We start from the raw sequence: 72089 nt of genomic DNA, 5'->3' as shown, positions 1-72089 counted from the left end.
GTTAGACAATAAAAAAGCAATAATAAACAAGTGAGAAAAAAATATGATTAAGAGGGTTAAAATTTCAGAGATACCGAACATCCGGAATTATGCTTTTCACTCCCCACCTTGATCATGCAAGATGTATCGATGGCAAATCATTAGTAATCAAACCCCAATCCCTTGGTAATTCAATTTCTCTTTAACCTAATTAATCGCTAATTTTTTAGTCAATTACTTAAGAATAGAGTTCAAGCACATTCACTGATTTAGAAGCCACACAATGCATAAGAATCTATCCTAGTTGATTCGATGTCACTTATTGTTCATACCCTGACCCGAGCTTTAGGGTCGGGACGGCAAAGGATAAAGGGGCTGACCTCAGGGGAGGCTCTCTCACCTCCGCCAACCTCTTTTTAAAGAGCTCAGAAGATCACCAGAAGGCCCAAGGAGGCCCAAACCAGCAAGGCCACCGCCCACTAGAAGGCGGTTGCCAAAAGATACGATCTTACCCACAAGATATAAGATAAGATAAGGATCTTCCCCCTAAAGAAGATCACCAAACACCACTATAAATATACTGGAGCCCCCATGTATAACTTATACTCCAATTCTACTAAAAATTTGCCTAAAGCCCTTGCTAACTTAAGCATCGGAGTCTCTTGCAGGTACCACCTCCCACCTCCCTGCAGAAGACCAGAGTAGGCCACACCTCGACGCAGTCAACTCAGATGCTGCCAACCGGACTGGACCTGAACATCCCATCTGAGACTGACCTCAACATTTCAGGTAACCCTCAGAATATTGGTGCCATTGCCGGGGACCTGGAAGCCATCCTATGATCATGGCGAACAACACACCTCAGAACGGACACACGACGTCTGGACTGGAGGACGAAACATAGACGGAAGACCAAGACGACACACTCCCCCCTCCACCATCACCTAAGGGGATACACCATTCTGAAGGAGAAAAACACCCTCCAACCACGGAGATACTAAGTGTGGTCTGCGAACAGCAGCACCACCTCAAACAGCTCGAGCGAGAAACCGAACGTTAGCGGGAGGCCGAGCGAGACCTTAGAAGGGAAGTAAGACGATGCCGAGAGCTGGAGGAAAAGCTCCAAAAGCTCGAAACTGACCTCCGAACCCATGCTACACGAACTGACTGCGAGACTAGCCTCCCCAAAGAACAAGACCCGTTCACAGAAGAAGTTATGAAAGCGAAAGTCCCCAAGGATTTTAAGCCTCCCGACATTGATCCCTACGACGGGACGACAGATCGAAGCCACCACCTCAGCAATTTTAGGAGTCGGATGTACCTTACCGAGGCCTTCGATGCAACTCGCTGCAAGGCTTTCTCAACCACCCTCACCAAGACAGCAATAAAGTGGTTCGACAGCCTGCCCCCAAGGTTGATTACCAGCTTCGACGACCTCGCAAAGAAATTCTTGGCCAGGTTCTCTATTCAAAAGGATAAAACCAAGCACGCCCCAAGTCTAATAAGAATCAAGTAAAGAGATCGGGAATGTCTACCAGAATACATGGAGAGATTCAATAAAGCGTGTCTGGAAATACAAAATCTCCCCACCGAAGTAGCCATCATGGGACTGATCAATGGCCTAAAAGAAGGGCCATTCAGCTAGTCTATATCCAAAAGACACCCTACTTCCTTGAACGAAGTACAGGAGCGAGCCGAGAAATACATTAACATGGAAGAGAACTCACGATTGGGAGAGACCTCCAAAGCTAATTTCTCCTACTTCTCCTGAGATAAGGACAAAGAGGCAAAAAGAAAGGAAGAACCAAATACAGAGAAACCCAGAAAATACCATAACTACACCCCTTCTGGGTATCCCTAGTAGACGTCTTCAGGGAAATATGCTACACAGAGAATATCCCACCACCCCGCCCAATCAAACACAAAAGGGGAAAAAGTCAGACAGAGTGCTGCGAATACCACAAACTATACGGACACCCCACCAACGAATGCTATGACCTGAAAAATGTCATAGAGAAGTTGGCCTGGGAAGGACGATTGGACCAATACCTAGCCAATAGAATGGATGATCCAAGAAAGAGAAGAAGGAATGAAGAGGGAGGTCGGACAGAATGCCCCCCTCACACCCCGGAGAGGCACATCCACATGATTAGTGGGGAATTTGCAGGAGGCGAGATCTCAAAGTCATCCCGCAAAAGGCACTTTAAGGAGGTATACCACGTCGGGAAGGAGATTCAGCCATCCGACCTCCCCACGATCTCTTTTACCAAAGAAGATGCCATGGGTATAGCCCCAGGGCACGACGACCCAGTGATAATCACCATCATATTGCCCAACCCCAATCTCCATCGGACCTTGGTTGACCAGGGGAGCTCAGCCGACATCCTATTCAGGCCCGCGGCTCGAAGAAAAAGAGCTAAAGGCATACCCCAATAGCTTATTCAGGTTAGGAGACACTCCGATCCAGCCCCTAGGTTACATCTCGCTACACACTACCTTCAGGAAGGGAATCCGATCAAGGACGCTAAGCATCGATTATATCGTAGTTGACGTGAGCTCGGCATATAACGCCCTCATAGGGCGAACTACTTTAAATCGACTCGCTACAGTAGTCTCTACTCCGTACTTATGCATGAAATTCCCGATCACAAAGGGCATAGCCACCATAAAAGGGGATCAGAAGCTAGTGAGACGATGCTACAATGAAAGTCTAAACCGGAAAGGTGGCCCAGGAGGAAAAGAGATTAACACCATCGAGCTCGGCGGAACCCGCATTCATGAAGAGTTACGTCCTCAACCCGAAGGCGAAACAGAGGAAGTACAAGTCGGGGATACGCATGAGAAGACAACAAGCATAGGAGCAAACCTGAAGGAGGACCTAAAAGAACAACTCGTTAAACTCCTACAGGAAAACTCCGACCTCTTTGCTTGGAAAGCCGTTGACATGCCCGGCATAGATCCCAACCTGATGTGTCACAAACTGGCCATATACCCCAGATCTTGACCAATACAACAAAGGTACAGGAAGCTCGGCCCAGAAAGGTCACAAGTCGTGGAGGAGCAAGTACAAGCCTTGCTGGAGGCAGGATTCATAAGAGAGGTCAAGTCCCCATTTTGGCTAGACAACGTCGTCCTAGTAAAAAAGTCAAATAGAAAGTGGAGAATGTGTGTAGACTACACCGACCTCAATAAAGCCTGCCCAAAAGACCCCTACCCTCTCCCAAGCATCAACGCCCTAGTCGACGCTTCCTCAGGGTACAAATACCTCTCCTTCATGGACGCCTACTTGGGGTACAATCAAATACCTATGCATAAACCCGACCAAGAGAAAACCTCATTCCAGACCCCGAAGGTAAACTACTGCTATATAGTAATGCCATTCGGGTTGAAGAATGCAGGGGCCACATATCAGAGGTTAATGAACAAAATATTCTCCAACCATATCGGACAACTAATGGATGTTTACGTGGACGATATGTTGGTCAAAACCCAAAAGGAAGAGACCTTACTATCCAACCTTGCCAAGGTATTTGGCACCATAAGGAGGCATGAGATGAGGCTAAATCCTACAAAGTGCACTTTCGCAGTAGAAGCTGGTAAATTCTTAGGATTTATGCTAACCCAAAGAGGCATCGAAGTAAATTCGGAAAAATGCCGAGCTATACTCAATATGAAAAGCCCGACCTGTGTAAAGGAGGTATAATAGCTAAATAGAAGGCTGGGAGCCTTGTCTAGATTTCTGGCCGGATCAGCCCCAAGGTCCTTCCCCTTCTACCCAATACTTAGAAAAGGGAAGAAGTTCGAATGGACCCTAGAATGCGAGAAGGCCTTCTAGGACTTCAAATCGTTCTTGGGACAACCACCCACCCTGGGATTATTCCACCAATATTATCTATATATTGTTACTCAATAATAATAATAATAATAATAATAATAATAATAATAATAATAATAATAATAATAATAATAATAATATTGTTTAATAAAATTATTAGAGGTTATTGTATAAAAAACTCAAAGTTAAAACTATTTGACATTTTTGTATTCAATATAATTTAGTTTGGTGTGATAGCTAGAAATTAAGTATAAACAAAGTTATTATTCTATTTTCACATTTTCACTTGAATCTCAACTTGATCACCAAATTATCAATTAACTTAAAAAATTAACTGAATTTCTACTTCATAATTAGACTAACTTAACATACATATCAATGTGCCATATACATATTATTTTTCTTTGATTTATAATGTGTGTAACAATCATGTTAACAAAAAAAAAATTGTCAAATTTACAACTTAATTCCATATGCATAATGTCAAATTGTCAACAGAGTCTGACAATATCCTATTTTAAAAAATACATTTATATTAAAAAAATATTTTAATTTAAATTTCAAAACATCTTTATTCACCTTTTATTTTTGCAATGATATTGGTAATTTTATTAAATAAAAGACCATTACAATTGTCCTCCTAATGAGAGTTAAACAGTAACATTTATATTGCTAAAGAAGAAAAAAAAAAGTAAAGTTCCCTTCAAGTTGGTGATGAAAGATGGTTTCTTCGGTGCTTTGTGAACTTTTCTACGAACTACATAGATTGAGCTAGAATTTTTCCAATTACTTTTTCTTCCCTTTAAAGACCATAGAATTTCTATCAAGCCACACTCCTCATAACAGATAAGTCACTCAAGCAAGATTGAGCTTAAAATTTGGCTTCTTCAACAGTGATTTAAATACTTCAGTCCACCATTGTCAAGGTTCAAGTTGTGGGTTTTGTGGAATAGAGCTCACCAATGAAGAGGCATTCCAAACATTTTCAATTTCTGGGCAAAAGACTAAAGAGTGCAATACCGTTTCTGGCCCTGGATCAAATTTTGGACAAGTTTCATCCACTCGAGCAACACATTCATGAATCTTCAATTTCACCGTCAAGCCATTATGATTTGTCTTCCAAATGAAAGCTCTAAATTTTGGTTGATAATGTAATCCCCAAACAGATTTGATTTTATAGTTTATCTTGTATTGAAATAAGTAAATTTTATCAACTTATCTTGTACTTATTCACTAAAATAGTATGATTTCGTGATATCTTTTTAAATTGTGCTTAAGAATAAAACATGCTTTTTAGGCTCTTAAAATGCTAAATTTAATTTACTTCAATTCTATTTGATGGCTTGATGTGTTTGTTGAGTGATTTCAGGCTTATAAGGCAAGTATGGATTGAAGAAGTGAGGAAAAAGCATACAAAAATGGAGAATTCATGAAGAAATGAAGTTTGGAGCATTTCATGGTCATGCGTATGCATGCCTTACGCGAACGCATGCTTCATGTGTACGTATGACTCCCAGCACGTGATTTCACTTAAGTGAACATGTGGATAGCGATTTCAGACCACTTTTGGCCCAATCCAACTCATTTATGAAGTCTTTTAAGCCAAATTCAAGAAAGATCAAAGGGGAATAATTAAGGTAGCTAGAAACATGTTGCAGGATAATTTCTAGAGAGATAAGCTCCCTCTTCTTGTAATAACCTAGTTTTTGGGTACACGAGATCTTTTCTGAAGATACGAAGTTTTCTGGAAGATCAGTGAAGGGAAAATATTTGATATATCATCAAGCACCTCAATCTATATCATCATTATGTCATCAATAAGCAATAACCTTTTTTGAGATAATTTTGATGATACAATCGCGAAGAACCTAGTTTTTGACCCGTATCGGTTAGGAGTTTTTTGTTCTGGTTTCCGTAATTAGTCTCAGTTTGAAGAACCAGACTCGAAACCAATGTTAATATGTTGGATATTGTTGCTGCAAGAATTTGATTTAGAAATCAAAGATAAGAGTGGTTCCCAAAATTTAGTGGCGGACCACTTGAGTCGCCTAGAGCACATTAAGAATAACTCCACTCCTATCAATGATGCTTTTCCATTTGATAGCTTGCATGCAATATCTGAGGTAGTCCCTTGGTACGCACCTATAGCTAATTATCTGGTTAGTCGTACCTTCTCTCTTAATTTTACTAAGCATCAAAGGGACAAGCTGAAAAGCGAGTCCAAATATTATATATGGGATGACCCATATTTATGGAGGTATGGTGCTGACCAGATAATTAGAAGATGTGTGCCACAATCAGAATTCCAGTCAATTTTAGAGGCCTGCCACTCTTCAGAGAGTGGTGGACATTTTGGCCCTCAAAGAACAGCTAGAAAAATTTTAGATTGTGGATTTTGGTGGCCCACTCTTTTTAAGGATGCTACTGCCTTCTGTAAGTCTTGCTCTCCATGCCAAAGGTTTAAGAATATATCCAAGAAGGATGAGATGCCCCAACAACTTATGTTATTATGTGAAATTTTTGACGTTTGGGGCATTGACTTCATGGGTCCATTTCCAAACTCTAGTGGTTTCTTATATATATTGTTAGCATTTGATTATGTTTCTAAATGGGTGGAAACAATTTCTACCCGCTGATAAATCCCATTTTTAGGGTTTATCTTGTATTGAATTTAGAGTATTTTGATGACCTTTTCTCGCATTTAACCTATGAATTAGCATGGTTTTGTTATCTCTCCCGTATTTGTGCTTAAGTGTAAAAACATGCTTTTTAGGCCTTATTTTGATGAATTTTGATTTCTCCTTGATTCCATAAGATGTCTTGATGTGTTTGCTAGTAATTCCAGGATTGAAATAGGCCAGGCATGGATCAAAAGAAGCAAGGAAGGAAGCATGCAAGTGGAGAGAAGCACAAAAAGCCAAAGAATTGATCACGGCCATGCACGCGCACGCGCACAAGGCGCTCGCGCGCACATTGCGGAATCAGCCATCGACGCGCACGCGTACCGTGCGCGCACGCGTCGATGTCTGCACATGATTTCATTAAGGCAACACGTGCCTGGCGATTTTGAGGGGTTTCTGAACCCATTTTTTGGCGCCAATTACTGGTAGAAAGGAATAAAAGGATCAAGGATTAAAGGAAAAAAAAAGGAAGGGGAGTGATAGCTTTAGTTGAGAGTAGTTTTAGAGAGAGAAGCTCTTACTTCTCTCTAGGATTAGGATTAGGTTAGGGTTAATCTCTCTTCTTAGATCTAGGTTTAATTCATGCCTTAATTCAATTCTCCTTTGCCAATTCTTAATCTTCTCCTCTTCTTCTCTCTAGTTATGTACTTTGATTCTTGTGATTCTTCACTTTGTTTTGGATAGATTGTTGTTTCTTTTATTCCCTTTCAATAATGCAATTTGAGATAATCCATGATAATTGTGATTTCCTTGATTGTTGTTGTTAATTCTTTGTATTCAATTGTAGTTAGAATTCATTCTTGTTGTGATTTGCTATACTTTTCTTTTGTGCCTTCCGAGTGTTTGAAGAAATACGTGGTTGGATTTTTGTATAGATTTTGTTCCTCTTGGCCTAGGTAGAGTGATTAGTGACTCTTGAGTTATCTAATTCCTTTGTTGATTGATAATTAGAGATTGCTAATTGATTTGAATGTCTCTAAAGCTAGTCTTTCCTTTAGGAGTTGATTAGGTCTTGAGGAATCAAATTGATTCATCCACTTGACTTTCCTCCATGGTTAGAGGTTAACTAAGTGGGAGAAATAAATAATTCTCATCACAATTGAGGAAGATAACTAGGATAGGATTTCTAGCTCTCATATCTTGCCAAGAGCCTTGTCAGTTGTTAGTTTATTTCCTTTGCCATTTATATTTCTTGTACAAAATCTTAAACCCCAAAAAATAACTCACAACCAATAACAAGACACTTTATTGTAATTCCTAGGGAGAACGACCCGAGGTTTGAATACTTCGGTTTATAAATTTAGGGGTTTGTTTTAGTGACAAACAACTTTTTGTATGAAAGGATTATTGCTTGGTTTAGAAACTATACTTCGACGAGATTTTATTTGAGATATTCTAAACCGTCAAGAACCCTCTCATCAAAATGGCGCCGTTACCGGAGAGTTGCAATGGTGTTGTTTTATTGGTTATTGTATATATGTGAATAGTGTGAATATCTTGCTTTTTTTCTTTATTTGCTAGTTTTTGTTAGTTTTATTTTGCTTTTCCACTATGAATTCTCACTTTGGCTTTGAGTATGGTTCTAAGTGTGTTGTAGGAAGTGTGGACTTTAATGGCAACATGTACCATGGATGGAACCAATAAAGATGGGAAGAGCCTTAAGGAATTGATCACTCCTATTGGCAACAACCTCCGGATACTTATAGGTATAATTTCCATCCTAACGGCTATGATGATTCTTTTTGTGATACTCAACAACCACCATCATATGCCTATGAATCTCATCCTCAATATGAACCTCAACCACTCTCACAAGCCTTTCATCACCAAACACCACCCTATGATCCATATCCATCATATAACCAATCATCCATACCATATTTTTATGGCCATTATAAGCAAGAACTGCTAGAATCACCACAACCATATCAAGATGACTCCCAAGAACCACCTCAATACTCACCATCTCCATACCTTTACCAAGAAGAACCACCTTCCTACCATGAACCCTCTCTCCAAAATGATGAACCTTCTTACCCACCCCAAGCCCCAATAGACGATCCTCTCACTTTGTTACTTCAAGGACAAGAAGCTATGAAGCAGGACACACTTGAGTTTGTGACCAATTTGACCAAGGTGGTGCACACTTTAGCCCACCAATGTTTGAATATTCGAGGTGCTTCCATAGCCACATGTGGAACCGCGAAAGAAGAGCAAAGCATGAAGGAGAGATTGGAAACTCCGGTGGGGGATGAGAAATGCCATTTTGTATTGGAGCAACTAGAGGAAGCTATAATCATTGAAGAAAAGGAAGAAGTGGTTGAAGATTTAGGAGATGTTAAAAGTCCAAGGGAATGTAGCACCATGGAGCACCCTTCCAAGAAGCTTGATATTGATGTTGAAGAGGGTGCGCAACCTCTAAGGCATACCGTCGTTGGAGACCTGGAAGAGGTTTATCAAGAGATGGATTCAATCATGGATGAATTTCTCTCTACAATGGAATCCTCTCCCATTGGACATGGAGTTGAAATTATAGAAGAGTGTGCACAACCTCCCATACCCTTGGTGAGCAATGAGAAAGAGAGCTACCAAGAGGAAAACGTTGGCACGATGTATATTGAGATTGAAGACTATGAAGAGGTTGATCAAGAGATGGATTTAGTCATCAATGAATTTCTATCCAAAATTGAATCACCTCCCATTGGGCAAGAAACCGAGGTTCTTGAAGACAACACCAAGCCAAGTAAAAGGGAAATGGTTGAAATTAAAGAAATTTGTCAAGAGGTGAAAATACACAAAGAAGAGTACAAGGAAGTAGACCTTGCATTGTCTAAGTATGGGGAGGTATCCCTTCCCAACTTACCATCCAATACAACATTTAAGTGGGTAAAATCTCTATCTCTAGACTTTAATTTCCCACTTGAATATGGTTTGATTGAGAATAATGGACAACTTAGAGCTCTTTGTGGACTTAAAGGAAAAAGAGAATTGTGTAATGGTTGCAAGTTAGGAATTAGGCTCATTAAGGTCAAGGTTTCAAGGCATAGGAACGATGATTGGAAGAATACCACCTTGCATGGGTCTCAAAGGAAGGCTTGGTATATTAAAGAGAATTCTATATGTCTACCACCCGGAAGAAAAAAGTATGAAGATCAAATTGAAGACGGGTGCGAAGATAAGATATGGGACCCCGGCTTGCTAGGTGAAGACCAACTATGGGGACTCATATCTTGGGTAGAACTTTACCCAAGCTTGACGAAAATGGTTGGAAATTCTATCAACCAATTGAGAAGCAAGGATCCTTGGAGATTCAAGGACGAGTACAAACATAAGCCACCATGACAATAAGCTCCTCAAAATGTCCAACTTAAGGACTTAAACTAAAAGTGCTAGGTGGGAGACACCCCACCATGGTAAACTCTTTCCATTCTCTTTTAAATTTGCCTAATAAGTGATTTGAGTTGCCATTGTACGTAGATGTTTCACATAATTGGTTTGTACAACTTAATTGTTAGCTTAGTCACGTGTATGTTGTGTTTAGTAGTAGATGAATAATATCAAATTGCATCTTTGTGAATTGTACGATGGTTGATTGAATAAAGAGTTGTGAGCAGTCTAGGGAGCACCTGAGCATAATTTTTCTGCTTGAAAAAAAAAGAAAGAAAAAAAGAAAAAAAAAAGAAGAGAAGAGAAGAAGGGTTGGGAGGACGCGCGCGCACACCGTACGCGCACGCGTCCCCTGAGCGGATGCATCATCACCTATATTCCAGAGAGTTGGGCCTCTCTTAGGCCAGCGTTGTGCCCCAAGCCCAATTCATTCCATGCTAACGCGCACTACGTGCGTGCGCGTCCATACAGCTATAGGGAAACGCACGCGTACGCGCACCTGACGCATACGCGTCGATCTACTGCTGCAACTGCTGGGCCAACATCCAGAGAGTTGCGCTGGATCTGAGCCAACTTTAAGCCCCCAGCTCAACTCAACTCATGCGGACGTGCACTCGCCGCGTGCGCGCCAGTATGTCCAGAGGAGGAACAGATTACCAACGTACGCGGACGCGCGCTTGCCGCGCGCGCCTCCCTTATATGATGCTACCACTCCAGGCCTTTGTCCAGAGAGTTGGACGTGCGTCAAGCCCATTCTAAGCCTCCAGCCCAACTCAATGTGCGCATGCGCGCACTGAACGCGCACGCGCCCTTGTATAGTCTGCCCATCCACGCTTGAGCGTGCTGTACGTTCACGCGTGGGCCCCTAGTTTCATCGATGTACGCGGACGCGCAAGGTGCGCGCTCGCGTCGATTCGAAATGAAGATAACCCTAGTGCGCGAAGAGCACTGTGCAGTCGCGCACCTCTCATCCCTCTTTTTCTCCCTATCACCATCTTCCTCCCCCTCTCTCCTTCCCATAACCTGTCACGGCCGATACCGCCCATCACCGCCGGCAACAATCACCGGTAACCCCTCTCTCTTTCTCCATCAACACTTTCCTCTTCACTCTCTCCATCTCTCAGCTCCCCTGCTCTACCTTCACTCTGCCCTCTACTCCGCCAACCATCTGTTACCACCGCCGTAACCGCCACCAACCGCGGCGGCGCTCTGCCCAGTTCAATCCCTCTGCTTCCATACCTCCCTGCCCTATTTCCACTTTCCATTTTCACTCTGCTCCTAGGTTCCTGCTTCAACTTCTGTTAAAAATTTTGATTACTGTTAGCTTAATGTTAGTTAGTTGGAATTTGAATTTTTGTATGTTAGGTTAGATAGAAATAATTGTTGTTAGGTAGCTAGGTCTGGATAGAGGATTCTAAGCCTGATAAGTGCTCCGTTTGTGCATGTTCGTTGTTTGTTTACTTGGGTGTTGTATGCTGATTTTGGATTGCTGCGTATGCCATTTGTGTTGCTGGGTTGTATTTCACTGCTGCTGTGCTTAATTGATGTTGTCTTCTTGCTGCTTATGCTATGTTGCTATCTGGAAATGTCCAATTTTAAGCCGGGATGCTGCCTACTTTTCAAGAAATCTATTTTCCTTTTAATCTCTATTGTAATTTGGGCTAATTTCCGTTTCCTATTTGACTTCCGGGATTTGCATCAATCATGGTGAACATGATTTCTATGTCTAGCCACAACTCTTCTTTTATTGAGCCTAAATATCATCATACCACTAATCCACTTTTCTAACTCACTAATTTCTTTAACCATTTAACTTCTACTCACATTTAACCCTCTTTAACTATTCTTTCAAAAGTATGATGATTTTATTGCTTAATGAGTAAGAGTTGTTGACTTTAGTGAACATTGCATTCTTGGTTTACTTGTTCACTTATGCTTACTTGTTTACCAATTTTTCTTTCTTTTCAAGAGCAGTTCACGTCATAATTGTTTATTAGCCAATTGATATCCTGAACATGCTTTCCTTGTTTCATGCTAAGTGCTTCATTGCTTATATTCTATCATACTTTTCAGGATGTCGGATAAAGGAAAAGCCATAGCCACTACCTCCAAGAAAAGAAAACGTTCTACCCCCTCTATTCCCTCCACCTACAAGAATCTTGCCAAGAATCCTTTGAATGAAGAAGAAAAGGAAAATCAGTTGCTACCCTCTACCAACCCAACCAAGTTTCCCAATCTCTACTGTGAGCTTCGCCTTTCTAAGTACCGGACGACGAAGCTGAATACAGAGAAGAAGCTTGTCCTTCCCAATGATGTACGACGCTCCATTACTAGTCGGATCCTAGAGTTGGGTATGGATTTTGTTGACAGAGATTTGGGGGATATCAACATCTCTTGGGTGAAGGAATTTTATTGCAACTTCTTCCGTCCCACTTTGGATTCGGTTCAGTTGAGGGGTAGAGAAGTTGTGATTACTGAGACTGCTATAGAGGAGGCATTGTAGTGTCGACATCCTCCTGATGGCACCTGCGCTCATCAACAGGCTGAGTTAGCCATTCACAGCATGACCTTTGACTATGAGGCGCTTAGGCGCGTGATCGGTCTACCAGATGCTACTTGGGTCATGGATGCAAACAACAGTAAGCCTAAAGGGATGCCCTTTGCTCAGCTGACTAGAGAGGCCAAGACTTGGCAGATGATATTTGCCCATTATGTCTTACCCACCACCCACTTCTCTGAGATCCCTATGGAGATGCTCCTTCTGATTGGGTGCATTATGGAGGGGAAGGACGTTTATTTTCCTCGATTGATCCGGCAGAGTATGTGGCGAGCGCATATTCGTGGCCTGCTTCCATTCCTCACCTTGGTTACCAGCATGGCCGCCCTAGCTGAGGTCCCCTGGTTGGATGATGATGTGATACCACCACCCCCAGATGACGTTGACAAGGAGGTCACTATTCCTTGGGGTGGTTGGGTGAACGAGAAGCCCCCATCTAGATGCCGTTCTAGGGCTAGAGCAGTAGTAGGGACGGCTGGACCTTCAGCTTTGACAGCAGCTCCATCTTTTTCGACAGCCCCTCCCTCAGCACCTGAGCCCACTTACCTACTGGTCCAGCGTCTGTTTCGGTTTTTGGAGCGCGAGAGGCTCCATGTCAGACGCCGACTGGATCGGATGGATCAGGCACTCGTCTCCCTTGGCGCTGAGTTACCTCCGCTTCCAGACTCTCCGGCCTCCGATGAGCAGGATCATCAGGAGGAGGATGCGGATGAGCCGATTCAGCAGGATGCACCTCCAGCTGCTCCTGACACTACAGAGATTCCACAGATCCATGAGGAGCCAGTTCCACAGCCTCAGACAGATTCAGCAGCTACTGTTGTACCTTCCACTGATCTTCCGGTTTAGCATCGAGGACGATGCTTGGTCTTAAGTGTGGGGAGGCCACCGGTAGCATCATTTGACGACCGGTGAATATTTTGGCCACTTTCTTAGTTACCTTACTTTGCATATCTCTTGTATATATTTGATGCATCTTGAGTTTATTTTGGATGCTCTTGCTATTTTGGCTCGTTTTGGGATACCTTTACTGCTTACTTTGGATTTTAGATATTTTGATGCTTTTGGATATCTTTAGATGTTTTAGATGATAGATTCCATATTTTTAGTTAGATTTTTCTTTATACATTTTTGCATATCTTCTTTTGTATATCTTTCTTTTTAGTTTGTGGTTGTGATTAGAAATCATGTTTTAAGTGAAAACTTAGTCATCCTTTTTGCATAGGAAATTGGTTTTAAGTGAAAAAGAAAAGGGTAAACTAAGGGAAATTTTTGCATTTTTCAATCACAACAATGCTTAGTCAAATATTGAGATTTTCCAAGAATTTTAATTAAAGGACATAGGGCACCAACCCAATTGATTGAAGGAAACTTTTGGTGCAACTTGCTTGAAATTCATACTTTGTGAAGCATGTATTGAGCTTAGAACACAAGCTTGTGAGACTTGAGCCTATTGATGTGGTTACATTTTATAACCACTTATTTTCCATTCTTGTGTGCAATTGTTCTCTTTCTATGATTGTGATCCTTGATTTGCTTGATTCTATACGTCCATTTATTTCTTGTATTCATGCATCTGTATGACTGAGGCCATTATTTCATTAGCCTACTTACCCAATTAGCCTACCTTTTTACTCTCCATTGTTAGCCAATTTTGAGCCTATGCTTAACCAACTTATTCTCATTTTAGCACATTACAAGCCCAAGGCGGAAAACCAATGAAAAGTCCTTGTTTGGATCTTTGATTAGCCTAGGCTAGTGAGAGTGTTTATTATTCAAAGTTGGTGAGGCTTGGGAACATTGGATGGGATAAAAAGGCGTAGTACACTTCCATATTTAGGAATTGGGAACATACTCATGTATTGATTGAATGTATAAGACCTTATGCAATTGATGTCCTCGTACAAAGTATAAAAAGAAAAAAAAAAGAAAAAAAAAAGAGAAGAAAAAAAATAATAAAAGGGGACAAAATGCCCCAAGGTGAAGTTCAACAAAAGGGAATCAATGCATAAGTTTTATGACTCAAGAAATAAGATGCATGAATATGTAAGGAAAAAAGTGAAGAATGGGTAGTTGGAGTATTTTGAATTTGTATAGGTTATTATATAGTTAGGTGGGAAAGTCTATACTAATCAAAGATCTAAACTCTAGTCCACTTAACCATAAATGATCCTACCTTGACCCTAACCCCATTACAACCTAAATGAAAGACCTCATGATGAATTTATGCATACATTGAATAAGTGTTGATTGTTAGAAGAAAATCAAATTTTGGAAAGCTCGATTAGAAGAGAATTGAGTGAATTAACCCTTAAACACTTGAGTGAATAGAGCGGATGCACATCCGGTGAGGGTTCAAAAGTTCAAGTACATGTGTTCACCCATATTATTTATATTCTTGCAAGTTTGGATTTTTGATATTTCAATACAATTGTGGTTTGGGCTTAATTCCTATTGCCTAGCTATTGTGCTTATACATGTCTCTTGGGAATTGATTTGTTTGAACTAAGCATTCCCATTTGCTTTAGGTATTTGCATATAGATAGGACTCATATAGTTTAATTGCATTTAATAAATGTCATACCCCTTAGTTCCTTCTTATTTTAGCATGAGGACATGCTAAGGTTTAAGTGTGGGGAGGTTGATAAAACCCATTTTTAGGGTTTATCTTGTATTGAATTTAGAGTATTTTGATGACCTTTTCTCGCATTTAACCTATGAATTAGCATGGTTTTGTTATCTCTCCCGTATTTGTGCTTAAGTGTAAAAACATGCTTTTTAGGCCTTATTTTGATGAATTTTGATTTCTCCTTGATTCCATAAGATGTCTTGATGTGTTTGCTAGTAATTCCAGGATTGAAATAGGCCAGGCATGGATCAAAGGAAGCAAGGAAAGAAGCATGCAAGTGGAGAGAAGCACAAAAAGCCAAAGAATTGATCACGGCCATGCACGCGCACGCGCACAAGGCGCTCGCGCGCACATTGCGGAATCAGCCATCGACGCGCACGCGTACCGTGCGCGCACGCGTCGATGTCTGCACATGACTTCATTAAGGCAACACGTGCCTGGCGATTTTGAGGGGTTTCTGAACCCATTTTTTTGGCGCCAATTACTGATAGAAAGGAATAAAAGGATCAAGGATTAAAGGAAAAAAAAGGAAGGGGAGTGATAGCTTTAGTTGAGAGTAGTTTTAGAGAGAGAAGCTCTTACGTCTCTCTAGGATTAGGATTAGGTTAGGGTTAATCTCTCTTCTTAGATCTAGGTTTAATTCATGCCTTAATTCAATTCTCCTTTGCCAATTCTTAATCTTCTCCTCTTCTTCTCTCTAGTTATGTACTTTGATTCTTGTGATTCTTCACTTTGTTTTGGATAGATTGTTGTTTATTTTATTCCCTTTCAATAATGCAATTTGAGGTAATCCATGATAATTGTGATTTCCTTGATTGTTGTTGTTAATTCTTTGTATTCAATTGTAGTTAGAATTCATTCTTGTTGTGATTTGCTATACTTTTCTTTTGTGCCTTCCGAGTGTTTGAAGAAATGCGTGGTTAGATTTTTGTATAGATTTTGTTCCTCTTGGCCTAGGTAGAGTGATTAGTGACTCTTGAGTTATCTAATTCCTTTGTTGATTGATAATTAGAGATTGCTAATTGATTTGAATGTCTCTAAAGCTAGTCTTTCCTTTAGGAGTTGATTAGGTCTTGAGGAATCAAATTGATTCATCCACTTGACTTTCCTCCATGGTTAGAGGTTAACTAAGTGGGAGCAATAAACAATTCTCATCACAATTGAGGAAGATAACTAGGATAGGATTTCTAGCTCTCATATCTTGCCAAGAGCCTTGTCAGTTGTTAGTTTATTTCCTTTGCCATTTATATTTCTTGTACAAAATCTTAAACCCCAAAAAATAACTCACAACCAATAACAAGACACTTTATTGTAATTCCTAGGGAGAACGACCCGAGGTTTGAATACTTCGGTTTATAAATTTAGGGGTTTGTTTTAGTGACAAACAACTTTTTGTATGAAAGGATTATTGCTTGGTTTAGAAACTATACTTCGACGAGATTTTATTTGAGATATTCTAAACCGTCAAGAACCCTCTCATCACCCGCACTGATGATGCTAAAGTTGTTGTCTCTTTTGTTAGAAATCATATTATCTGTCGCTTTGGATCACCACGGGCAATTGTGAGTGATCAAGGCACTCATTTTTGTAACAGGAGATTGACAGGCCTACTGAAGAAACATGGCATTGTTCACAAGGTAGCAACAGCTTACCATCCTCAGACCAATGGACAAGCCGAGGTGTCTAACAAAGAGATAAAGCGCATACTGGAGAAGATTGTCAAGCCTCACAGAAAAGACTTGAGCACCAGGCTTGTAGATGCGCTCTGGGCTTAGCGGACAGCATACAAGACACCCATCAGAATGAGTCCATTCCGCCTAGTCTATGGCAAGGCTTGTCACCTCCCTGTGGAGGTGTGATGAGCGGATAATTTATACGCTTTTTGGCATTGTTTTTACATAATTTTTAGTATGATTTGATTAGTTTTTAGTATATTTTTATTAGTTTTTAAATAAAAATCACATTTCTGGACTTTACTAGGAGTTTGTATATTTTTCTGTGATTTCAGGTATTTTCTGACTAAAATTGAAGGACTTGAACAAAAATCTGATTCAGAGGCTGAAGAAGGACTGCAGATGCTGTTGGATTCTGACCTCCCTGCACTCAAAGTGGATTTTCTGGAGCTACAAAAACCCAAATGGCGCGCTCTTAATTGTGTTAGAAAGTAGACATCTAGAGCTTTCCAGAAATATATAATAGTTCATACTTTTCGCAAGTTTAGATGACGCAAACTGGCGTTTAACGCCAGCTTTCTGCCCTATTCTAGCGTTAAACGCCAGAAACAAATTGCAAAGCAGAGTTAAACGCCAGAAACAAGTTACAAACTGGCGTTTAACTGCAAGGAAGACCTCTACACGTGAAAGCTTCAATGCTCAGCCCAAGCACACACCAAGTGGGCCCAGAAGTGGATTTCTGCATCATTTACTTATCTCTGTAAACCCTAGTAACTAGTTTAGTATAAATAGGACTTTTTACTATTGTATTTACATCTTTGGATCTTTTGAAGATCTTTTGATCATTTTAGATCTCTAGACCTCCATGGGAGGCTGGCCACTCGGCCATGTCTACCCTATTTTCACTTATGTATTTTCAACGGTGAAGTTTCTACACACCATAGATTAAGGTGTGGAGCTCTGCTGTTCCTCATGAATTAATGCAAAGTACTATTGTTTTTCTATTCAACTCAAGCCTATTTCTTCTCTAAGATATTCATTCGCACACAAGAACATGATGAATGTGATGATTATGTGATGCTCATCACCATTATCACTTATGAACGCGTGCCTGACAAACACTTCCGTTCTACATGAAAGCATGCTTGAATGCATATCTCTTAGCCTCCTGATCTACGATCAGAGTCTTCGTGGTATAGGCTAGAATTATTGGCGGCCATTCTTGAGATCCGGAAAGTCTAAACCTTGTCTATGGTATTCTGAGTAGGATCTAGGAAGGGATGGCTGTGACAAGCTTCAAACTCGCGAGTGCTGGGCGTAGTGACAGACGCAAAAGGATTATTGAATCCTATTCTAGCATGATCGAGAACCGACAGATGATTAGCCATGCGGTGACAGCGCATTTGGACCATTTTCACTGAGAGGACGGGATGTAGCCATTGACAACGGTGATGCCCAATATACAGCTTGCCATGGAAAGGAGTATGAATGATTGGATGAAAGTAGTAGGAAAGCAGAGGTTCAGAAGGAATAAAAGCATCTCCATACGCTTATCTGAAATTCTCACCAATGAATTACATAAGTATTTCTATCCTATTTTATATTTTAATTATATTTTAATTATCAAATCTCCATAACCAATTGAATCCGCCTGACTGAGATTTACAAGGTGACCATAGCTTGCTTCAAGCTGACAATCTCCGTGGGATCGACCCTTACTCACGTAAGGTTTATTACTTGGACGACCTAGTGCACTTGCTGGTTAGTTGTGCGAAATTGTGAAAAAGAACTAAGATTATGAACGTGCGTATTAAGTTTTTGGCGCCGTTACCCAGGAATGAACGATCACGATTTCGTGCACCAAGGTGGAGCACAAAGCTTTCTAGGCGATAAGGAAATACAACATGGGATTTGAGCAAGCCGGTGCTGAAAGAAAGCTGCAACTAGCAAAACTAGAGAACCTTCGACTCGAAGCATATGACAACTCCAGGCTATACAAAGAGAAGGTGAAAGTGGTGCATGACAAGCATATCAAAAGAAGAGAGTTCAGACCTGGGGAGCTGGTTCTCCTTTACAACTCCAGGTTGAGGCTCATGCCAGGCAAGCTGCGCTCAAGATGGGAAGGCCCCTACCGGGTGAAAAAGGCAGAGCCATATGGCGGCTTCCACTTGAGTCATCCTTCAAGTTCTAAATTCATCAAGGTTAATGGCCACCGCTTGAAGCTGTATCATGGTGAGAAGATGAAGCACAATAAGGAGCTGGAGATCTTCCTCTTGGAGGATCCACCAACAGAAAAAGACTGAGCTTGTGGACTGTCCAACTTAAGGACGTAAAAGAAAATTGCTAGGTGGGAGACAACCCACCATGGTACGATCTTTCATTTTTATTCTTAGTTTTTTCTTATTTTTATCAAGTGTTACTTTATAAATTCTGCATAAATCATCTGCATTCTGCATAAAAAAAAAAGGGGGGGCATTCGACGCGCAAGCGTCTAGAACGCGCGCATCAGTTGTGGATGCGAAAAGAATAGCAATTGAACAGAGAGTTACGCGGGAGTGGCACTGGAACCATGCTTTACGCGCAAACAAGCCCATGCGTACGCGTACATCACGCGTGCGCGTCGCTTGCACTTTTTGCAACCCACGCATGGCCGTCCCTGACGCGTACACGTGGCCCTGAAAATCGGCGTCAATGAGTGTTTGAACAGTGAGTTGTGATAGTTTGGGGCTGGCACTGTGCTAGAGGCACAATTTTCATCACGCGTACGCGTCCCTGACACGTTCGCGTCCTTTTACTTGATGGCCATCCACGCGTGCGTGTGCCTGACGCGCACGCGTCGTATGCAACTTTGGCCCCCAGCCCAAATTGAACAGAGAGTTGTGCGTGCGCGGGGCTGGTCTCGTGCAATTGGCACAACCAATGTCATGCGTATGCGTCCCAGACGCTTACGCGTCGCTTAAAACTTGCGCGACCCATGCGTACGCGTGCGGTACGCGCGCGCGTCGCATGCGCGGTATGGTTAAACCAGTACGCCGCCCAGACTTCCATGATTCCCTCCCCTAATCCTAATTCTCTTTCAATCCTAATTCTTCCTTTTTTCTTCTTCCTTCTTTCTTCCTTATTACTTCTTACTATCTACTACTTTCTTCTTCCCTTTTTCATATTCTACCTCAGGTTCTTTTCTTCCTCTACTCTACTCTTTCATTCTTCTTTCAATTATTGCATTTAATTATTTTTCTTTCTTCTCAGTTTTATGTTACCTTAGTTATTTATGGTTTATTTTTCATACATTTTCATATTGGTGTTGGAGCTTTGTTTGGGTATTCTTTTATTATATTGGAGCTTGTGGATATAATGAGGAGTAATTTGACAATTGACATTTAATTTTGGATCTCATATACACATGGATTGATTATTTTCATTCCTAATTTAACTTGAAAACCACGTGTTTGTGAAAAAGCCAACATGGCATTCTGAATTCTTTTTTACTCTATCCCTACTACTTTAATGCCTCTTTTTCACAACACTTGTAATCCACATGTATTTGGGATTATCATTCACAATTGTCATCATACAAGTGCTCTTTAATTTGGCATATTTAATAATTGATGCTTGAGTTATGCTTCTCTTGTCTCTTACTTGCATGCTTTTACCTTCTTCTAATTATTATGAATTGCCTTTTTGCTCTTAATTGATGTCTTACCTACATGTTGTAGCTACCATGTATTTAAGCTATTATCTTTTCTTTGGCATTCATTATCACTTGAAATTTTCTCCCTCCGGTTTGTAATTATCTATATTTAACATTCTTCCTCTTTCTTTCTTCCTTAGGAATGGGTACCCAGAAAGGAAAAGAGAAGGCCACTGACAAGACACCGGTAAGGAGAGGAACCAAGAGATAACCAGCTAAGGCGCCACCATCTACCAGCGTCAAGCCGCCAACAAAGCGGGTGAAGAGGATCATTAAAGTTGATGAAGCAGAGAAAGCCTTTCCCGCACGGGACTCCACACGGTTCACTAACCGTTACTACGAGCAAATGTTCCCCATCCTAGCTGAGAGGAACTACAATAATGAACATCTACTCATTGTCCCAACACACTTTGTTGATTTTGTGGAGCCCCGCATCGAGAGGAGACAATGGTGATTTTTAAAAAGGCAGTAGCACGCAGTTAACCTATCATGGGTAGTTGAATTCTACGCCAACTTCCACTCGTCGACTCTGCAGACTGTCTATGTTCATCAAAAGCAAGTCCCTATCTCTGAAGATGCCATTCAGAGAGTACTGGAGCTTCCGCCTAGCCTAGAGGGGTTGGACGCTTATCAAGAGGCCTCTCTTAAGCGCCAGATGTATCAGTTCGACTGGGCCAGCATCCTCGGAGTTATAGCCCAACCTGGCAGCACCTGGATCTATGGGCAGCACCGATCAAAACCTAAGAGCATCTTAGCCCAAGCACTTACATTAGAGGCTCGCGTATGGGCATAGATTATGTCCCACTATATCTTTTTAAGCACTCACGAGTCCACCTTCATAGCGGACATGGCTGTTCTCATCTGGTGCATCCTGACAGAGCAACCTCTCAACCTGCCCCGACACATTCGGCAGGCCATGGGACACGTGCAGATTGCGGGCAACCTACCCTTTCCCGCCTTGGTTTCAGATTTAGTCTCTGCAGCAGGTATTTCCTATAGGGTTAGGGATACCAAGACCATGATCCCAAGGGCCGATCAGTATGTCCCGAATGGGAAGTACATCAGACCCCCAGTTCCTTCTGCAAGCTGACCTCCAGGCCCACTTTGGACACTCCTCCTTCTTCTACTCCACCACCATCCACACCACAAGTACCATCCACCCATCAGATGTTCCTTTAGATCCTTGAGAGGTTCGACCGACAAGACCGGCGGATGGAGCAATTGGAGTGCCGCAACAAGCGTCGATACAACTATCTGAAGGAACTCATTGTTGGTGCCCACCTCCAGAACAGCAGGACACCCCTTCACCTAGTAACACAGGTAGCCATGGCGAGCCAGACAGTGGAGGCGATGCTTCCAGCCCTACCTTGCTCCTTACTGATGGCACGGAGGACCGTGCCAAGCCTTAAGTATGGGGAGGTCAGTCCTTGACTTCTGGAGGTAATCTCTCTCTTTTAACACCAACATTTTAGTTTTTCTCTTGTTAGATAGGATAGATTGCATGATAATAATTGCTTGCATGTATGTTTTGCTTGGTTAAAGTAATGAGTTTCTTTTCAAGACCCTATTTTATAGTAATTCGCTAATTTAAATTGAAAATTTGTGTTAAAGTTGTTTGAAGATTGTAATTTGGAACATGATTTATAGCTAAGAACACACAACCTGTGAGATTTTGAGCTTAATTATATGGTTACATTATTTAACCATGATTTTTATTCTTGTGTATTTTCTTCTCTATAATTGTAATCTATAGTTTGTTCCATTCTATATGTCCATTATTTAGTATATTTACATGCATGCATATGATTGAGGCCATCATTTGTTATTAACTCACTTATCCCAATTAGCCTACCACTTCAATTAACCTTGTTTGCCACTTTGAGCCTTTTAATACCCATTTGTTCTGTATTTTACTACATCAGTAGCCTTAAGTAGAAAAAAATAATTAATTACCCCAATTAAATTTTTGGTTAGCTTAAGATAGAGATTGTGTGTCAACTAAGTGTGGAAAATTGTAGGAACTTGGGTTAATGAGAAAGTGTTGTGTTTTATTGACAAAAATATTAGAAATTTGGGTGCTTACTCATGTGAAACCAAAAAAACCATATGCATTGATATGTTATGTTTGCTTTCATGTTCAAAAAAAAGAAAAACAAACAACAACAACAACAACAACAACAACAACAACAACAATAATAATAATAATAATAGTTGTACATATTACAATATAAATAAATAACTAAATAAATAAATAAATAGGGAATAAAATTACCCCAATGCTAAGTTTAATAAAAGATCAATGCATAGGTGATGAAATTAAAGAAAAATTGATACATGAGTATGTGATGAAAAAGTGAGATTATAGGTAGCTAGGCATGATTTTAGAATTATATAGAGTGTGTGTGTGTGTGTTAGGTGAGAACTTAAGTTAGTCAAAGATTCAATTTACAGCTCACTTGGCCATACATATATCCTCACCCTTACCTTAGCCCCATTACAACCTTGAAAAGACCTCATGATGTTTGCATTTGTACACTAGATATTTGTTGATTGGTTAGATGAAGAACAAAGTTTTAGAAAGCATGACTAGAGGGGATAGAGTGGATTAACCCTAGACACTTGAGCGATTAGAGTGCATATACACTTCTAGTGAGGGTTCAATGCTTGATTCTATGTTCCCTGCTTTCATGAGCTACCTTCTTACAAGTTTATTTGTCTTTTATTGTATGATTTGAGTTAGTGAAATCTGATTTATGTTTGTCTTGGAGAACTTGTTTGCTTTAACCCAATAGGTAGAAACATCTTAGCATATAGTTGCATTCATATACATAGGTTGCATTGCATTGCATGAGTCTTACTTTTCTCCATTCATTCTTTTGGTTTCCTTGAGCTTAGCATGAGGACATGTTAATGTTTAAGTGTGAGGAGATTGATAAACCACTATATTATGGTTTATCTTATGCCAAATTGAGTGATTTTTATCAAGTCTTTACACACTTATTCATACAATTTGCATGATTTTACAAATCCTTCCCAATTTTGTTCTATGATTGAAAACTTACTTCCTAAGCCTTTAAATTGTATATTTTTAATTCTCCTCTATACCATTCGATGCCGTGATCTGTGCGTCAAGTGTTTTCAGGCTTTATAGGGCAGGAATGGCTTAGAGGATGGAAAGGAAGCTTACAAAAATGGAAGAAACACAAGAAACTAAGGAGCTGACCAGCGAGGAACGACGCGTGCACGTACCCGACGTGTGCGCGTGACTTGGCGCATTCCATAGCGACGTGTGCGCGTACATGATGCGTACGCGTGACACGCGAAGAAGACCATCAACGCGTACGCGTGATTGACGCGTACGCGTGACGTGCGCCACGTGCAGAAATCGCAGAAGACGCTGGGGGCAATTTTGGGCTGAGTTTGGACCCAATTTTCGGCCCAGAAATACAGACTAGAGCCAGGAGACAAGCAGAGACTCAACACACATTCACTTTTACACAGTTTTAGTTTTAGTTCTGAATCTTAGAGAGAAAATACTCCTTCCTCTAGGGTTCTTCACATTTATAGATTTATAGTTTTGTACTTTTGGATTGAATATTGAGAAGAGTTACTACCTCCGTTGAAGTTTCTATCATTCTAGTTTGTTCTCTTATTTCCTTACTCTTTTATCTCCCATTTACCCTGTTCAGATGTTACATATGGATATCTTTGATTTTGGAATTTATTAATGTAGAGAACTATTTTTACCTTTAATTAATTTTCAGTTATTATTTTATTTAATTTATCATGTCTTCTTTTTATTTCCTTTATATGTCTGTGAAATTGGTATTCATGTCAATGGAGTAGACTCCTAACTTGACTTAGGAGTTGATTAACAGGAGACCATTGAGTTGGAATACTCAAGTGTCAATTTTAATTGGAAGTTGTTGGCTAACTCTCTAGTCACTAACGCTAATCCTTCCATAGGAGAGGATTAGGACTTGTGAGTCAGAGTCAGCTCAATTACTTGACTTTCCTTTATTCGGTAAAGGTTAACTAAGTAAAAACAACAACCTCTTACTATTACACTTGGGAAAATTCAACAAGGATAGAACTTCCAATTAATCTTCTCCCGGTCAAGGCTTTTTATTTTTATTATATAAATTCTCTTGGTAATTTTCATTGCTTTAATTTACAATCATTTATTTTCTGTTCTCCAACTCTTAAAATTTCTCAGAAAATTCCTGACCAATAAATTGCACTCTTTTGTCAACTCGTTAGGAGACAACCTGGGAACTCTACTCCCAGTATTTTATTCTTAAATTGTGACAACTCTTTTAAATTGATAAGCGGAATTTTCATCAGTTAAGAACTATACTTGCAACGTTATTTCTATATTAAATTTTTAATCGGTAATTTTCCGCCCGTCAATGGTGAAAAAAGTTGATCCAGAAGGAAGAAGCATCTCCGAAGCCTCAAGCATTCTCATACTATTGATTTCACACATATCTAGTAACGTTTTATTTATTTATCTGTTTTATGCATTTTCTCGTGACAACTATATTTTCCATCCGCCTGACTAAGATCTGCAAGGTATCCACTACTTGCTCAAACTAACAATCTTCATGGGATCGACCCTCACTCACCTGAGATATTACTTGGACGACCCAGTATACTTGCTGGTCTATCTGTGTGAAACGTGCGGAGTCAGTTTTGTGCACCAAAAATCATCAAGAGAAAAAGGAGAGAAAGTTCTTGGTTCATAAATTTTCAAAGCTTGATTTTTTCTGAACTAAAACTGAAATCAAAATTCTGATTACACCAAAATGATCCTCTCCTCTTCCTCTAGATAACCATGTAACTTTTCATGGATGGAAGTCAGGTGAGATGGTTGCCTCCCTCCTTCTTCGATTTGGTTTTGAAGAAAACATGCTTAAACATGCAATTTCTTGATGTTCTTCCTTAGGAATCATGCTTAACTTGACTTGAGGGCTAACAAACCTCAAATTCTAGCAAGGTTAAGGTGAGGAATCTCATCTTAACACTCATATGAAGGTTTGGTTAGTTGAGGATTTTTGTGTTTAAAGTTGTTCTTGATGTGATTTATGAGGAAAATAATAGATAATAATTAGGAAGACAAGTTGGTAGCACTCAGTTTTCGGTATGATCTAGACATACTAAAAATTGGGTCATTACAATTTGGTATCAGAGCAGTTCGTTCCAATAGAGCTTGGGGAATGGACTGAGTATGCTTCATTGTGTAAACCCCGATTAAATTAGTAGATAATTAGTCAATAAATTAATTTTTAATAAGGAGGATTAGAAATGTGAATATTATATTAAATTAGGGTAGAGCTCATCGAAACGAGAATTTTGACACTAATTTTGAAGAAAACGGTCCAAGATTGGACCGAAAGTACCGAACCGGTTGAACCGGACCCGAACCGGGCTGTCGGTTCAACCGGACCAACCCTATTAAATGAACCCAGCTTTGTCTTCTCCCTCATTACTGCAGCAACGAAGCTTTCAGCTTCCAGGGAGAAGAGAAACGAGAAACATTCCCGTAACCCTCACGTTAATTTCCGATCCCTGTAACTTCTCCGTCCGAGCTCCAATCGCCGCACCGTTTGCGGCCACGCGTCCACCGCGTCGAGCTCTACATTTCTACCGGAACAATTTCACTGGTAATTTGTTTAATCACTCTCAGCCCTCTTTTCCCCCAATTTTCGAATTTTAAGTGGGAATATTGAATTTCTTTGATTTCTGATGTTTTAGGATCCAATTAGCTTGAGAGAAACGTTCACTCTTGCTTATGTGAAGCTTGGGTAAGGTGAGGATATGATAATTCTATTTTATTTTCATTAAATTCGAGCTTTGAGTATTAAATTGGGTATATATGTATTATGAATGTGTATTAGGTTGAAAATAAATAATTGGAGCTTGAAATTGTGAATACTGGAACTTGGAGGAAGCGGATTAGTTGAGTTTTGAGGGGTTGTCTTGGTTTTGAATAAATAGCTTTGGTCGTTACGTGGAAATCGGCTAAGGTATGGTTTAGGTTTCTTGCATTTAATATATAATGTTCTGTGAAAACTTAGGCTAGATGACCATAGGATAAGTTGGAATGCAGGTGTATATTTAATATTTAGTAATTTGTCGATGAATATAATTGGTTGAAGTTTATTGGATAATTAGTTATTAATTTTGGATGGTGAATGTTGTTATGTTAACTTGGAGAGAATTATAGTTGAATGTTATTGTTGATGAACATGGTTGGTTTGGTGCTTGTTGATTAATTAACGATTCGATGAATTATTGATTTGAGGTATTTTGTGTTAAAGGCCTAGGATTTGTGAACTATGACTCTTAGTTGAATTTTGGTTGTTGGATTTGAATTTTGTATGAGTTTAATTGTTGATCTGAGGTAGATTTTTTGTGGAGATTGTTATGATAATGAGGAAGGAAATGTTGAATTGAAAAGAATACAGGTTTGGACCCGAACAGGGTGGCAAAGTCCGAGTTTTAGAGGAGATGCTGCCGAAATTTTAGAGATTAGAGATTTTGTTATATGATTATTTAGAAAGATTTAGATTCAAAGGTTATATGGTTTGATTTTGAGTTATTAAGAAAATGAGCATGTTTTAACTTTGATTCATTTAGAAAAGAATGACTTATGTTTTGAATTGGAACTATTGATGGACGGAATGGGAGGTGTGATATAATGAAGGATAAGGATTGAATATGTTTAATGTATGATGATGAATGAGATGCAATTGAGAATGATGTGGATGTTGATGAATTATAATTGAATTATTTATATGGCTTATGAATTTGAATAATCTGAGATACGAGATTCTCTGGATTAAGTGTCGTGGCTTGCCACCACGTGTACCAGGTTGAAAACTCGATACTCTGTTGACCCTACGACGTAAGTGTGACCGGGCACTATATAAATTCCCGGGAATGTTACCCCCATTGAGCAATATTGATTATTTGAGAAAAATCTATGCATAGACTCTTGGGGATGCACGTCGGGGGACAGTCTAAGGACAATTCAGACTTGTCGGGTTGGCTGGATAACCGACAGATGAGCCTCATCAGCCATAGGACAGGCATGCATCATATGCATATTACTTGAATTACTTGCTTGTGCTCTAATTGGGTGTGCCTATTTGTATTTGCCATGCTAAATGTGTATTTGTTACCTGCAGTAGTTGTAACGTTCTTGTGTTTGCCTTTATCTGTTTATTTGTTTGTGAAAATGCATGATGGTATTGGAGGTATGGAGGAATGGCAGTATAGGACTTAGATTTAAGGTTAAGTTAAGTTAGGATTAAATATTTTTAGGAAACCACCTTTTATGGCTTCTGTTTAATACTTTAAGCTCTACAATCTGAGTGTCGGCGTTCTAGGATTGCCTCTGGCATTCCCAGGACCTTATATATTATGTGTGTGGCACCTTTACCATACTGAGAACCTCCGGTTCTCATTTCATACTATGTTGTTGATTTTCAGATGCAGGTCGGGAGCCATCTCGTTAGTCGTCTGGACTCTTAAAGCGGAGGGGTTACTGGATAGTGTTGTTGTATAGTTTTGCTGTACAGTGATGTATATATATGTACTTAGCTTTCTCTCCGCATAACTTGTCCTTTTTGATCCTCTTAGAGGTTTATGGAGAGGCAGGATTGTGTGTATGTACTTTTGGGTTTTGGATATGTATGTATATATGTGTAAATATTCTCCGGCCAGTCTTGACTTCGCAGGCTGAGTTAGGAGCTTGTTATTTTGTATCTTTGGCACTCTATTCCTACTTCTGTTATCTTATGTTTGACAGTTACGGTTTTCTTAGCATGCAAGTTAACTCGTTCCTTGAGCGTTGCGCTTTTATCTCGCGATTTTTTTATTTCCCCTATTCTTCAAGGCTCCTAGCATATTATAACTCTTCTGCTATTATATGTACTCATTTTATTTTAGAGGTCGTAATACCACATCACCTCTGTTTTACGACTTAAGCGTAAAGCTTTGTGTGGTAGGGTGTTACACATTGCATACTCTGTTGTGTGTCTCATGCTTATAGGATATCTTAATGATATATGTTGCATGATCGTTTCTGTGCTTTCATTTTGGGAATATTCACACATAACTTAAAGTATTGAGACTGATCACCTTAATAATGATTATTTAGTGTGAACAGGACTACAATGAGACCACGGAGATGGAGTGCATGGGAAGGAACCCCTAGTGATAACCGAGAGAGAGAATAGGAAACTTTTATGGCTATGATGAATACCGTGGCTAAAGCGGTGTGTGAGGCTGCAGTAGCTGCCACTAGGGCTGTTGAGCATCTCAGAGTGAGAAATGGTAATGGAAATAGAAACGAAAATGGAGAGAATAATGAGAACAATGAGGCTGATCCAGCGCATACTGATAAACCCATGACTCTTGATACTTTTCTGAAAGTGAATCCACCTAAGTTCAAAGGTACACTCGTTGTGACTAATGCCGACAACTGGTTCTGAGGTATCGAGCAATTACTGCGAGCACAACATATTCCGGAGGGCCAACATGTGGAGTTTGCTACTTATATGCTCGAGGGAGAGGCTGAGTACTGGTGGCAAGGGATACAACGACTGCTGCAATAGAATGAAGGTGACATTCCTTGGGATACATTTAGAGACGAATTTTATAAGAAGTATTTTCCGAGAGCAGCATGTGATGCTAAGGAGATGGAGCTTATGCAACTGAAGCAAGGGGTTATGACTATTGCTGAATAAGCTCGTAAGTTTGATGACTTGTGCCGTTTCTCCAAGATTTGTCAAGGGAACCCAGCAGACTTTGAGGAATGAAAGTTGATGACAAGTCATCTTAGGCTAGTTTCACAAGCCTTTTTCATTCATTTTTACTTAGTTTTCATGCATTTCTTAGGCAATAAGTAAGTAATTGGATTGGAATTTCATGCATCCCCTAATTCAATTAAACATGGTTATTCATGAGCTTCTTCATAAGATTTTATGCAAATTTTACTGGATGATATGAATGATGCAAAAACCTTATTATTACAGCAAACTTTAATGCAATTGTTTGATTGATATTTGGTGGAAAAGATGCAAGGGAAAGGCAGAGCTTTGATGTATTATTATTTTACTTTGACAGGAGAAAAGAGCACTACGCTCATGTGAAGAGCGCTACGTTACCCTGAAGCACACCCCTTGGCACAACGCTCTCTTTCAAAGAATGCTACGTTCTTCAGTGACGTGTACGTGTATGTGACGCGTACGCGTGGAACAGCATTTTTCGAAAGACCACGCGTACGCGTGCATGATGCGTACGCGTGGGATGGATCAACGTTCTTCAGCCAAAGAGCGCTATGTTCTCCACCAACGAGCGCCTGTGACACTTTAAAAATTTGAATTGAAAACTTGCCACCGACACTTACGCGTGCCTGACGCGTACGCGTGGAAGGGCCTTTTAGAGGAATCATGCGAACGCGTGTACCAAGCAGCAGCGTGGAAGTGGTTTTTTGAAGCCCACGTGTACGCGTGGCTGACGCGTACACGTGGGAGAGCGTTCTTTGCAAGAGCGCTACGCTCAAATAGGGAGCGCTATGAAGACGACGCGTATGCGTAGGAGACGTGTATGCGTGACAAGGTCTACAGAGAGAAACAACGTTAACGCGCACACGTAGGTGACGCATATGCGTCGCTAGTGCCAAAATGAAGAACGACACGCACGCGTGGAAGATGCGTATGCGTCGATGCCTGAGCGCTCCGTTTTCCTGAAAGCGCTACGTTCTCCTGGAGCAGGATCCGGGTACCAACAGAAAAGCCCAATTTTGAAGAGTTTCCAAGTACACTTGAAGAAGCAAGTACACTACTATAAATAGAGGATAACTTGGAATATTTAGGAGGCTTCTGGATCTTCTTTTTGAGTTTATTTTTATTTTTAGATCTCTTTAGTACTTTTGCATTTTTTACTTTCTGCTGAGACTCTACTTTCTGTTTACAGTTTTATTTTCCAGTTTTGAATTCTACTTTTTCAATTTCAATTTTGTTTACAATTTCATTCTCTTTTACTCTTCTATGGTTAGTTTAACTTCCAATTTTAGAATTCTATTTGCACTGAGAGCTATGAGTCACTAAACCCCATTTTCACTAGGGGAGGAGCTCTATTGATTTTCAAATGAGTTAATACTTTTTCTCTTCCTCTCAATTCAAGTTGATTTATCTAAGAGGAAACTCCTGTTCTTGACAGATTCAATTACTATCGAGAGAGGGATTGAATCTCTTTGAATTGTGTGATAAACTTGAGAAAGGAGTTATAGAATTCAGTTTGGGGTTTATCCTCTCATAATTCTCTCGATTGATATATTCTGGGTTAGTATGTGAGATGTAACCACCCTGAATTGAAATCCTAAGAGTTGTATGGTTTTTGGATTAGAAATTGAGCTTCATCTCTTCTCAAGACCAATTAGATCACGAGAGTGGCAATTGATTGTGTTGAGAGAAATTGAATCACCAAGAGATTGGGACTTAATTATTTACGATCTGCCATAAATCTCTTCACATGATTGAAAAGGAATTGATTACCATTAATTCATGAGAAATCAACATCTCTGATCCCTAGTGATCTCACTCATCATTAATCTTTACTTCTGTTCTTTAGAATTTTTCTTTACCCAATACCCGATCTCTTGTTTACATTCCTGCAATTTATAATTTCTGCTATTTACATTTGAGCTTTTATTTCCTTTCAATTTGAGCTTCTGATATTTACATTTCATCTTTTAATTTCTTGCAATTTAAGATTCCAGTCATTTACTTTTCTTGCAATTTAAGATTCAGCCCATTTACAATTTCTTGCAATTTATTTTTCATGCAATTTAAATCTCTTGTCATTTAAGTTTCAAGCAATTTACATTCAGCACTTTAGATTTCCTGCAATTTGCTTTCTGTTGATAAAATCTCACTCAAATCATCACTTGTTAGCTTAACTAGACATATCACCTCACAAAAGTTGCTTGATCCATCAATCCTCGTGGGATCGACCTCACTCTTAATGAGTTTTATTACTTGATGCGACCCGGTATACTTGCCAGTAGTTTATACGTGTGAAATCTAATTTTTGCGTATCAAAAGTGTCTGAAGTTTGAAGGAGGACTCCGAGAAGAACAGATGAATTCTGTTGTTCCACTAGAAATAAGAAATTTTGCTAAACTGGTGAATAAAAGTAAACTAGTAGAAGAATGTTCAAAGAAGGTGGCAATAGCTCGAGCAAATCGTAGGGAGGTCTCATGAAGAGACTTTATTCAGAATTTAGCCCCTCAAGGTTGCAACTTTAAAGCCAATGGTCAGTTTCAGTGCCAAAATGGGAATCAATGGAATGGTGACTTTCTTGCTCGTAACAACCATAACTATAATCTGGGACAGGAACGAATAGGTCAACCTCAGCAAACTCAGGGTATTTTGGTATGCTCACGGTGTGGGAAATATCATGGCAACAGACCATGTCAGTTTGGGACAAACCATTGTTATGCTTGCGGAGAACCTGGACACATAGCTAGGATTTGCCCAAGAAGGTTTGTTCGGGATCCGGCTAGACCACAGCAACAAGGAAGGGTGTTTACCGTGACTGCTGGCAACAACAATGCATCAAGTCCTTCCACTCGAGGTGAGTACCACACTATAATTTGGTTTATGATAGGTATTACTACAACTTCTTATGCGCATGTTAAATTTTGAGGGCAAAATTTTCTTTAAGGAGGGTAGAATGTAACAACCTAGTTTCGGGTACACGAGATCTTTTCTGAAGATGCGAAGTTTTCCGGAAGATCAGTAAAGGGAACATCTTTGATATATCATCAAGCACCTCAATCTATATCATCATTATGTCATCAATAAGCAATAACCTCTTTTGAGATAAGTTTGACGACACAGTCGCAAAGAACCTAGTTTTTGAGCCTTCTCGGTTAGGAGTTCTTTATTTTGGCTTTTGTAATTAGTCTCAGTTTGACGAACCAGACTCGATTCCTGAGAGAAGAGAAATAGTAATATAATATTATTATATTAATATTAGAGATGCTTGAATAATATTATAATATTATTTGATCTGTTTTAGTTAAAAATAGGAGATTGGTTTAACCGGGTTCATAGTCTACTGGTGCAGATTAACACCAGCACTTTCTGATGACTTTAGCAATGCTAATGCCTCATCATATATCTTATATTCTCATGTTAATCATGTTACTAGTTTCATTTATACTAGTAGCTCAGATATTAATCTCTAGAAGTGTTGTTAAGTGTATGTTCTAATAATCTAGTTTTAGTAATTATACACCTCAGATATTTTTCAACCACCTCCCAAACTAGCCAATCATCATCAAGAAGGACTTTTCTCACCCCCCCCCAAGACCTCCAAGGCTGCCTCATTTGCTCATTGTGGCCGAAGATCATCAAGAGAAAAAGGAGAGAAAGTTCTTGGTTCATAAATCTTTAAAGCATGATTTCTTCTGAACTAAAAGTTAAATCAAAACTCTGATTACACCAAAATGATCCTCTCTTCTTCCTCTACATAACCATGTAACTTTTCATGGATGGAATTCAGGTGAGATGGCTGCCTCCCTCCTTTTTCAATTCAGTTTTCTAGCAAACATGCTTAAACATGTATTTTCTTGATGTTCTTCCTTAGGAATCATTCTTAACTTGACTTGAGGGCTAACAAACCTCAAATTCCAGCAAGGTTAAGGAGAGGAATCTCATCCTAACACTCATATGAAGTTTCGGTCAGTTGAAAATTTGTGTGTTTATAGTTGTTCTTGATGTGATTTAGGAGGAAAAAAGTGCTTAAAGAACACTTGAAGCATAACCGAAATTAGGAGCAACAAATCAAGGTAGGATTTGGTGAAATTAATCTTGATTAATTGTGTTTGAGTTGGATGATTGTTGTATACTTTGGTTATGCTTGAAATTGATTGCTTATATGAGCTATTCTTGGTGAAAGTTTGTTAAAATTTTGATAAAAATTTGATGATATTCAAGCTATGAAACATATTCTTGAGTGAAGCTGGAAAAATAAACCCTAGGACTTAAATTGGGGTTGATTTAGTTTTGAAATAAAGTGAAAAAGATGGGGTTTTAGTGGCTACTAATTTATTATGAATTTTGGCAAAAATCGGTTACTGAAAAGATTGAAAAACAGGTGAAAATAAAGAAAGAATCTGAAGAATTTACGAAGAACACTTTAAGTATGGTGAAGAACAATGAAGAACAGGCTTTAGATCTTAAAAAGGGCAAGGAAGTAAATATTTTGGTGTTTGGGGGGTTATTTTGTAATTTTCAAAAGTTAGGGTGGTTAAAGTAAAAATATTAAAAGTTACGGGTGGTAAAAAGTCAATTTGTAAAGTAAAAGTTAAAACGAATTAAAATTTTGAAAATTTAATAATAAAATAATAAATAATAATAAAATATTAAATAATATTATTTAATTAAAAATAATATTTTATTAAAAATAATAAAATAATGCGGAAAAACTAGTTTTTCGTAAAAGTTTTAGAAAGACAATTTTAAACTTAGAATCTCATAATTACCTTCATAAAATACTTAGGGAGTGGTAATAACATATTAGTGAGGCAAAGATAAAGGAAAGATAAAAAGTTGAAGATAAAAATCGAAGAAAAGAGTAATCAGAGCAGAGTAAAGAGATAACGAGAAACCAGAGTAGAACAAAGGGACAAAGAGAAAAGAGTAATCAGAGCAGAGTAAAGAGACAAAGAGAAAAGAGTAGTATAACAAAGAGAATAGAGGAAAAGAGTATAAAAATAAAGAGTTAAGCCTTGTGGCATGATATTCTTTTGTATGTTTATCTGCTGCTTTTCCGTTAGCCCTAGAGGTCCTGTAGGCCAAAGTTCACCTACAGTGAGTTGTTATTCCTGTAGGTCGAAGTTCACCTGCAGTGAATATCAACTGTGTATCTCAGGGTATTGCTCCTGTAGGCCGAAGTTCACCTATAGAGAGTTGTTATTCCTTTAAGCCGAAGTTCACTTAAAGGGGCGCCATTTTTGTAAGCCGAAGTTCACTTACAAAGATGCCATTTCTGTAGGCCAAAGTTCACCTACAGAAAGTTGTTGTGTTGTGTTTAGACTATTCCTGTAAGCCAAAGTTCACTTACAGGAGTGCTATTTCTGTAGGCCGAAGTTCACCTACAGAGATAAAGCCATATCTAGGACTAGTTCCTAGGTAATGTCAGGATGCAGGGTGTAAACCGACACGTGAGCTCATGGCCTGCATAGGACAGACATGCATCATACTTGGTTGTGCATTTCTTCTGTTATGATTATTGTATGAATATATGCTTTCTTTTTTTGTATCCTATTCTTTGTGTCTGTGTTTTATTTTCTTGTTTTCTTCTATATGTGCTCTGCTTTCTGTTTTTTCTATTTTCTCTATTTGTCTATTTTTTCTATCTACTTCTTCTCTGTATTCAGCTATTCGTCTGCTAAATAGCACAAAATTAATGAACTTAACTAATAACCCTGGTCCTACTAAGAACACCCCAGTTCTTACCCCCTTCTCTCCCTTTCCCCTTCAGATGGAAGCAGGAGTACCCTTCCGTAATCTATTGATGACTGTTTCGCAAAGAGGATTCCGCTCTAGGTAGTCTTTTGAGTTTAGGGTGAATCTCGTTCTCTGTTTATATGTATATACTGTGAGACCAGCCAACGTCTGCACCCCGTTCGTATGCAAATTTTAATCTAAATCCTGTATACGAGACTCCTGTTATGTGGCTACATGATGAAGTACCAGTGAGACGTCATATGACAACGTATGATCGTCCAGAGGAGTAGTAAATGATGTTCCACCTTTTGATGACGTTCCACCTGACTCGATTTTTGAAGACCTAGAACGTAATTTCCCTCACTTTAGTAGTTTAGAGGGACTAGGTGAGTATAGAGTCAAGGCTAGTCTAGGCGCCAGCTTAGGGATCTCTTGAATAGGTCAGGGCATGGGATGTTGTTTGTATATATATGTATATAGTTATTATCTAGCTATATCTAGGGGTGTTCTAACTAAAGATCTTTACTCTAATAAAGGCTGGATAACTGAATATTGTTAACTGTTTGAGATGTATATAAGTGTGGTTGTTTATAACTGTTGTATTTGTTATTATTTGCGTATTGATTGTGAATGATTCCGTTTATTAGTCCAAATATTTTCAAAAAAAAAAAGTACCTCACAAAATAACTACGTTTTAACAACGAATCTGGCTCATATACTAAATAATAGATAATAATTAGGAAGACAAGTTGGTAGCACTCAGTTTTCGGTATGATCTAGACATACTGAAAATTGGGTTGTTGCACTTTTCTCTAGAATTTAGGGTTCTTTGGTCAATTTCTCTTTAGTTTTAGTAATTGATCTTGTTCTAGGATAGTGTCCTTTATACCTTCCTTGTTCAATTGAGTTAATTCTCTTAGTTTTATTTGTTAGTTTCTTTATTTTGTCAATTTTGGATTATGCACTCTATTGTCAATCTCAATTTTCTTTAATGTAATTTAGTATTTTCATATTTATTGATGTTTTCTTGAGTTATTATTATTGTTTTCTTACAATTGGTAGCTTTAGATTTTAATAATTCTTGCAATTTAATATACTTTTCTTTTATGCATGCTAAGTGTTTGATAAAATACCTCTTCTAGTTTTAGTGTAGTTTTTTACACTCTTGGCTTGGGATTGGAGACTTAGGTGACATTGAGTCATTGATATCCAATATTGATTGGTAATTTAGAGTTGTTAGTTGATTTGATTTCCACTAACGCTAGTCTTTCACTAAGTTAATTAGTGAGTTGGCTAGGATTTGTAGATTGAATTCAATTACGCCTATTTGACTTATCCTCGATGTAGGGTTGACTTATCATAATTGTCATGTTTGTGGTCAATGATTAGAATAAAAAACCTTGAATCTCAATCCTTTCCAAGATGTCTTTTAGCATTTTGATTTCTTTAGTTGTTTGATTTACTTTCTTACTATTTAAATTTTTGTCAATTGCTATCTCACTCCCGATATTCTCATACACAACTAGAAAATGGCTTAATACAGACAGATTTACAGACAGATTTGGTCTATATTATAGACGAATTTTTGGTTACCGATGAAATTACCGACGGATTTTGTCCCTCTGTAAAAGCCTCGTCGGAAATTATTTACCGACGGATTTTTTTCGTCGAAAAATTACCGACGGATTTTTACCAGTTACCGACGGATTTTCTCTCTGTAAATTCTCCATCCATTTCCCTAAGACGACGAACTTTTCGACGAATTTTCCGTCGGTAATTACAGACGGAAATCCGTCTGTAATTACAGACGGATTTTCTGACGAATTTTTTGTCTGTAATTACAGACAGATTTTTCTACAGATTTTTTGTCTATAATTTGAACCTTGGAAAATCATCTCACACTATGATTACAGACAGAAAATTCGTCTGTAAATCCATCGGTAAAGTAAAATAGAAATTTTTTTTAATTTTTTCATTGCAAAATAAATACTTTAGGTTTATTTTTTAAATTTCCTCCATCAAATACACTGTAAATTGAAAAAAAGAAGCCAAAAATCATATAGATAAACATAATATTTATTACATGATACCTATAAATTTGGATGTTATTTTTCAACATCATTGGCCAATATCTCACTATCTCAATAAAAAGATACCCAAAAAATTAAACCATTGACAGAACTATAACTATTTACATTACTTATTAACACTACTAGTTCCTTCATTTTCAACAATTTAAACAAACAAGATTTTATATTGATCCTATTCCTTTTAGATTGCATGATGGTGACTTACTCAGAGCCATTGACAAATACACCTCCTGGATCTCCTTGTGGTTGTGTGTGGCCACTTCAAGGTAAACTCCACATCAGCATTGCAATATACAAGTTCTTCCCTTTAGTTTTCAAGCTAGCTGAGGAAATTGCAGCCAGTCTTTTGTTGAGTTGCAACCAGGTTCACATTGTTGGAGCTAATGCAGCAAATCATCAACTAGAGAAAACCATTGTTCTCTTAAATTTGGTGCCTCAAGGAGTTAAGTTTGATGATACAACAACATTCTTGATATACAAGAAATTCTGGCACAAAGAAATTCTCACTAATGCTTCCCTTTTTGGCACAAGAAATTCTGGCACAAAGAAAATCTAATGGCTTATTCAACCAGAAAAAGAATATATTTCAAGGTACCTAATTACTTTCATGGCTTATAAGGCAACTCGTGAAATCTTAAAAACCAGATCCTTGTGACATTGATTAATGGAAATATTGAGATAATATTCTATATATTCTATTTATTTTAATCAGCAAAGGGAAAAAAACACAGTTTGTATTGACACAGCTCTCTTCTTTATTTATAGAGTTTGCTGATATAGAAGCTGTCACAAAGCAGAGTTTCAAAAATTCTTCCTTCTAAATGGTCTTCACACACACATCACAACTATACTAATATTTGGCAACTGAATTTGCCTTTCAATTGAAGGGTGCAATATAGATTTACCTCAACAAGGACCTTTGCCTTCTTTGATTTAAGATCAACAGAATCCTTTTAAGAAGGTATATGAACATCAGTAATAAATATTGTTAGGCTATAAGAAAGAAATATTTATGTATAAACAACAGCAATTATAAACCATGACCATTTATTTCTACAGTTCCCTTTTGCAAGTAACAGAGCAAAATGACTAACCTGTCAGTTACAACAAGCTTTCTTCTCATTCTACAATGTGTTCTGTTAAAATCATAGAAGTCAGAACAAAGTCAAGATATTGATAACCTACACCTGAATCCACTTAAGAGAATCCACTTAAGACTATGTAACTTTATTGATAACCTCAAAACGCCTATATTGTAACTTTATCATGGTGTTTGAACTTTTCTTCTTGCTTCTATGCTCATTGATCAGCCCTTGGAACAGAGCATCCATCTTCTCACCAATCATTTGGAGTTTTCTATTATCACCACTGAAATCGAACCACCGAACCACATTAAGTTCTTGAGAAATATATACATCCATGAGCCAAAAGACAAACAGAAGCACCTGGTTTGTTTGTCGTCATCAAAATTAAAATCAAATTAAAACATATTAATGAAATGAAGACTAAATTGGGTTGTCTACTTGGCTAATTACTTGACCATGACTTCCAAATTTCAAATTAATTTGCTAATACTAAACTATTATATTCACAATAAGCACCGTTGTAAAGTTCTCCTGACCTTGATAATTTATCTTGCTTTGATTCAAAGTTTAAGCGAGTTTCTACCAATTTAAATCAATCAGTCTCAGCACAACTAACTAAGTTCACATGTTGGACAAGAGAGGCATTACCTGTAGGTAGTTACAAAGTAATGAAGAAAAAGCACAATCTGGAGCCGAGCTTAGGACAAAGTAATGTAGAAACTTAACAGTAATTTTAAGTGCAACAATTACAATATGAGGCAGCACAAACAATAGTAGATGGAATCATGAGAAAGGGCACCAACATAGCAACCTCAGGTGCTACACAGGCTAAATAAGGATCTTCATTTGACTAATAAATGACAATCCTATTTAAATAATGAGATCACAAAGGAAAAAAAAACCGAAAATAAAGCATTTTCAAATCACCTGACAGAAAGAACAGTTAGACGTACAGAGAATCAAGCATGCATAGGAAGTTCTCTGTGTAAGAAAGTTGATTAGATGGAAGCAAAGTTGGCCATCCTGCCATTCTGAGATAAATTGCTGCATCAATTGTTGTTATCTGCATTGAGAAAGGGAAAATGATAGATAAATTCCAAATAATAAGTATAGAATTACATGAATGCTACACAAGAACTTCGGAGGAAAAAATATATATATTCCAAATTTAGTTCTCAATTCAGGATCAATAAATTGCAGGTGATTCATTAGTAAGACATATGGAATAGAAGAATTGCAGCTAACAGAGCTCTAAGCATATCACTAAGTTCAACCTTTGTAAAGCATAATCCATAATCGTATTCTCTTAGAAGGATCACTATCACACTACAGCAAGAAGCAGCAGCAAAAGAAAAAAGATAGTGCAGTGAAAGGAAACACCAAAAATTGAAAAACCTAATTACTAAAATCAAACTAATTACTCAAATCAGAAAAAAACAAATCTAACTAAACCTAATCTAATCAAAACCTAAAAATCCACTCATCAGAAAACAATGCTAACTAAACTAATTACTAAAATCAAACTAACTAAACAAAATTAATTGAACTCAACAGAAATTAAAAGAATTTTAAAACCAAAACCTGGAAGCATTGACTGGAGGAGATGATGGCTGTGACACTGAGAAGATATGCGAGCCAGAACTGAGTGGGGATAAAAGGAGAGAGAGAGAGGCGCGGCGGTGGTGGGGACAGACGCTGCTACAGGTGGCGCCGGCGTGCTGGAGCTCACCTGAGACGAAGAGAACAGGAGCTTGAGCTTGATTTGTTCTGCGAACTAGAAAGAACGAGAGAGACAGGGGCTATGTTCTACTGGTTCAGTGTTTAAAAGAGAGGAGAAGACGGAGAAGGTAGTTGCGGCGGTTAAGGTGGCCGGCGGTGGTACTGTGGGTGAGGAAAGGAGAAGAAGAAGTAGCGCGTTGATAGAGAAGAAGGGTGAGGAATGCTGTGGGCTGGGTTTATCTCATTTGATTTGTGTGGTGTGAATGGAGCTCGGGTAATGGTAAGTTTAGATTATTATTTTCGACGAAAAATTTTAAATTATAGATGAAAAATCTGTCTGTAATAATTTCATAAAAAGTAACGTTTTTGTCTAATTAATTACAGACGGATTTTCCGTCTGTAATCATTTCTCACGAAAAAAATTAATTTTTCTGACAGAATTATCGACGGATTCTCTTTTCCGTCTGTAATTTATGCTAATTCATTTTTTTGTTTTCCGACAAAAAATCCCTCTAAAATTCTGTCTGTATTTCCGTGGGATAAAATCCGTCGGAAATATCCGTCTATAATAACTAGTTTTCTAGTAGTGTATAGTCGATGACATGCATACATCACTAAAACTCCTTTGAGAGATGACCCGAGATCTAATACTCTCGGTTTTTATTGGTTTGTGTTGTGACAAATAAATTAAACTTTGATACGGGTCATTTGTTAGTTTGGAACTATACTTGTAACGAAGTGATTCTTTCTATTTAGAAAAATTCTGAACCAACGCTTGGCTCACATCAAGATTTCCAAATTCCTTTCTCCTTAAATCTTGCTAGTAGGTGTTCAATTGAGGAGTGATAGAACATATATGCTAGAGTATCCTGAGTTTGCTGTAAAGTTTCCAGACTTGTGATGAACCCAGGTAACTCTATCTTCTTTTTTCTCCAACTCTGTTTGGCAAATTATGTCAGCTATGTCTTGGTTAAACATGCTTCTAATTTATTGTTGGTGTCAATTTCCAGATTCATCTAGTAACTGTCTAACCCAAAGGATGTGTTGGGCTCTATTGTCCACCCGGAGGAGCATGAAAGGTGCCGCTGAACCAAACCAGGGATCATCACAAAGCTTCACTGAGCCTCTCCTTGCCACTCTCCACTTCATTCCTTTTTTTCTAAGACTTTTCTTCCCTGCAGCAGACTTTGTCAAGCCCAAGATGGACGCACTCCAGTCTGAACATTCATGAATGAGGTAAGGAGAAAGTATTTATTTTTAAGGATTTTGTAGGATAGAGAATGTTGTTTGATTAGAAGTCTCCAATCTTGTTTAGCTAGCATTGACAAATTGAAAGCTTTAAGATCTTTGAAACCCATGCCACCAAACTTTTTCTCTTTGCTCATCGTATCCCAATATCATTATTCACCTTACTTGTTTCTAACAAAAAGTGTGTATCAATATACTAGTGTTATCATTCACATGCAAAAAGTTAAACTAATAATAATAAAGGTTGATATATAGTAAAAGTAAAATATATATTTTATTTTATTAAGATATAAGTTTAGAACAATTCTCCTGCAAGTTATAAGTCTCATATATTACAAATGAAATTTTCATTTTAAATAAAGAATGATCATTTTTAGTCTCATCCACTTAACTGTCACGTGTGCGAGTTTGCGTGCCAACTCAGCATTCTCTGCTAGTGAGTTACGTCAGAAAATAGACGGGAGACTGTTATATTTGACAGAAAAAATATTGAAAATTAATCTGTATATTAATTTTTTTTTTTACTAAAATATCCACTTTTAAAATTTTTAGAGACTAATTTGAATAATTACTACGTCAAAAAATAGATTGGAGATTAATTTGTTTGTTAGCGTAAAACTGTGGAGATGTTTTTGTAAATTAATTTTTTTTAAGATTAAAATATCCACTTTAAAAATTTTTGGGGATTGATTTGGGTAATTACTCTTTATTTTTTTCATTTTCAAAGATTAATGTACCATAAATTTTTGAAAATAATAATTAAAGACCATATATTATTTAATCATTAAAGCTAATAAGTAGTGTCTCTTAAATATAAAAAATCTTAAAAATTAGCGTGGACTATTTGTACAATGTGTACAATGGGTTATTGAGTTACAAAATGAACATCTCTCATACTATCTAGAATAACCATCCAAGTATTAGGGATAATAAACATCTTCCCAAAAGATTAAATTGATTTTGGGGTTCACCAAGAATCGAATTCTTGACCTTTCGAACCTAGCACTCTAATACCATATCATGATACCACTCATCCCAAAAACTTCAACTGATAGAAAAATGTAACACTAATGGTTATATCTCTAATATTCCATAAACCTCCATTATTGTACACATTGTACAAATATTTCATTGGCTCCTCATACTTTCTCATTTCAAAAATTATACGAATATTGTTAGTTAGGAGGCATAAGCAGATCAGATCGATCGGATGAATCCGAATATTTAACCAATCTGATACAACTGGTTCGGTTTATTTTAGGTAATCAAGTCAAACGGGTAAAATTTGATTAGAACAGATGAACAATTGGTTCATGTATTGGACTTGACTATCAAAATCCATTACCTACCCGAACCAATGACCCTCTTCTATTTTTCTTAATTTTTATGTTATATTATATGGTATGTATGACTAAGTATACCGAGCTCATTCTCAGAGTTTAAATCTAACCCTAATAATAAGAGACACACATGACATTAGTGTCTAACTCTATGAATACAGAGTAATCATTATACTTTATCTCTCTTTTGGGCACCGCATCACTCAGAAACTCACCAAAGGCAAATCCTACCTCTTCTGCTATTTATTATAAAAATCTTAAACTGTAAAAATCTTAAACTCGCACCAACTTGTTATATCAACCATTTAAACATATAACCTCAAATCCTCAATCAAAATTTTTATTTGTGTTCGATCACACATCCTAGAAAATGTATCACATGTATGTATGTGTCGATTTCATTCTAAATAAAGAAACCATTGCAATTATGACAAAAACAACCATGTCCTTTGGAAATTATTTCTAGCTAGCTACGAGCCATTGTAATTGTAGTGATGTACCCTTAAAATTATTCCTTGATAATTCGTACATGTTTATAAATAAAATTCTATGACAGGTTTATTTATTTCGATTCATTTCTATTAACTCCAACACCAACGCATAAATTTGTGTCATCTCCTATAATTTAGTTCCACTCCGTACTACATCTTCAATATTCAATATTCAAATTTGTTGCCTAAAAGAGCATAACATTTTATAGGCATAACAATCATGGGTGCTAAGAAAACCTCCAATGATGAGAGTATATTCAGTCATAGCCGCATTACAAAATTTTCCGTTGTAATCTATGCCTTGATATTTGTTGTTATTATCCTTTTCAATTCTGATCGAAATATCAGTTCGTCGTCTTCTTCATCAAATTCAACTGATAGTTCCACAAACCAAAATCAAACTTCTAAGTCTAGTGATGAAACAAATGAGACATTGTCATCAAATTCTGCAAAGGGTAATAATGGTGTAAATTCTCATAGTTCCAACATGGAGCCAAATACGCAAGGAGAGGTAGATTATGAAGAAAATGAAGATCTTATGATTCCATTGCCTCAAATGACAAAGCCACAAAGAATTGCATGGTTTAGGTCACAGCTTCCTAAGCTTCAAATGCTAAAATCAAGAAATGACTCTTCATTCCATGCAAGAGTCTCTAATTTCTTCACCCAAAATTGCTCAACGCTCTTTTACGCCATATGGCTTTCGCCGGCGAAATTCTTCGGCCAGAGGGAGTTCATGACTATGGACACCCTTCTTAAAGTCCACCCTCAAGGTTGCTTGCTGATCCTATCAAGCTCAATGGATTCGGTACTCGGGTATCGGATCCTGAAGCCCTTGATAGATCGCGGGCTTAAAGTGCTCGCGATTGCACCTGATTTGCCGGTTCTGGTCTTGAACACCCCTGCCGAATCTTGGCTCGAAGAGCTAAAGAGCGGCAACAAGGACCCTGGAACCGTCCCGTTGTTCAATAACCTCTCCAACTTGATTCGCCTCGCCGTACTTTACAAGTACGGCGGCGTTTACTTGGACATAGATTTGATTTTCTTGAAGGACTTATCATCACTGAGTAATGCAATTGGAGCACAAAATATGGACCCTGTGACAAAAAAATGGTTGAGGTTGAACAACGCAGTTATGGTATTTGACAAGAAACACCCTATTCTTTTGGACTTCATTGAGGAATTTGCACAAACATTTGATGGGAATAGATGGGGGCATAATGGTCCATACATGGTTTCAAGAGTTGTGGGGAGAGTTGGAAACACACCAGGGTATGACATTACTATTTTGCCCCCAAAGGCGTTTTATCCTGTGGATTGGAACAAGATTCCGGAGTATTACAAGAAGCCTGAAGATGAAAATGGGTCAATTTGGGTGGAGAATAAGGTGAGGGAATTAATGTATGGAGTGGGTACATACACACTTCATTTGTGGAACAAGAGGACTAGAAAGCTGGATATTGAAGATGGAAGTGTTATGGCGAGATTGTTCACTGATCACTGCGTTGTTTGCTATGGTGTCACCAGGAATTAAAGAGAGTTCAATATTTTTAGAAGATTTTTATTACTAAATAAAAAAAAAATACATTGTTTCTTGAATTTCTTGATTCATTCTCTATTGCATTAATTTGATATAAAAAGGTTCTTGTATCATCTTTAAAGCATATGTAAATTGTAATGTGTGCTTTAAAAATAATTACTCATTTTCTAATTTTCTGTATAATTATTTATAATTATAAATTTAAATATGTAGTTGTAAACACTCCATGAATATACAAAAGTTTTCCAATGTGATCTCTTATATTGTACCTTTGATAGATGGATGTTTCTCTCTCTGTGTCAATTCATTGTGATTTAATTTGTAGAATATACTCAATTCCAATAACCCTATATTCTATAGCCGCACAGTTCTCAAGAATTGTGTGTGGCAGTGTTGTCAAGATTGATTTTTAGAAATATGAAGATGGAAGTAATTGAAATCTATGACAGAGAATGGGAAAGGATATATGGTGGGCTTCCAAGAGATCTCAAATTTATATATTGAGAAGAAAAACAAGATTCTTTTCTATTATGAAGTTGGACCTTTCTTCAATGGAGAAAGTATAATTTGGACCTTAAAGAATCGACCAATAAATGAAAATATCCAGAAATATAAAGAGCGGCCTACAAATAATAAATTGTATTATTATAACAATTGAGGCAAATATAAATATAGGTTAATCTTATAGTCATACTAATATTATCCTTCTTGCAACCTTTCGCTTTTATACTTTTTTTTTGTCTATTATTATTATTGTTATTATTATTATTATTATCGTCTTAATTTACCAATATTACGATAATAATAATATTATTAGATTATAGGTCTAGCAAAAATAATCCTAAAAATTCAAAATCAAAAACTGTAATTCTAAATCTTAATTCGAAGACGTATATTTAATTTTTTTAATAAATATTTATTAATTTAATTATAACATAATTTTTTTTTTTGTTGTTATATTGTTGTTATATATCTATCTATTTAGTTAATATATTAATTTTCTTTTACAATTAGTATTTTGTTTTGAAATAAAATTAATTAATAATTTATTATTCACTATTACTTATTTTTATTTAATAATCATATTATTATATTTATATATATATTTTAATTTTTTAGCTTTATTATCTCGAGTGTTGTGAACTCTAAATATATACATATAAGTGCATTTAGAATTTCTTTTAAGGTGTTTTATGTCAAATACATAATATTCAACTTCTTACTTATTTATCTTTTATCTTTTGTATCTAAGATGTATAATAGTAGTTTAAAAAGTACATGTTACTCATTTTAATAAATAAAATATTTAAATAATTCAAAATAAAAAAATCTATATTTTTGTTGTCAAACTAATAATATAATATAAATATAAATATCAATTTTAAATTTTAATTTTAATTACAACTAGCAAATGATATATGATATATTTTCGTTGTCAAACTATTACTAATAATTAATAATAGTAGTATATAAGAAAATTAAATAGAGTGGCTAAATTTTTTTATATAGAATAAATTGGTATGTAATGCACAGTTATTAAAAAAGTTGGTATTTTTTTTAATATGGAGTTAATTTTTTTAAAATTGTTATTAAACAAATTGGAGGGTCAAATTTGTTAAGGAGTGAAAAAAAACTAAAAAATTAATTTAGATGAGATACACAAATTTAATAGTCGGATTTATGCATTACAAATTTTTAAAAATTCAGATACATAAATCTGAATGTTAAATTTGTGTATTATAAAAATTTAAAAAATTCAAGTACACAAATATATGAGAATTAGATTTGTATTTTAAACAATAAATCTGTTAGTTAAATTTATATTCTTTATATCTTAGTTATACACATCATACTTTAATAATATTATAAAATATTATTTTTTAATATTAAAATTTAAAAGTGAAATAAAATAGATGATAAAAAGAAAAAAATAAAGAAGAGAAAAGAAAAAGAAAAAGAATTTTAATTTTTTAATTACAATAAAAAGTATCATGTATTTTTGTTAAAAAATTAATAATATATAATAAAATATATAACAGATATTTTGTATTAATAAAAGCTCATTCAAACTCAATAAACCACTCACCATTGACTTCATACAACTGCAATCAAAATCGTGGTTTATTATAAATCAAAAAGAGAACATGGTTTATTTACTTTGTCAAATCAATACCGATTTGCTTTATTTACTAAAATTTTGGGATTGAAGTAGATATAATTATAATACTTATACGGCGTAAATGATAGCCACAAATTTAGAATATTTGTTCATAGATCTTAAAGGATTGGAAGATAAAGAAGGAATTGTCTAAGGTGGTGAAAGTATCTTCCAGTCCTTTAAGGTCTATGAACAAATATTCTAAATTTGTGGCTATCATTTGCGCCGTATAAGCTTTATAATTATATCTACTTCAACCCCAAAATTTTAGTAATAGTAAACCGGTATCGATTTGACAAAATAAATAAACCATGTTCTCTTTTTTATTTATAATAAACCACGATTTTAATTGCGGTTGTATGAAGTCAATGGTAAGTTGTTTATTGGGTTTGAATGGGCTTTTGTTAATACAAAATATATGTTATATATTTTATTATATATTATGAATTTTTTAACAAAAATACATGATACTTTTATTGTAATTAAAAAAATTAAAATTAAAAAAATTCTTTTTTTCTTTTTCTTTTTTTTATTTTTTTCTCTTTATCATCTACTTTATTTCACTTTTTAGTTTTAATATTAAAAAAATATTTTATAATATTATTAAAGTATGATGTGTATAACTAAGATATAAAGGATATAAATTTAACTAACAGATTTATTATTTAAAATACAAATCTAATTCTCATATATTTGTGTACTTGAATTTTTTAAATTTTTATAATACACAAATTTGACATTTAGATTTATGTATCTGAATTTTTAAAAATTTTTAATGCATGAATCTGACTATTAAATTTATGTATCTCATCTAAATCAATTTTTAAAAATTTTTTTTTCTTTCCTTAAAAAATTTGATCCTCTAATTTATTTAATAACAAATTTAAAAAAAATTAACTCCATATTAAAAAAAATACTAACTTTTTTAATAACTGTGCATTACACACTAATTTATTCTATATAAAAAAAATTAGTCATTCTATTTTTCTTATATATTATTATTAATTATTAGTTTGACAACCAAAGTATATCACATATTATTTGTTAATGGTAATTAAAATTAAAATTTAAAATTAATATTTATATTTATATTATATTATTAGTTTGACAACAAAAATATAATTTTTTTATTTTAAATTATTTAAATATTTTATTTATTAAAATGAGCAGCATGTACTTTTTAAACTACCATTATACATCTCAAATACAAAAAGTAAAAGATAAATAAGTACAGAAGTCGAATATTATGTATTCGACATAAAACACCTTAAAAAAATTCTAAATATACTTATATGTATATATTTAGAGTGCACAACACTTGAGATAAAGCCAAAAAATTAAAATATATATATAGGTATAATAATATGATTATTAAATAAAAATAAATAATAATGAATAACTAATTATTAATTAATTTTATTTCGAAACAAAATACTAATTGGAAGAAGAAAACTAATATATTAACTAAATTGATAGATATATAAAAATAAAAAAATAATTATGTTATAATTAAATTAATAAATATTTATTTAAAAAAATTAAATATATGTCTTCGAATTAAGACTTAGAATTACAGTTTTAATTTTGAAATTTTAGGATTATTTTTGTTAGGCCTATAATCTAATAATATTATTATTATCGTAATATTGGCAATTAAGACAATAATAATAATAATAATAATAATAGAAAAAGAACAGTATAAAAGTGAATTGTTGCAAGAAGGATAATATTAGTATGACTATAAGGTTAGAGAACTTTTTTCAGTGAAAAAAGTATAATTTGGACCTTAAAGAATCAAGCAATAAATGAAAATATCTAGAAATATAGAGAACAGTCTACAAATAATAGATTATATTATTGTAACAATTAGGACAAATGTAGATATAAACTAACCTTATAGTCATACTAATATTATCCTTCTTAAAATCTTTCGTTTTTATACTGTTTTTTTGGTCTATTATTATTATTATTATTATTATTATTATTATTATTATTATTATTATTATTATTATTAGTCTTAATTGCCAATATTACGATAATAATAATATTATTAGATTATAGGTCTAACAAAAATAACCCTAAAAATTCAAAACCAAAAACTGTAATTCTAAATCTTAATTCGAAGACGTATATTTAATTTTTTTAATAAATATTTATTAATTTAATTATAACATAATTATTTTTTATTGTTATATATCTATCTATTTAGTTAATATATTAGTTTTCTTCTTACAATTAGCTTAGTATTTTGTTTCGAAATAAAATTTGAGGAGTGTTAGGGAGCTAGTAATTTTTGTTTTTTGTAACCATCAATTGGCCATCAATAATATTTTTAATGGTGTGAGATTATATTTAATGATGGGAGATCACTCACTTTTCTTTTAATGGTTAAGTGCCGGCCACAAAACACAAAAGTTACTGGTCCTAAACTTTTTCATAAAATTAATTAATAATTTATTATTCATTATTACTTATTTTTATTTAATAACCATATATATATATATATATATATTTATTGGTTTTATCTCGAGTGTTGTACACTCTAAATATATACCTATAAGTGTATTTGAATTTTTTTTAAGGTGTTTTATTTCGGATACATAATATTCGACTTTTATACTTATTTATCTTTTACCTTTTGTATCTGAGATGTATAATGGTAGTTTAAAAAGTACATGTTGCTCATTTTAATAAATAAAATATTTAAATAATTCAAAATAAAAAAATCTATATTTTTGTTGTCAAACTAATAATATAATATAAATATAAATATTGATTTTAAATTTTAATTTTAATTACAACTAACAAATAATATGTGATATATTTTGGTTGTCAAACTAATAATTAATAATAGTATATAAGAAAAATAGAGTGACTAATTTTTTTATATAGAATAAATTGATGTGTAATGCACGGTTATTAAAAAAGTTGGTATTTTTTTTAATATGGATTTAACTTTTTTTAAATTGTTATTAAATAAATTGGAGGGTCAAATTTGTTAAGGAGAGAAAAAAAATCTAAAAAATTGATTTAGATGAGATACACAAATGTAATAGTTAGATTTATGCATTAAAAATTTTAAAAAATTCAGATACATAAATCTGAATGTTAAATTTGTGTATTATAAAAATTTAAAAAATTCAAGTACACAATTAGATTTGCATTTTAAATAATAAATCTATTAGTTAAATTTATATCCTTTATATTCTAGTTATACATATAGGGCTGGCAATTCATATTCTATCTGCGGGTATTCAATTTGGTTCAACCCGTTCTGGTAAGGTAGGCTACTCGACCCGCTGCGGGTAGGATAGGGTACGGTCCGGGTATTCTTGCAGATAGGATAGAATAGCCGTACCCTACCCTACTCTACCTGCACATCATATATGTAAGATCCAAAACCTTTGAAAAAGGGTTATCATTAGCTAATTTTAAATTCAGTGTTTCTGTAGCTTTAATTTCAGAAATTTCTTTATTAAAGAAAATTAAAGCAAATTTTGATTTATTGAATTTGAGATAAGTTATGATTATTATCCAATTTGATAATTATTGGATTATTTTCTATAATTATATTATAAAGTTGGTAGTTGTGAAATAATAAGGATTTTTATATGATTTGGATTAAATAATAAATATTTTATATATTAATACTGCTGTTTTGGAAAATAAAAAAATTAAGTATATTATTTCTAATTATTTGATTTGGATATTTTATTGAAAATAATTCGTGAAATTGGTGAACAAATAATATTTTCTATATGTAATTGGTGTTGGATTTCATTTGGGTTTCAATCAATATATTATTCCCATTTTATTTGAAATTACTAAAATGCCCCTAACCCTAATTTTCAAAAATGAACAAAACCCTAAAACCTTCATCCCAGCAGCCGAAACCCTACCATGTCTTCCCTTTCATCCACGGACAGCAGCACACACGGTTTCTTTTCCTCTTTCTCCATGAAAGAAAAGAAACAGAAGCAGAAAAACAGAGAGGAAAGGGAGACTGAGTCGCGGAAGAAGGGGGGAGGAGAGGAAGACTCGCGCCGGCGTGCTGGTCTCACCGTAGCCATCGCGCCGTCGTCTGACCGAGGAGGAGGAAGAGCGTCACTCCTCACTGCCTCGCCGCTGCTGAACTCGCGCACAGGGAGAGAGAGGATACGCGAAAGGGAGCCACCGTGGGGAAGCCATCGCCGCCTGCCACCGTCGCCGAGCGTGGGGCCTCCGCCGTTCTCCTCGTCGCCGACCAGCTCGTCGCGTCGCCGCCGTCGAACCCGTCCTTGGCCGCCGCCGTTGGAGCTGCGAACAGAGAAGAGGGAAAGGGATGGGTCGCGAGGAAGCAACGCTGCCCTTCCATCGCCGCTGCTGTCACGGTTGTGGAAGAAAGTGTCGCCGTCGCCGTGGGTGGTATCCACCATCTGAGCTGCTACCAGAGGGAGCCGCTGTTACTATGTGTACAGAGAAGAGCAGCGGCGCGTGAATCAAGGAGAGGAGATGCCTTTCTGCCTCTGCTCCTGGATTTTTGGAATCTGACAAAGAACTACTGCCGCTGTTGGAGTTGATGTTGCTCTGGCCTTGCCCTGGCTCCATTTTGAACCGTGAGAACCACTACTGTTGGGTAAGCCTTACCCTGTTTCCGATTCCCTCTTGTTCCATCAATTCGTTTCTACCTAGAAGCATTGTTGCTGACACTAGCTGTATTGAATAAAATGGTTATAGTAAGTGACATTGTCGCTGCCTTTACTGGAGATAGTTGCTGGCTCTGTTTGGAGATTTCTGTTGCAACTAGTATTCGTTTTGGGGACTGCTTCATCTGTCGCTGGAACTACTAACGGAACAGGCTGAGTCACGGTGGTTCTGGCTGCCAAGGGCGGTTCTGTAGCTATCGGAACCAATGCTGAGGCTTCTGTTCTTTGGTTCAGACAGTATTCTTTAGTTACAGTAAGTATCTTTGTATTGAAGCTTCCCCATTCATATCCCGTTATGTGTTTTAAGGCTTTCGCAATAATAATGTTTTCTAGGATTAAGTTATCAGAGCCACGTGTTGCGCGAAAGGGTTGTCCTTGCTACTGCGAAAGTGAACAAAGCTGTGATGTAAGCTGCTGGTAAATTCGGGTTGATTGAGAGTTCCGGTGATGCGTTTGGGTTATGGTTTTGCGTTTTGAGATAGGGGCGCTTTTCGAAAACTATATTTTATATGTTGGAATTATTACATATGGATACTGATGTGAGACAATGTATTTGGTGATTGTATCAGCCTTATGTATTGTTTGATTGTCTTTAATGATTATGAATGTTGTTTGGCTGGATTGTTGTGTGGTTTTGTGAAACGAAATGCTTTTGAATTTGATTCTTTTAAAGCTTTGAGATCGAGTCTAATCCATTGGAAATTGATTTGAGTTGAATGAATTTTCTTAAGAATGTGAAAAATAGAATACACTCTTGAATTCAGCCTGGCTTGCTTTAAATGATCTGGTTTTGATTAATGATTGTTACTGAACTGTTTCTTTGAAACTTTAGAAATGAGTTTATTTGGCTGATAATGATTTGATTTTTGAAACGGTTTTCTTGGAATATGGAATTGAGATGATCGTTGGATTTGGCTTGCCTTGAAATGATTTTGGATTTTGGGCTGTTGAAAAGGATTGTGGAGCGGTTTAGTTGGGACCCGAACCGGGTGGCAAAGTCCAAGTTTTAAGGGAGGTGTTGCCGAAATTTCTATAAAATCCGAGTCTTTATTGAAATGTTGTCTGGAAAATGATGAGTTAAAGACTTCTACTATTTTATTTGAATTATCAAGAAAAGGATAATTCATGATTTCGAAATGAGTTAGTGAAGAGGAAATTGTGATTTAGTCTTGCTTCTTAAGAAAGGCATTGTATCTCTTTTAGGAGAAAGTTATTTAGATGAAACTTGTGTTTTAAAGCTGTTTGAATGTGAGAAGGATTTATGCCTTTGAATTTGACTTGGGGGTTTCAATTAAAGAAGTTTCAATGACTTTGAAAGAATCTGAATGTCTATTGACAAGTTTCATTTTGAAATGTTTTGAGAAAGGTTTTAAGTACTCTTTGAATTCTGAATTTTTGCAAGACTAAAATAATTTGGAACAGTTGAAACACTTTAGAATTTATCATGGGGTTGAAGCTGGTTTTGCCTAAGTAAAGGAAACGGCTTTGAAAAAAGTAAATGATTACGTGACTCGATTTGGCTTAGATCCTATTTTATTACTCAAATCGGAAAGCCAAGGTTTTAATGACTTTAAATGAATTTGGTGAAATGAGTTATGCTATTCTCCCCTAAGGACTTGGGACTCTACCGAGGAACTTTTGTTACAAAAATCCCATTGTTGAATGGGTGATTTTGAATGTTTCAAAAGGAATCTTTAACTTTCCATGGTTTTGGAAGTTCTGGAAAGAGGAAGCCGAGAGTGGCTTGTTTTAAAAAGGGAATTTTCCTTGAGTAAAAGTGGCTTATGAGCCTGAGATAATTTGAGAAATGAGATCTTTAAAGCCAAGGCTGAAAAGAGTTGAAACTTGATTTCAAAGTGAAATGAATTGAGAAAAGTGATTTATGGCTTAAATGCCGATTTTATGAATTTGATGATGTTGAATGGTGGAAGTGTTGTTTTGTTGTGAGTCGGAATGGCTGTGTATGATATGAATATTGGCTGGTTCTGGATTGAACCGTGAGCCAGAATGGCTGTGTATGATATGAATATTGGCTGGTTCTGGATTGAACCGTGAGCCGAATGGCTGAGATGGATGTTGATCCATGGATGAGAATGAATGCATGTATATGCTGAATTATTGATAATTGTGATTTGCACTTCCACTATCAGAGGCACGAGTTCCCTGGGAAGAAGCAGTGGCTAGCCACCACGTGCTCCAGGTGGAGACTCGAGACTCTGCTGACCCTATGTCGTAAGTGTGGCCGGGCACTGTGAAAGTCCCGGATGAGCTCGCCCCCGTGAATATTCACCAGTGAGGGTGATGGATATGGATCATGATTATGATCAAATTTATGATGAGTATAACTCGAATTGGGGATGTACGACAAAGGGACAGTCCAATGGTTAGCTACCAGGACTTGTCGGGTTGGCTCTATAACCGACAGATGATATCATCAGCCACTAGGGACAGGCATGCATCATATGCATCTATGTGACATTGTTTGCGTATGTATATTGTACTTGGTTTGCCTATGTGATTACTTGAGATTAACTGCTACTTGTTCTACTTGCTGTAACTATTTGTTTGTGCTTGAACTTCCTATCTGTGTTTGCAACTGGGACTCTGTTGGATTGTGGTGATTGGTTATTGGATGGATTGTTTGGGCCTAGAGTCGTGGTTGAATTGAGATGGACCGATGGTTGGTTTCGGTTTTATGGTTATGGTTTGGAAATGTATGAAAGGCTAATTTGGTTCAGCATAGATAAACCTTTTGAAAGGCTTTTGAATATTATTTTAAATGAACAGTTTCCTCTTTCGTTCAGAAAAGGATTTCAGATTTCTCTTTTATTGTAAACCTTTGTTTTTGAAAAGAGGCATAAGACGGTTATTAATCACTGGTACGGTTTATCTCCACGTATCCTATTATAGTAATTCCCAAAAACCCTCTACTGAGAACCCTTTCGAGGATGATGTTCTCACCCCCCTACATTTTTTCCCTTTCAGGATATGGGCGCAGAAGTCACGAAGAGTTTATTTAGTTGTTGAAATGCTCTGTATTGCTTTAGATTATTACTTGTTGTACCCTCGCCCTTATCTTGATATATTCTGTAAGAGGGATAGGAATTGTATTGGTTAATGCTTGTAATGTTATTTATATATATATGTATATATATGGATGTACTCTTTATGAGTTTTTGTAAGTTGTATAGTATCTATGGATGTACTTTGTCGAACGAAAGTATTTTTGGGAGCGGTTTTGCGGTTTAAAGTTTTAAATAGGCCCATATTTTAGTATTAAATAGTATAAGTGTCGTCGTAATGTCCGAGCTATCAGAGTCGCGCAGCCGGAAGTGTGAACTTTGGTAGTTAGGGTGTTACAATATATAACACATATTTTTAAAAAATTAGGTATATAGTGAAGGAAGTGAGAGTTAAACCCACAACCTCCCTTATATAATGACTTACAATAAATAAACAACCACTATACTAGTTAGTTAATTTAGTAATTTAGAGCATTAATTTTTTTTTTATGTTATTAATATGTATAAAATTCGAAATGATTGAATTTTATATTTACTTTGAAAAAATTTGATATTTCTGCGAGTAGGGTAGGGTAGGGTAGGGTTTAGAATTTTAGGTTGCGGGTAGGGTTAGGATTGAGAGATTCTCAACCCGCAGATATGATAGGGTAGATTTTTAATAAAATTTTCAACCCGCGGGTAGGGTTAGGGTAGGGTCCAAACCCTACCCTACCCTACCCATTGCTAGCCCTATATACACATCATATTTTAATAATATTATAAAATAGATGATAAAGAGAAAAAAATAAAAAGGGAAAAAAATTTTAATTACAATAAAAAGTATAATGTATTTTTGTTAAAAAATTAATAATATATAATAAAATATATAACAGATATTTTGTATTAACAAAAACTCATTCGAACTCAATAAACAACTCACCATTGACTTCATACAACTGCAATTAAAGTTGTGGTTTATTATAAATTAAAAAAGAATATGGTTTATTTATTTTGTCAAATCGATATCGTTTACTATTACTAAAATTTTGGAGTTAAAGTAGATATAATTATAATGCTTATATGGCATAAATGATAGCCACAAATTTAGAATATTCGTTCATAAACTTTAAAGGATTGGAAAATACTTTCATCACCTTAGACAATTCTTAAGATTAGCTTATATCTACATTTGCTCCAATTGTTATAATAATACAATTTATTATTTGTGGGCCGCTCTCTATATTTTTGGATATTTTCATTTATTGTTTGGTTTTTTAAGGTCCAAATTATACTTTTTCCACTGGAAAAAACTCCATAAAAAAATACTTAAAGTGAAAACTGGTAGAACCAATAATATATATATATATATATATAAAATAAAGTTAGGCTTCCAATTTTTTTTTTAAATGAGGTCCAATCAAGTTTCTTTGGTGTATGCAGGTGCCTTTTCAACATCTTTTTCGCACTTCTTTTCAATAACATTGTCATCGTGGTTATTGTCTTCTTCTTGGTTAGGGTATTAATCTCTTATTTAATTACTTCTCTTCTATATATTTTTTTTCATTTTTTTTCATTATCATTGTCGTGATATTTATCTTCTTCTTTTCATATATGTTAAAAAATCAGGGGACATCATTTTTTATGTATAACACTAAAATTTTAGTGCACAGTGCACAAAATTTGATATCGAACAAAATTTTTTAAAAGATTGCATATTCAAAATATTGATATCCAACTAATAAAATACATGCATTACATAAATTTTAGTATATAATATAGCACAAAAATTTTGGTATGTAATACAAAAATTTTTGAAGGATCACATATATACCCAAAATATTGGAGCAAAAACATATTTGGAGCCAATTAATAAAATACATCCGCAACAAAAAATTATATACTATGAAAAATTTTTTAAATATTCATGTGTGTAAAAATTGTGCTATATCAATAAGTTTTTGTACTCTTCAACAAAAAATTTTGTGTTGCAGAAACGTAAAAAAAAAATAACATATGCGCGTGGTTTTTTTTTTTTTTCGTTAGACTTGTGCCAACTCAGTTAGACTTGATTAAAAACACACTTATATACAGGAATGGATCCAGAAAATTTAATATGAAGGGGCCGAATTTTAGATAATTTTTTTTTATTTTATAAAAATAATTAACATATAATTATTAGAGTTAGTTTTTTAAAATATTTATCAATATATATATATATATAATTATAAATTTTTTTCACAATTTTATTTTTAATATGATAGTTATATAAAAGAAACATAACAACATCAATAGTACATTATAAAATTATAAAGTACCAATAATTTATAGCGTGTTTAGTTAAAAATTATCACATATCTTATTAATTAAAATTAATTCTTTCAAAAAATTTAAAAAATTTGAAAATAAATGATAAATTATTAATTATTTGAAAGACACAATACCTTTATAAAACACAAGATATAAGATATTTTTATAAAAAATTTTCTTTCAACAACGTAAATTTAGAATAAAATAAGTATTTTTTATAAGAAAAGAATATCTAAATTACATAATGTGATTACCAAAATATAACTACGTAAGTTATTATTAATATAATAATATAAATTTTAAATATGTTAATATAAAATAAATAAATAATTTTTTTTAAATAAATATAGAGATTATTATATAAAAATTAATTTAAAAGTTACAAAGACTTGAGGGTATGATATTAAATTAGTTAAATGAAAAATATTAGTGAATTAAATAATTAAGACATAAATCTATCACATAATAAAAAATAATATATATAAAAATATTAAATTATATAATATTTTTTATTTTTTTAAATACATATCTCATATATAAATATAGTTTCTAAAAATTTGAGGGGCCGAGACCACTACTCGCCCCCTCTAAGTCCGTCCCTGCTTCTATATATATATATATATATATATATATAAAAGGTAGCATCTATGATGCCTATGTTATGGTATCTTACAAAAAATTATTAAAATTAAAATAGTATTCTTTTTACAATTTAACAAATATTTTTTAATTTAAAAATAAAAAATTACTGAAATATAAAAAAAGTAATTTTAATTTTAATAATACTTTTATAATCACTATAACTACCATAATTAAAATTATAGACACGCCACCTATAAATATTATACTATAGTGATTATCGTTATAATAGTAATAGTGACTATATAATTTTAATAATATTTAAAAAAATTTAAAGATATTTTTTAATGTAAAAATAAAAATATATTATAAAATCTAATTCTAATTTTAACAATATTTTTAAAGTGCTGTTAAAGTTATATATATATATATATATATATATTTTCTGTATTTGTTTAAGGAAAACTGTATCCAACTTTGGTCTTTGGCTACTATTATGTTTGGGAAATTATATTTTATATTTTATTTTATGTATCTTCTATTATCAAAATAGTATAATAAATATAACTTAGAGGTATATGCCATAATTATTGTTCACGAAAAATAGTATTTTGACTGTAAGCCTGGTACCTTTGTAATTCAGATTGAATAAAATGGGGCAACTAGTACATTGCATACACTATAGGAAATCAAAACAAAGCAAAAGATTCTTCTATAAAGCATAACTTTTTAATCTCTCAACAAGTCTGAGAGAAAAAAAATCTCTATTAAGATCATGAGCTTTACACCAAATAGATGCTAAAAGTTTCCTATCTCAGACTTCTATTTTTTTTCCTCCTGAGAATGTTTTATTGTTTATCCAAATTAAAATGATTGATTAGGCACTGCATAAGACTTGGTCACTGAAATTTAAAAACATCAGTTGTTTTCCTCAATTTTGTCTTTTTCTTATATATACAGGTTGGAGCGTAAAACTGTAAAAAAAAAAAAAAACGAAATTTTAATACTTTTAATTTTATAAAGTCATTCCTATAATGTTAACAAAAAAAATTTATATAAAATATAGAGTATAATAAATTCTTAATTTAAAGAAGTGAAACTAACAATTTTAAATATAAACAACCACAATTACATGACAATTACAGAAAAAACATTTCAAAGTAATAAATACAAATACAAATATTCTTTACAAGTCAGGAGTTTATTTTTATATTTTTAGCGTATCCACAAATACAAAATTAAATATTTGTAACCTAAATAAAGTATTATATTTATAAAATGAATCATACCGAAACTTTTAGATTTTGGATTTATTCATATAAAAAAAATTAAATAAAAGATATTTAAAACTTTTAAAAAATATAATAATTTTTAAAGTAAAATTAGAAAAGATTAATTTACCAGCTTTTCAATACTCGATCTCTCTCTTTCTTTATTTGAAACAAATAAAAAACAACTAAAATGCCAATATAAATTATTCTTGTTGACAAGTATAAAAATCTAATAACTTTCACGTATTAGGACTTTACTAGATATATATAGAGGCCAGTTTATAAAGATAAAAACCATTATTCAATGAAAAAAATATAAAATACAACAAACTCATATATTTTTTCTAGACCTTTCATCAACCTTTTTCATGACTTCCTTTTTATAATTTTTATCAAAATTTTAATTTTAGTATCACATTCCGCTATGAATTGTTGAATTTAACATTTAGGTGGGACTAATCTAGTGACAACAATTATATAATAAGATAAAATAAATAAAAGCAATATCAAGTTTGAAAAAGATATGATGTACTAAAAATATAGCTGGCAAATACCAATGTATTTTCCATCTTATTTTTTTCTTGTAAACAGTTAATATAGAAACTACCAAATTCAACACCTTTGTAGTAATTAGTAAATTTATTCAAAATTAAAAATATGCTAGAGATAATAATTTAAATATGCACTTACATCTCCATGTACCTATTCCTTGGAATTAATAATTTTAAGTTGTCACCAGTTCTACTAAATTTGTTTGTTGTCACTAATACCTCATCATCATTACAAACATTTAGCACATTAATCTTATACTCTTTTTTAAGCTTTGATATATAGATAGATAGATACAAATATGAGATTTGTAAGCTTCACTTATTTGGTGCAAATACATAAGTTGCCATTTTAATATCTAGGTCATATAAATCTATGTAGATAGGAGTCTTAAATAAAATTGAAATTCACTACAAAATAAAAAAAAAATTGGTGAAATTATTAAGTTATATAACCCTAGATGATCAATACGAATTCATCTGATATGCAAATTTACAGATGGTCATTCAATTCTACCTTTACTGTACTTAGCTTTTTTGTTGTATAGAAAATGTATGATAATAAAATATCTATTTGGTATACTCTTTTCTAAGAACATCTTTTACTCCTCGGTTAGAGATTTGTGTAAGGTTCTTAGTGTATCTTTGTTTATTATAAATTCATCTTTAATGAAGATATATAGTGTTCACACCAATCATACTTTTAAATAAAAGTGGATTCCAATCAATTCTTCTCTTAGATATAAATACCTTTTTATTATTTTCATATGCTTTGATGCTTTCTTATTTGTACCAGAGTCAGACGGATGATATTGTGGAGACTTTAGTAGTTTAAAAATTTTATATAATAAATTACCATTTATACTCATAAAAGATACAGATGCTGACAAATATATCCATATAAGAATAAAACGACAATTATAACTACGGAAGATGGCTTTCGTGTGCCAATAGTACCCAGACGTTGGTTATACAATTGGTCCGTTAGGGTATTCTTGGCACACGGAAGCTATCTTCCGTGGGTATAATTTTTGTTTTATTCTTATATAGATACATTTGTCAGCGTTTATATCTTTCATGAATACAAATGATAATTTATTCAATTTTATATATATATTTTGAATTAGTAGATTGAAAAAGACATAAAAGAGTAAGAAGTCACAAATTTGTGGCAATTGGACTTACAATAAATGATTATGGAAATAGGTTGTATTGCGATAGATGCACATGGTTGTAGGAAATTGATTAGATTATACTAAAATATCATAAAAACTATGGTACATAGAATAGAAGTATTAGAATATGTGAAAAATATAGTTGAAGTATGGAAGAATTAAGAGTTGGTTATCAATAACATTAATACTAATATTTTTTATATTTCTTATTTTTCTACTATATTAAGATGATCTGGATAATTTTCGTTTACTCATATCAAGCACCTAGGCATATATATAACACAATTAAAATAATATTGTAAATATAATTTGTTAATATATTAAAATATGTCTTTATATATTTCAAAGATGTCTTTGTATATAACTAAATCAACTTTCAATATTTCAATTATTATCATCGTATTAAGGTGTGATTCAAAAATTTTTTGCTCGTTCTTTATTATTATTTTTTTTTAAAAAATTATCTTTTAAAAATATTTTATTATTTTATACTTATATCATATAATATAATTGCAAGATATTATTTGCGTTCAACACATTATTATCAACACATTATTTTATGTGATTTTTTATGAGTGTAATTTAAAAATATTTACTTTTATTAATAATAAATTTTTATTTTTTTTAAAGCAGATATAACTTAAAACTTGTTATTTTTTATTTAGAAATTATTTAAAGTAGGATATTGTTACATTAATTATGTTGTATTATCATCTTTTGATTGTGCGTATATGATTTAATTAGATTTATATATATTATTGATTTCGACTGAATATATAATTTATTTATACATAAAATTGGTGTAATTTATATTGATTATAACACTAATCAGATTGTCAACAATTAAATTGGATTTATATTTAATATGCATTCTGTAAGATTTGGAATTTTTGAAAAGTCTTATTATGAACAAATTTTAAATCATATTTATTTTATAGTTTTAATTTCAGAAATTATTTTATTGAAGATAATTAAAGACAGTTTTAATTAATTGAATTTGAAATAAATTAAGGTTTTATTCAAATACTATAATTATGAATTATTTCCATATTTACAATTTAAAGTTTTAGAAATTAAAAAAAAAATGAAGTTTGACTATTTAATTTAAAATTTTATCTAATTTTATAATTATTGAATTATTTTTTACATTTAAATTATAAAGTTAGTAGATATGAAATGATAACAATTTTTATATGATTTAATTTAAATCATTGATAATTTTATTATTTAATACTTTAAGTTTTAGGAATAAAGAAAATTAATCTTATTGTCTTATAATTTCATTTAATATAATTGATTTCAAACCAGTTAGTATCTTGATACAACAAATAATATTTTAAAGTAATTTTGAGAACTAAATTAGATTTAACTTAAACCCCAAAATCTCCAAATTAAGACCCTAGCCCTAATTTGACCTAACCCTAACCCACTCACCTTTCTCACCCACACACACCCACACAACTCAACACAACACACTCACTCATACTTCCTAACCCTAGCCACCCATACCCACGGTCAGGAAAAGAAAAGAAAAAAAAAGAAAGAAGAAACGGAAGCAGGGAAGGGGACTGCAGAGGAGAAGGAGAGGAAGAGAGGGGAGCTGTCCACGCCACCACCCAGTCGCCACCCGGACCGCATCCAACTCATGCCGCCACTGTGCCACACTCTACCACCAAGCTAGCCTCATTGTCGCGTCTTGTGCCACCAGTTTCGCCGCTCGTCGTTATCGCGCAAGGAACAGAAGAGAGGGAGGGAGACGAGTTTGCGAGGGAGAAGAGGAAGTAGCGCTGCCTAGCTGCCGTTGGAGTCGCTGGGAAGGGAGCCCAACGCAAGAAGAACAGCGCGCGAAGGAGAGGAAGAGAGGTCTGAGGTTGAGCTGGTTCCTATCACCACTGTTCTGCCTAGCCGCTGTCGCACGCTCCGTTGCTGTCGCTGGTGATGGGTGGTCGAGCCTCTGCTACCGAGATATGCCACTGCCATCGCTAAGATCCACTGCCGGTAAGCGTTTTAAGTTGATTTTTCTGTTCTTTTGAATTTCCGGAAATGTTATAGCCACTGCATGTTGTTACAGCCACCGTCACCGGAGCTTTGATTGCTGTTGGAGCTCGTCAGAGCCGCTGCGGCTTCGTTCTCCCACTTATCCTCGATTTTAGTGAGTTGTTTTACTCTGGGAACGAGTTTGATTTTTATGAAAATGATTTGAGTTTAAATCTGTTTTCTTGAAATGAGAATTATATGAATTTTCGGAGTCAGTCTGATTTTGAACTGATTTGGTTTTGAACTCGTAGAAGGGGTTGAAGTACGGTTTGGTTGGGACCCGAAAAGGGTGGCAAAGTCCAAATTTTAGGGGAGATGCTGCAAAAATTTTATTATGAGATTTAGGACTCTGTTTAAAATGTTATTTGGAAAAAAGATTGGATTTGAAGGGTTCTATTATTTGATTCTTGATTTATTAAGAACTAAGTATATCTCGAGTTTAATCTATTTAAGAAAAGTATATGTTTTAAGATTGATTTAAATATGAAAAGACCTATGCTTTGAAGTTTGATCAAAGAAGTACCTTTGGAGGAGTTTAGTGGGTTTAAGAGAAATTGAACTTTGCTTGATTAATTTTGTTCCACGATGTTTTGAGGAAAAAGGTTTTAAAGTATTCTTTAAATTCTAATTTAACAAAACTAAGACAATTTCCGAGCCATTGGAAACGCTTCAGATTTAAGAACGAAATTGCAATTGTTTTTGGGTTAAGTAAAAAATGGTTTTGAAAATTGGTTCGGAGTAATTGATTTCATGACTTGGTTTGGGTTAAATACTACTTTTATTTATTCAAATCAAAGAAGTACCTTTGGAGGAGTTTAGTGGGTTTAAGAGAAATTGAACTTTGCTTGATTAATTTCATTCCGCGACGTTTTGAGGAAAAAGGTTTTAAAGTATTCTTTAAATTCTAATTTAGCAAAACTAAGACAATTTCCGAGCCATTGGAAACGCTTCAGATTTAAGAACGAAATTGCCATTGTTTTTGGGTTAAGTAAAAAATGGTTTTGAAAATTGGTTCGGAGTAATTGATTTCATGACTTGGTTTGGGTTAAATTATACTTTTATTTATTCAAATCAAAGAAGTACCTTTGGAGGAGTTTAGTGGGTTTAAGAGAAATTGAACTTTGCTTGATTAATTTCGTTCTGCGACATTTTGAGGAAAAAGGTTTTAAAGTATTCTTTAAATTCTAGTTTAGCAAAACTAAGACAATTTCCGAGCCATTGGAAACGCTTCAGATTTAAGAACGAAATTGCAATTATTTTTGGGTTAACTAAAAAATGGTTTTGAAAATTGGTTTGGAGTAATCGATTTCATGACTTGGTTTGGGTTAAATTCTACTTTTATTTATTCAAATCAAGAAGCTAGGTTTTTAGATATTTTCAATGAATTTGAGGGAATGAGTTGGGTTATTCTCTCCTAAAATCTTGAGACTCTGGTGAGAAATTTTATTACCTATTTTAGGATGAATGATTTTGAATCTTTCAGAAGAAATTTTGAATTTGGCATGGTTTTGGAGTTATTTGGAAGTTTTGGAAAGATGTTGCGGAAGGTGGCTTTGTTTTAAAAAGGGAATTTATTTTTGAGGAAGAGTGGCTTATGAGTTTGAAATGATTTGAGAAATGAGGATTTTGAAATTGAGACAGAGATGAGTTTGATTTTGGTTTTGGTTTTAAAGTGAAGTGGTTTGAGAAAAAGTGATATATGACATAAATGATGATTTGACTAATGTGGATTGTTGAGGAAGTGCGTAAGTGGTGATAAAAGGATGATTATGAATGAGTACGAATGAATATGTGTCCTGCGCACTTCAAATATCTGAGATACGAGTTTTTCTGGATGAAAGCAGTGGCTTGTCACCACGTGCTCCAGGTTGAGACTCAATACTCTGCTGACCCTATGTTGTAAGTATGGCCGGACACTTAGACCTTTCCGGTGAGCTCGCCCCCGTGGATATACACTGGTGTGTGTTATATGATTATGAATATTTATGAATTGAGATTTGGGGATGCGCGACAGAGGGACAGTCCAATGGTTAGCTACTAAGACTTGTCGGGTTGGCTATATAACCAACAAATGAGACTCATCAGCCATAGGGCAGGCATTCATCATATGCATCTATGTGACATTGTTCGAGTGCGTATATTGTAACTGGTTTGCCTATGTGAATAATTATGTTTAATTGCTAATTGCTCTACTTGATGTAACTGCTTGTTTGTGTTTGAACCCTCTTACTTTTGTTTGTGACTGAAATTGATTGGATTGTGGTGATTTGGTTGTTGATTGATTTGTTTGGGCCTAAGGCTATGTTTGATTATATGATGGGCCGAGTGCCGTGAGTGGTTTATGTTTTTTGTTTAGTAAAGTATGAAAAATCAAACTGGTTCAGCATAGACTTAATGAACCTATGCTTGAGACAGCTTGGTCATTCATACTGTCTAGGAAAAACTTTTTAATAATTGATACAAAAGAAAAATATTTTTAGATTTTTGAAGAATTAACATATTTCTCTTTTAAAAAGGATTTAAGATTTTTTAATGTAAATCTCTAGTTTTTGAAAGGATAATAAGGCGGACAACGATCATTTTATATTGAAAACAGTTTTATGTTACGTATCTTATTATAGCGATTCTCAAACCCTATAGTGAGAACCAACGAGGATGATATTCTCACTCCCCTAAAGATTTTTCATTTTCAGGATATGGACAACGAAGTTCAGAAGAGTCTATTTCATTTCTGTTTACTCGATATTTTGTATTGTTTTAGTTATTATGTTTTCCTCGCCTTTATCTTTACAATTTTTGTTAGAAGGATAGGAATTTTTTTATATGAAATGCCTGTAAACTATATATATATATATATATATATATATATATATATATATATATATATATATATATATATATATATATATATATATTCTTTGTAAGTAATATAAAATGTGTTGTAAGTATGGATTCATATTTTTGATTAAAAAGTCTTTTGAATGGTTATACGATTTTAAGTTTTAACAAGCTCCTATTTTAGTAATATACAGATTTAAGAGTCGTCGTAATACACGAACTATCAGAGTGGCGCAGTCGGAAGCATGACATTTTGATAATTAGGGTATTACACATTCACTTTAGATTGATATATAATAGTGACTTTCTTTTATCATTGTTGTGTATTTCTCTCAAACATACAAGACCACAAACTAATTACAATGGTAAAAACATGTAGAAATAATCGGACTGCTTCCGTAGAGGCATATTCTATTCCTAATATGAAGAACTATCAAGAACCAACAGAAATTTCGAATAGGTACGCAATAATTATTACTATTATTATTGTTCTTGTTTTACTAACTTGTTTTTCTTTGATTGTACAAAATAATCAACCACTTTATGCAACAATAATTTACTAGCATCTCAAGTTTTCAATGTTCTTCTATTATTTTTATGTAACGAGCCTCTTTATTCACTTCTTCGATTAAAAAAAAAATAAAATGAATTATATTGCAAGATTATTTAATTTGGATCGGAGTTATATAAATTTATCTTAAAAACTCTAAAAACTCGTCAAACCTACACCACTGAACTCGCGGGCTTTGGCGGGATAGGACAAATGGCCTGGCGGGAATGCTATATGTTTTTTAAGGATAATTTTGTCTTTTGTGTTAAAGATATAAATACAAATTTTATGGTTTCAGCTACCCAACTCACTGTCACTCACCATCACTCACATACACTCTCTCTGCTTCTCTCTCTCTCTCTCTCTCTCTCTCTCTCTCTCTCTCTCTCTCTCCATCATCGATGCCTCCTCACCTCCATACCAAATTGCACTTTCAGGATAAGAGATCCGGTGATGCATTTTGCATTGTGATGCTTCAAGACTCCAAAGATGTGGGAGCACGATAATCTACAACTCCCAAATAGCCTGTGCTCACATGCAAACAAGTCCTTATCTTTATCACAAGATATTTTAAATAGTCATTGCTGATTAAATTACTCACTCATGTTGTACTCAACAAGATCTCCACTATTTGGGCATTCAATGACATTCAAGGCACCCGCTATACTTCTATCTCATTTTTCACCAGTTTTAAAATATTTATCGTATTTTTCTTGTGACTGGAAAATAACAACAGAACAAACAAGAAAGAGAAAATAAAGAACAAGGAATTGCTTAAGAAATAAGGTAGTCCCGCTGAATGCAATTCTCAAATTTCTTCCAATGCAACGGGAGCTCCACTTGGTGAGTATGAGTCCTCATCGCCGTCTTTGCCATGATATATACCACTTTGTTTGTATATCTCAAGATCAACTGGAGGTTAACACACTATTTCCAAGACATGATGTCCTGGATTTTCAGCACCAAAGGATCAACAAAACCAGAGTTATCATGAAAATTATTGACAAGAGTAAAGGCATCCACACAATCTATTTCACAAATAACATCTCTTTGCCCCCAAGTCCCAAGCTAGAAGATATCCTTTCCAAATAGAAAACAACTCTCCTTGTAGAATATTACGACTCTCAATCATTTCCAAATAGCCTCGATGCTAACTTCTATTCCAATCTCTGCTAACATAGGCAAAAACTAACACGATCATTAACACCAGGATAACTTGCATCACAATTAATCTTAAAAGTACCCATCGAGGGAAAAATCCATGGGCCACTAATGAAAGAGGGGATAAAAACTCGTTGCCACTCAAAAACATTCGAAGCTCATTTTCCAAGGACAAAGCCATACTAGTCACCTTATTCAGGGACCACTCATCCATCTCAACATCTTCATCTCTGCCACACTTAACTTATGTTCGTGCTTCCTTTTGGCCCCCCAACACTCTGTACCATAAAGCATAGCCAGTCTAATAGCAGTGCGATAGAATTTACCTTTAAGTTTTAAACGCACTTTTTTGTTACATATAAAACTAGACGCACTCCGCCATTTTGACCAACCTGCTTGGATCCTATGATTTACATCTTGTTGAATCTCTCTATTATCCTATATGATGCACCTAAGATACTTAAAACTTTTAACTTTTAATAGGATGTTTTCTCCAATTTTCACCGCTGTATTAGGGTTTTTCCTTCGGCGGCCGAACTTACATTCCATATATTCTGTCATGCTACGGCTTATGCACAAATTATACACTTCTAGAGTTTCTCTCCATAAATCCAACTTCTTATTTAGGTCTTCCCTTGACTCTCCCATAAGGACGATATCATCGGTAAAAAGTATGCACCATGGTACAGGCTCTTGGATATGCTCTGTGAGTACTTCTAAGACTAATGTGAAAAGGTATAGACTTAAGGACGTTCTCTGGTGTAATCCTATACCAATAAAAAAATTTCTCTGTCACACCACATTGAGTCTTCACACTAGTTGTAGCCCATCATATATGTCTTTAATTGCACGAATATATGTGATCCTTACTCTATTCCTTTCCAAAACCTTCCATAAGACCTCCCTTGGTGATGAATGATGATGCTGAGACCAAGTGTTGATTGATTATATGTTGGGTCTGAGGCCATGATTTGATTATATGTTGGGTCAGAGACCGTGATTAGTTATGCTTGGGCCGAAGGCCATGATTGGTAAGTTTGGATTGATTGATCCTTTGGTATGTATTGAAATGTTATGTGATTTATCGAGAGTGTAACTTTTTATAAATAAAGATATGAAGTTGCATTTTTAGATTATTTATATGTTGTTGTTCGAATATATTCATAAGACGAATGATAATCGCTATGGTTGAAATCCATACTCTTCTTTATACGTATCCTCTTATAACAATTATGAATTTTTCTGGTGAGACCGTGTGGTTATGTTCTCACCCCCTACAAACTTTTCTTTTCACGATGGACGAGGATTTTTATGGAGTTTCTTCTGTGCCTCTGGTTGTGTTGTATATTTATATATTAGTTATAGTTTTTTCCTCGCCTTGTTATATATTTTTATAAGAAGTCTTGTATGTTGATATATATATATATATATATATATATTGTGATTGGATTTATTTATATATGCATGTTTGTAAAAAGAAAAAGAACCTTTCGGTTTAAAAAAAAAATAGCGATACGATTTCGAGTTAAAGGCTCCTATTTTATTATTAAGTATATGAAAGTCGTCGTAATATCCTCGCTATCAGAGTGGCATAGACGAAAGTGTGACATTCTGATAGTAAGGGTGTTACATCGCATCAGACCAAAACTATCCTACCACTGAACCTGCTTGCACATCCAGATTATAGGAAAGAATATTGCCTTGTAAAAACTGGTCTAGAGGAGAATATATATTTTTCTCTGGATCTTGAATTTTTAGTCATCTAGAAAATATTTATCCTATAAACTTCAGCAGCTTGTTTCTCAAAACTTTCAAACATATAGTCAAAACAGAAAACTTTTTATAAGGTACAAAAGTTAGCATTAAGATCGTTGTTTCAGTAATGCCTTAGTATTTCACTGAATTTATGCATGAAGTCAAGGAGGCTGGTTTTATTGTTAATATAGTTCTTCAATAATAAATAAATTCTTTCACACAGTGATATAGTTTTTATGCGGTCAAAGAAGTACTTCCTCAAATATGAAGTAGCTCATTTCATTTTGTCATTATAAATATTCTAGACCCATTCATTATCAGTAAGTCCATATTTTGATATTTTGAGAGTTGCTTGGTTCAAGTGCTAGCTTCACTTTATTAGAAGACTTTTACAATAAATATGAACAATGGTGATGTAAGATGTCAACTACTAAAATCTAATTAAATTAACCAATTTTAAAAAATTGTTGGTGCACTGAACCAAATTACAGAGTACGTATAGTTACCATGGAGAAAAGAGATCAAGCTTTTTCATTGGATATATAAGAGTTAGTTCTTTTCTTTGGTTTAGTTAATTATAAATAACTTCTATTACAGTTGGTTAATAGTAGGGGTGGCAATCGGACCTAAATTCGTTGAGTCGGCCCGCGTAATCAGCCAAAAAAGGCGGGTCGGGCTAGAAAATTGGGACCGTTAAAGAGTAAAAGTCCGCCTAACCTGCACCACTTAAACCATGGGCTTTGGCAGGGCAGAGCGGACTTCTCCGTTGGGCTTAGTTTTTTTTGGCAAGGGGGTATTTTTGTAATTTTTTAGCCAAAATCCAACTTCTCCCAACCCAACTTATAAGAGTATAAAGATGAAAATTGAGTGTTTTGGATTATGTTTATATTGTTTTGGAGACAATATTTATAATTTTATTTTGGATTATGTTTGTTTTGCTTTGGAGACTATATTTATAATTTTGTTTTGGATGAAAACTTGGTTTATAATTATGTTTATTTAATATTTATAATTACAAAGATTTTAATGTTTGTGAATATAAAAAATATAATTTTTTATGCTTTAGAAAATATAAATTTATTAATATGGCTGTGAAATTATATATATTATTTAGTAGTTAATAGTTAAAAAAAAAGGAGCTTTAGGGGCTTAGCCCGCCAACCCGCCAGCCCGCAGTTAGGAGAAGTGGGGTGGGATTCTAGAACCGCCTCACTAGGCAGGGCTGAGCGGGCCAGCCCGCCAAAGGGCAGACTTCTAGCGGGGTTGGGCGAAGTGGGCTTCCCTGCTTGCCACACCTAGTTAATAGCTTTGTAAGACGTGTCTGGATTGACAAGGATTAGAAATTTTTCGCTATAGCTAATAACCCATAATAAAATTACTTATCGTAATTAATAGAGTAAAAAACATGGTAGGTTACAATGGCTAAGCACAATAGTAATTATTCTAGCAAACCTATATCTACAAACATCAATTTTTTAAATAAGAATAGTAATTTTATTTTAGATATCTAAATAATTTTAATTATTAATTTTAATAAAAATTAATATGTAATCATTAAATAAAAAATAACATATAAAAAAGATAAAATATATAATATTATTAATTTTATAAAATAGTTTGATGTTAGTTTAGTATATTATATATTTGAATTGTGTAATAAAAATACTAAAAATAATTTTAATGAATGAGTAATTTGGATGAATGGTTTAAGAAATTTGATAATTATATTATTAATAGGTTAAGTAGAGAATACAAAATCTAGTAAAATTTGAGTGTGTTAGTTGATTTTTTTTCAAAGTTAAATAGACTTTTATTTATTGAATTGGAATTTGTGGGCTACGATGACCTCATAGTAGGGTAAAAAAGGTAATACCATTAAAAAATTATATAGAAATATGGTGTAATAAAGAAAACAACTTTAATAGAAAAGGAAACTAAGTTCCAATGCTTCATCTCACTCCAAATTTCATAGGCTCTTCGAAAATCAGAAGCACCAAGTGCAGCGGTTGCAACGTTTGACTGCGGTCTTGCGAGCTCTCCTTCAAAAGTAAATCTATTACATGCTTTTCATATCTCCCATAAAAGGTATGCAGTTGTTATTGTTGTAACACCCTACCATACAAAGCTTTATACCTAGGATGTAAAACAGAGGTGGCGAGGCGCTACGACCTCTAAAAATAAAATTTATAATATAATATAGTGAAAAAAGGTTTATAACTAGGAGCATTTGAAGAAAGGGATAAAGCAAAAATCGTTAATTGGAAAAGCGCAACGCTCACGAAGCGATAAAGTAGACAACACAAGATAGAACAAGCTAAAGGATTGATATACCAAGAGTTCCAAAACACATGTAACAAAGCTCAAGACTCGGCTCGCGAAGATAAACTGGCCCGAGCGAATAGGTGTATATACATATATGGATATATAGGAAAACCCCAAAATACAGAATTACAAAACCTGGATCTCCAAAATCACCTCTAAGAGGAACAAAGACAACATATATATAACAGGTGGAGATATTAAGTATCTAAACAAATACAAACAACCAAAATAAATTCAAAAGGTAAAGATCTTCACAACATCAGAAGCTTCCAGCATGCTTCAACGAGGTGTCAACTGTCCTGCATCTGAAAACCACAAAACCCACATGGGTGAGAACCAGAGGTTCTCAGTATGGTAACAGTGCCCAAATATCTAACATGTAATATCTTGGGAAAGTCGAAGGCAATCCTAGAACTCCCAATTTCATAATCAATGCATATAAATATACTAAACCATGAGAAATGAAAACAGGTGACTAACTTAAGGATCTTCAGTCTAACTAGATATCCCCTTTCCAAAACCTTCGAACCTCCCAACCGCCAACATTAACTTGATAAGAAAACACAATTATTTCACAGAAGGAAATGCACAAGTAGGAAGCAGATATGACAGTCAGGCAATTAGCAAGTAATGATGCAATCAATTAGGCATTCCAAACAAATCACATATAATGCAAATGATGTATGCCTATCCTAGTGGCTGATGATATCATATGTCAGTTGCAAAGCCAACCCGACATGTCCTGGTAGCTAACCATTGGACAGAACACCAAACACGGAGCAAGTGGGACAACACCACAACCCTTGCATCTTACCCGCGTACCCGGAGTAGGGGACAACTCCACCCTGCCTCTTACCCAGGCAGTGTTACATTCTCGGCCCAGAGCAAGCGGCAACAGTACTCCGCCCTTGCGTCTTACCCGCAACCTCGAATTTTCTCCCGGAGCAAGTGGATAACACCACTGCATCTTACCCGACTTATTGACTTTTACCCGGAGCAAGCGGATAACACCACTGCATCTTACCCGGAATCACATACAGGAACACACTTTCACTATCATTAAGACATTAACATTCATTCATTCATCCAGTCATACTCAATTCATACCCGGAGCAAGTGGATAACACCACTGCATCTTACCCGGTGCCCTTGCCTTTTACCCGGAGCAAGTGGTTAACACCACTGCATCTTATCCGGAGGCCCATCACAATCAAATTCAAATTCATTTTCA

The 72089-nt window shown here is 35.0% G+C and overlaps 1 protein-coding gene and 1 long non-coding RNA gene across 2 annotated transcripts; both read left to right on the top strand.

The window, feature by feature from the left end:
- The first annotated feature begins 26184 nt into the window (after positions 1–26184).
- Positions 26185–27948, top strand: LOC148568730 (uncharacterized). The gene is made up of 3 exons (XR_015880598.1): positions 26185–26238; positions 26327–26455; positions 27924–27948. It is a non-coding gene; the product is annotated as an uncharacterized LOC148568730 (long non-coding RNA).
- A 15076-nt stretch (positions 27949–43024) lies between these two features.
- Positions 43025–44626, top strand: LOC107639481 (uncharacterized). The gene has a single exon (XM_016342989.3). It carries the CDS (start codon positions 43151–43153, stop codon positions 44462–44464), a length of 1314 nt encoding a protein of 437 aa, XP_016198475.1. The 5' UTR covers positions 43025–43150; the 3' UTR covers positions 44465–44626.
- The last annotated feature ends 27463 nt before the right edge of the window (positions 44627–72089 follow it).

Source organism: Arachis ipaensis, chromosome B4 (genome assembly GCF_059453495.1).
Source record: "Arachis ipaensis isolate K30076 ecotype BB chromosome B4, ASM5945349v1, whole genome shotgun sequence".
NCBI classification, from domain to species: Eukaryota; Viridiplantae; Streptophyta; class Magnoliopsida; order Fabales; family Fabaceae; genus Arachis; species Arachis ipaensis.
This window is presented reverse-complemented; position numbering and strand designations above follow the sequence as displayed.

What these genes read in the sequence shown, in the direction of transcription:
- LOC107639481 (XM_016342989.3), top strand. Translation starts at nt 43,151, where the DNA reads ATGGGTGCTAAGAAAACCTCCAATGATGAGAGTATATTCAGTCATAGC.